Source organism: Phoca vitulina, unplaced genomic scaffold (genome assembly GCF_004348235.1).
Source record: "Phoca vitulina isolate PV1807 unplaced genomic scaffold, GSC_HSeal_1.0 scaffold7, whole genome shotgun sequence".
Lineage (NCBI taxonomy): Eukaryota > Metazoa > Chordata > Mammalia > Carnivora > Phocidae > Phoca > Phoca vitulina.
Window position 1 is genome coordinate 63,244,176 of NW_022589710.1, and position 70,891 is coordinate 63,315,066.

The 70,891-nt window shown below is 51.9% G+C and overlaps 1 protein-coding gene across 1 annotated transcript; it reads left to right on the top strand.

The window, feature by feature from the left end:
• The first annotated feature begins 765 nt into the window (after positions 1 to 765).
• CUNH14orf132 (chromosome unknown C14orf132 homolog) lies at positions 766 to 53,781 on the top strand. Its single transcript, XM_032405874.1, has 2 exons — positions 766 to 1,006; positions 48,256 to 53,781. Exons 1-2 carry the CDS (start codon positions 980 to 982, stop codon positions 48,478 to 48,480), a joined length of 252 nt encoding a protein of 83 aa, XP_032261765.1. The 5' UTR covers positions 766 to 979; the 3' UTR covers positions 48,481 to 53,781.
• Positions 53,782 to 70,891: the final 17,110 nt, after the last annotated feature.

The window sequence follows — 70,891 nt, forward strand, 5'->3', positions numbered from 1 at the left end:
TGGGTTTCAAAAAAATTGAACCCAAAGACGCAGAGGCAGACGTCCGTCTATCATCCGCTCACCTCCTGTCCTGTTTTCCTTCAGAACTGAGTCTTGAGAGAGGTCAGGGTGCCCCCCCAAACCCGAGCGAGGCCAGGCCCGCCAGGCGGGTAATTGCACAAACCCTAGGTCTGCAGAGCGTCTTCCAGGTGAGACGCTCCCTCACCAACACACCCCCCCCCCCCCCCCCCCCCCCCAGCCTAAGAGCACAGTCTTCACCAAGCAGCAAGGTCCACCCAGTGCAGGTCTCTGCACCTCCATCATTGTTCACCTCGCCTCCCAGGGTTCTGCGAAGAGCAATGACAATGGTTGTCTGCTCTCGCTACTCTCATGGAACCTAGAAGTTCTGCTCGGGAAAGTGAGGCAAGGCAAGGAAATAAAGAACAAGCCGAGCTAGCATCCTTGTGCCCAGTTCCAGGGCCGGAAGCACACTGAACTCTGGGCACAGAGCTGGCACGAAAGCTGGGTCACCCTGACCCTGATCCTCAAGCCCCAGGTAAGGCACGCTACCCCTCACGGGGCGCCAACAGCGTTGTACTTGAGGTCCAGGCCGGTTCCTGCTCCCACGAGCTGGGCGGCCTCCGGCCTCAGTTTCCCCACTTGGCCCCCACGCAGGAGAGGATCTGGAGCGCGCAGGGGTTCGGCCGGGCCCCGCCCTTGGGGTGGGGCTGGGGGCGGTCACGTGGAGGTGCTCCCGGGCCCCCGAGCCCCGCCCCGCCCCGCCCCGCCCCCCGCCTCGGCCGGGTCTGGGTCTGGAGCGGAGGCGCAGAACCAGCCGAGGTCGCCAAGCCGGGGCCGCTGAGCTCGGCGGCGCCGCGGGGTCCGGGGTCCCTGCTCGCTGCTCCACCCGCTCCCGGCCAGCTGTGCAGGCGGCTGGACCCGCCGCCGCAGCACCAGGAGCAGCAGCGAGGACTCGAGCGCGGGCGGCAGCGGCGACACCATGGATCTGTCCTTTATGGCCGCGCAGGTAACGGGGCGCCTTCCCCGCGCGCCCTGGGCTGCGAAGTTTGGGGAGGTTCGGGGCCACGGGCTTCCCCTGCGCCGGGAGGCTTCGAACCGGGCGGTGGCGCCCGCCGGGGATCTATGTCCCGGTCCTTTGTCCAGAGCCGGGCATCCCCAACCTGGTTTCTCTCGTCCGAGGCGGCGAGCGCGGCTCCCGGGGGTGGGGCGGGCCGTGCGCCCTGAGCGCCCCGGGTCGATCTGTTCCCAGACTGCGAGGGGCCTGGGCGATGCGAGTCGACCCCTCCCTGCCCATCCGCTCCCTGCAGTCCCCGCTCCAGGACCCAGGACTCCCCCAGGGCCGTGCAGCCCAGATCCCTGCAAACCCGGGTGGGTGGGCACCCTCGCTGTTGTCCATTCCCTATCTTCACGAGGCGCGGGAGACGTCCGGCGCCCCCCCCCCCACCTTAAGTGGAGACCACAGCCCCGGCAGCCTGAGGAAGGAGGTGAGACCGGCTCTGTGACCAGCCAAGCGCCAGAGCGCAGCGATCCTTTTATCCTTTTTTTTTTTTTTTTTTTTGCTTTGTGCTGAGTGTGTAGCCATCAGTGCCCAACGCGACCATAACTCTTCCCTTGACACAAAACAGGTTGCCAATGGCAGGAAAAACACAGATGACCTCTCATCACCTGATCCTTGCTGAAGGAGAATCCCCTTGAGTTCTGAGCGTTGGGTGATCTTTATGTTTCTGTGCCAGCTCTCATGAACTAGAACAAAGGCGGGCAGACACCCCCTTTGCGGACCCAGTGCCGGGGACAGTCTGACTCCAGGAAAGGCCACATTTGGTCTGGGCGAGTAAATCTCAGTGTATCACATTCGGACCTTGCACCTTCTATGAGTTAGTTATGTTGGGGTCCCAGAGGTAGGAAGGCCACCGGGGTCCCTCTGTCCCCTGCATGTGTAGCAGGGGCCCCACTTGCTGCTGTTTAATTTTCCAGGGAACAGATTTCAAGAGAACACTTTCCTTTCCCGCCCCCAAATTTCACCCCGGTGGAAGCCTCTTGAAAAAGTAACAGCAAAATCCAGGCTGTATGGACGGCGAGTCTCTGAACAGTCATGGAAGGATGCAGAATCCCCAGGATGGTTTTAGATTCCAGCTCTAGGCAGCCTCTTGTTTCGTTTTCCAAAATGTGCATTGCTCCAGTCAGCACCACTGGTCTTTTTTTGCCTAATTTTCTGTCTCCTGTTCCTAAACCCACGTTTATAAATATTGTCATGCAGGCATCATTTTAGACAGTGGTGACTTTAGCTACAGGGTAACTAGAGTGGCTTCAGATTTATCTCTAGGGGAGAGAGGAGCTCGCACACGCCTGTCTTTGCCTGCCCTCCTCTGGATCCCACCAAACAGCTTGTGTCCATGGTTACGAGATAAATTGATCACTGCTAACCCTGGGGCAGACTGGAGCATCAGAAGTTGTTATGGTAACCTGACAAAATAAACATAGGGCTTTTCCATCTGTAGGCAGAGCCTGCACAGAGGTTGGGTTCTTTTTTTTCTCTCTCTCTTTTTTGTTTACTCTCAAGTTTTGTGTGCTCAGTGTGTTCCTGCCAACAGATATTTGGGTATAGATTACATGCGCAGGCCGGAGTCAGTGGCAAGGAACAGAAACATGATGAGCCATCACGTGGGGAGAGACGCTGAGGTTTGTGGAGCACATGCCGTGCGCCAGTCGCTTGCACACTTTATTATAGTAAATCCTTACAAGTCTATGACATGGGCACTGTTATTCCCCCTTTTACCGATCAGGTTACGAAACTTCAACAAGATTAAATAATTTGCCTGCTTGGTGCGTGTCACCAAGCTTCTGTCCCCACACATCAGCAGTGGACAGTTTGACAGGGAAATGTTAATGCCTCCATCTACTTGTTTGGCAAAAGTTGGGTACCCGCCTTGTGCCAAGCTCCGTGCCAGGCATGGGGTGGGACTGGGGTGCTGGCGATAAAGTGGAATTGGATGTAGATTTTCTTTCTGGGTACTTACAGAAGACTGGAGAAGTGACGGGCCTGGCCATCCCCAGCAGGGGAATGGATCAGGGGATCAGAGCCGGGTGGACCAAGACACTCTGCACATAGTAGGCCTTCAGCAGGTTTCTGTTAGATGATTGGATGGGGATGAGACAGGATGGATGTGAATCGTGAAAATCAAGAACAGGAAAACAGTGCCTTTGCTGTGTCGGATGCCCCTCCCCCCGAACACCTGTCATCGTCAGGATTTGTGAGTTCTGATAGAGTAGAACTACTGGTGGATTCTAGGTGGAGAGGCAGGAGGAGGGAGGCCCGGAATATATTCATAGAGTCCTTCAGCAAGGGGGAAGGTAGGGGCTCAGGACAGCTGGGAGAGGGGGGCTGGGGCCAGATCACAGAGGGGCTGACTGTGGAGTGGGGAAGTTCACATGCATCAGCGGGCAGTGGGAGCCATTGCAGGCCATTGAGCAGGGAAAGGTTTGTGATTGAAGCAGTGCTTTGGGAAGATCCCAGCCCAGTGGAGCATAGTTAGAGGCATGAGTGAAGCCAGAAGGGCACACCTGCTTGATTAATTGACTGACTGAAACCAGCTCCCTGTGGCTCCAAAAACTCCTCCCCCTCCTCAGTGTTGTGAACTGTGAGTCCTGTTTCTGGCTTTAAAAGACTCAGAGGATATAAGCCATCTCAGAAAGATTTGCCTCTCAAACGCTAAGCATTACGAAGACACCTTTTATGGATGGAAAGAGTGGACCCGCAACTCCCCGGATGCAGATCTGCCCTCGCTGGTGCGGGTACCTGGGGTTGTGTGGTGGGGTTTGGAAGAGGCTGTGGACACTGAAGGTGTGAAGACTCAGCTCGTGGACCCCACCTCACCCCCTGAGCCCCGGAGGTGCTCAGCCGACCTTTCCTCCACCCTGGACACACCCCAGCCCCTCTCTGCACAGTTCCTGGGTCCCCAGACACCCTGGTGGGTTGAACAGTAAACAGGAGCACCTGTTTTTCTATGACCAGCAGTGGCTGGAAGGGCAGGGCCGTCCAGACGCCCAGGGAGCTGGGGACCAGGAGGACAGCACAGATGTTGAGGACTGAGCCCCGAATCCCTGTGTCATTGGTGGGGTGGCCCTTACTCCAAAGATGACCCTGTTCTCTCCCTCCCCCTCATGGGGGCGGGGGGGGATCTGATTCCCCTCCCCTTAAATCTGGGTTGGCATCAGTGAATTTCTTGACCAGGAGAAGGCAGTGTGAGTGGCGTTCTGGAACCTCAGAGACTAGCTTTGAAGAGGACTTCGGCGTGCGTGGATGGCTCCTAGCGTGCTTGCTCCAGGGGAAGTGCAGAGACCCTGAGACCTCCGTGATGAGACGAGGGGTGAACATTTAAGGGACCTACTGCGTGGGCAGAAATGAACAAGAGGGGGGCGCCTGGGTGGCTCAGTCGGTTAAGCGGCTGCCTTCGGTTCAGGTCATGATACCAGGGTCCTGGGATCAAGCCCTGCATCGGGCTCCCTGCTCAGCGGGAAGCTTGTTTCTCCCTCTCCCACTCCCCCTGCTTGTGTTCCCTCTCTCACTCTCTCTCTCTGTGAAATAAATAAAATCTTTAAAAAAAAAAAAAAAGAAATGAACAAGAGGGTGTAGGAGCGCTAGTCACGTGCTTGAGGCTGTAAGGCTGAGTTCAACAAGCACACATATGGCACAAGGGCTCAGTCTTGTGTTTGTCCTGTGCTGTCCCTACAGCGCCTAGTCTAAACCCAAGAGTTCCCGATGTTGCTGCCAGTAGGATCCCCTGGGAGCTTTTAAGACCTGCTGCCTCCACCCCACCCCCAGTGCTCCCCTTAGAGTCTCAGCTGGAAGCGGACATTTTCATTATTTTCTGTCATCCCCCAGTGGATTCCAGTGTGTGGTCGGGGCGGGGGTGGAGGTTCGAAGCTAGAACCGCACTTAGGGCTGTCTCCCTCCCCCTCCTCTGGATGGAACAGATCCTTGGCTCTCTGGTCCCTTTCAGGTCGCAAAAGGTCATGTGGTCCCCAGAAGTCACCCGAGTATGGGTTCAGCAACTTAAAAGAGCGAGACCCAGAATGATATAACCTGGGGACTTGCTCCAGAATTGAGGTTCTCCCTTCCTCCTGCCCACACCTGCCACAGGTGGGAGACCTGTAGTCGGGTAGGTGGCTCTGCTAATCCCCTCATGCAGACAGGGAAGAAAGAGAGAGCCAGGGTGGCTCAGCCAACAAGCAGAGCCAGGCCTGGAGCCCCGACCGCAGGGCCATCCTGCACGTGGGCTCACCACCTCGCAGAGCAGATCCAGTGCGGGAGTGTGTGGGAAACCTAGGGCTCCGCCATGGAGCAGCTCCAGGGAATCCTCAGTCCCTGAATACAGAGTGTTGTGATTATGTCCGTTTTTAAAAAGATTTTGTTGGTTTATTTGAGAGAGAGAGAGAGTGCGCGCGCGCAAGCATGAGCAGGGGGAGGGGCAGAGGGAGAGGGAGAAGCAGACTCCCCGCTGAGCAGGGAGCCCGATGGCGGGGCTCCGTCCCAGGACCCCGAGATCATCACCTGAGCTGAAGGCAGATGCTTAACCAACTGAGCCACCCAGGTGCCCCATGTTTATGTCCATTTTTAAACATGTTCTTAAAGAGGACTGTATTAGTTTCCTGGGGCTACCCTAACAAATTAGCACAAGCAGAGTGGCTTACAACAGAAATGTAATCTCTCCCAGTTCTGGAGGCTAGAAATCCAAACTCCAGGTGTTGGCAGGGCAGGTGTCTCTGAAGTCCCCAGGGGAGAATCTATTCCACCCCTCTCTCTTAGCCTCACGGTGTTGCCTGCAGTCCGTGGTGCCCCTTGCCTGTGGGTGCATCTCTCCGATCTCTGCCTCAGCAAACCTGGCACCCGCCCTGTGTGTCCCTGTGTCTGTTCTCCTCTTCTTATAAAGACACCGGTATATTGGATTAGGGCCCACTCTAATGACCTCATTTTAACTTGATTATACCTGCAGAGAATCTAGTTTGAAAGGAGGTCATGCTCACAAGTATCAGGAGATAGGGCTTCAAAAGCATATTTTGAGGGGAGACACAGTTTAACCTGTAATATCATCTGAAGACCCATAAAGAATCAGGATCTTGATCCTGGTGTTAGTGGCCACTGGTCTTAGAGAGGCAGTGGACAGATCATTTCTCTACACTTTAGTTTCACCATCTGTGAAATGGGCACAAAATCGCCTTTCCTGTGGAACTGTTCATCTAGTCCTGCAGCAGATGTTTCCTGTGGGCCAGACCCAGAGCTCTGGGGAGGAGAAGGCCACAGGCCTGCCATGTGATATGTGATATTGGGTAGGTAAATGCAGGTGTCCCAGGAGCCCAGACAAGGCACCTAACCCAGAGGTCAGGGAAGGCTTCTAGAAGTTTGAATTGAGCTGTCTGAAGGATGCTTAGCTGCTATGTAGACAAAGAAGGAGGGAGGACATTCCAGGCAGACGGAATGGCAGCAGAAGTGTTGAATGGAATAGGGCTTGAAATAGTGTCTCCTGTTGGGCGTGGGGGTTGCAAGTCAGGGCATTTGGATGGACCGGGGACAGGTGGGGAAGGGGTTGGAGACTGGGGCCAAGAAGGTGACCTTGTTCAGTGGAGCAGAGTGGGGTGGGGTGACCCACAGAGCAGAGGGCTGGCCTGGAAGGAATGGCTCCTTGCTCATGCCCTGTAGACACACAGCGGGTTCTTCCCAGTTTTCAAGAAAACAGAAAATTCAGATTTTTACAAGCAGTCTGGATTTTTAACTGTTGACCACTCATTAAAAAATGTTAAGAAGCCAACCAACCATGATGTAAACTGTTCCAGTTACTTATTGCTTATTCGTTCAGTTACTGAGTGGCTTAAAGCAATTGTTCATTTTGCTCACGGTTTTGTGGAACCAGGATCTGGGAAGGACTTGGCTCAGCAGTTTGTTTCTGCTCAGTGGCAGCTGGGCCTGGAGTTGAGACTTCCAGCCTTGCACACACATCTGGGGACTCTACTCAACTTGACCATTCTCACCACTTGGCGTGTGGTCTTGCAGATGTTTCTTCAAGCAGCTGGGGTTTCCTCCCAGGACGGTGGTCTTCTTGTGTGGCACTGCCTTCCCCCTGAATGGGCAGTCCTGGGTAGAAGCTGTGAGGCTTCCTATAAACGAGCCTCGGAAGTCCCAGAATGTCAGTAACTCGGTGTTCATTTGGCCAAGAAAGTCCGAAGGCCAGCCCCAATTTCAGTGGAAAGGATCAGATCCTACCTCTCAGTGTGGGGAGCAGCATGCACGTCCAGGAGGGACGGAAGGAATGGCTATCTTTGGGGACTGGCCGCTGCGGGGGCCAAATCGGACAGGTGTGTTGGGGGGTTTGATCCTGGGGATGCCCGTGCAATTGCTTTAGACTGGTAGGATGTGTGTAGAGCTTGACAAAACCTTGTGAACTGCCAAGCCCAAGAGAGAAGTAAACTACTACTAAGGAGGTAGGCCATGATGTTATTAGGCTGAACTGTCTCAAGTTGCTGATACTTGGCCATTTTTGACCTGACAGTTTCATATAGTTCAGCCTAATCAGTACTACCTGGTAAGACAGCAAGTTCTTGAGTTATGGAGCGGGGGAGTGAGGAGGCATGGGGAGGGGGATCAGTACCAGCTGGGGAGATTTGAGGGGACTTCCTGTGTTTGAGGAGTGGGGACCTCCCTCTCCCCCCGCCAAACATACACGCACACACTTCTCCCCTCAGCTGAGCTTTTAGAACTTTGACCTTGCTGGTGGGACGACATAGTCACTCCTGGAACATTATGTTGATAGTGGGCAGGTCTTTCTGGAAGACAGCCTGTGTGGTCTAATCATAGCTGAGATACATCTGCTGCCAGTCCCTCTCCCCCTGCCCTTTCCTCCCCCTGGGCCTTGGGGGGTTCGCAGTTACTTTGCATTTTAATCATTTTTCGTGGAGAGGGAAAAATCCACAAAAGAATCTGGTAGTGCTGAAGAGGCGATTCTGTTAGCTCTTGAAATGGCCGTCGCTACATTCATGGGCTTGTGGGATTATTCCAAAAGATCTGCAAGACACCAGCAGAAATTTTCTCTCCCCAGAGAAACACAGCACCCCCCAGAAAAAGTAGAATTCTAGGGAGTCTGGCAGTCTGCTACTTAGAGAATGTTTTCCCCAGCCAGCGACGGCTCTTTTTTCTTAATGTAAGAATTATCATTAAAATACAAATTGTCTATTATCTCAAATGTTTTTAACCGAAGGGCCTGTCTTGTTGTACTTCAAATTCTCATTTAAAAGATTTAAACATTTTATCATTCTAATTAGACCTGCTTCGGAAGAGAATATAAAGCTACATTTTTTGCAGGGGTGTAATGAGCAGTTAAGGAAGAGTAAAAATCCATGGTACTTTTTGTAGACCAGATTTCGAGACAGCATTTTGGGAGTCAAGACATTCCATTTGACTGGCAATAATTATATGTCACAGAGCTGAGAGAACCGGGGCATCTGGAGGTGAATTGCAAGTCTCCAATCAAATATTTGAGTGTTTATGGAGCAGTTGCTATGTGCTCAACCCTGCTCACCCTGCTTTTAGGATCTGAACCCCAGTTCCTTCTATTCTGACATGATGGAGACCCACCTCTGTTCACTTCCCATCCCATTCTGTCCCCTCAAGATGTCCCTGTATCTTCCCATCATAACTGCCACTTATCAAATGCTCAGGGGAGTGCCAGGGAGGCCCTGTGTTGTGCAGTACACAGAATCTCATTAAATCCTTTATGACAGGTCCATGGAATAGGCAATTTTAAGATCAGTTTTACAGATGAGGAAACTGAGGCTCAGGGCATACACACCTGGGATTCAAACCCAGATCTCTATGCCACGTCGGCTTGTTTTTTTAAATGCAATCTCATAGTCTCTGCCTTCTGATTAGAGTCTTTAAGCCATTCATATTTAGTGTGGTTTTTTAATGTGGTTGGGTTTAAATCTACTATCTCACAGTCACCTATTGGTCCCACCTGTTCTTTGTTCCATTTTCCCTGGTTTTCTGCCTTACTTTGGATTAAGAAATTTTTGTTATTCCGTATGATCTCTTTTGTTGGTTTACTAGCTCTGTTTTGTTATTTTGGTGGTTGCTTTAGGATTTGTAGCATATATCATTAAGTTATCACAGCCTGGCCACAAGTGATATTATGCCACTTCACATACAGTGTGAGAACCTTATAAAAATATATTTCTATTCTCCCCTCTCAGCTGTTGTGCTATTATTGTTACGCATTTCATTTCTGCTTGTTATAAACCTCACACTACATTATTATTTTTGTTAAAAATCAGTGATCTTTTAAAGTGATTTAAATAGCAAGAAGAAAAGTCTTATATATTTTCCCATATGGTTATTATTTCCAGGGTTCTTTATTCCTTTGTGTAGACCACAAATGTGGTATCATTTTCATTCTGCCTAAAGGATGTTAACATTTTTAGTGTGCAGAAGTGCTGGCAATGATTTCTTCCAACTTTTATATGTCTGGGGTGGGGGAGTTTTTTGTTTTTTTTTTACTCTCATTTTTGAAAGTTAATTTTTACTGGGTATAGAATTCTAGGTCGACAGTTTGGTTTTCAGTGAAGGTATTGTTCTTCCATCTTCCTGCTTGCAGTGTTTCCACTGAGAAATCTGTTGCCATTGGATTTTGGTCCTCTAAACGTAATATGTCTTTTTTCCTTTGGCTTCTTTAACAGTTTTCTCTTTATTGATTTTGGGCACTTTGCTTATAATGTGGCTTAGTGTAGTGGTTTTTTTTTTTTTTTTTTTTTTTTTTTCATGTTTCTTGTGCTTAAAGTTTGGGAGCTTTCACATCTGTGGGTTTGTACTTCTCATCACCTTTGGAGAGTCTGTTGCCATTCTTTCTCCCCCCACCCCAGTTTTATTGAGATATGGTTGACATGTAACATTGTGTAAGTTTAAGTTCTACAACAGGGTGATTTGATACATGTGTCTATCACAAAATGATTACCATATCCTTACCTCACATAGTTACAATTCTTTTTTTCTTGTAGTGAGAACTTTTAAGATCCGTTCTCTTAGCAACTTTCAAATATATAGTACAGTATTTTTAACTATAGTCACTGCTGTGCATTATATCCCCAGAACTTATTTATCTTATAACTGGAATTTTGTGCCTTTTGATTATCTTCACCCAATTCCTCCACCCCCTGCCTCTGGCAACTACCAATGTGGTCTCTATTTGTATGAATTTGGTTTTTTTAGATTCCACATGTAAGTGAGATCATACAATATTTGTTTTTCTTTCTGACTTGTTTCACTTAGTGTAAAGCCCTCAAGGTCCATCCATGGTGGTACAAATGGCAAGATTTCATTCTTTCTTATGGCTAAATAGTATTCTGGGTGTGGTGTGTGTGTGTGTGTATGTGTGTGTATCCCATCTTTATCCATTCATCCATTGATGCACACTAGGTTATTTCAGTGTCCTGGCTGTTATAAATAATGCTGCAGTGAGCATAAGAGTGCAGATATCTCTTCAGATAGTGATTCCATTTTCTTCAGCTATATATCCAGAAGTGGAATTGCTGGATCAAATGGCAGTTCTATATTTTTTAATTTTTAATTTAATTTTTGAACCTCCATACTGTTTTCCACAATGGTTGTGCCAATTTACATTCCCACCAACAGTGCACGAGGGTTACCTCCCCTCCACATCCTTGCCAACACTTGTTCTTTCTTATCTTCTTTCTTCTTGAAGCTAGCTATTCTGACAGGTGTGAGGTGACATCTCATTGTGGTTTTATTTTGCATCTCCCTGATGATTAGTCATGTCGAGCACCTTTTCATGCACCTGTTTGGTCATTTGAATGTCTTCTTTGGAAAAACCCAGATTCAGATCCTCTGCCCCCTTTTTACCTGGATTGTTTGAGTGTTTTGCTATTGAGTTGTGTGAGCTTTTCATTATTTCTTTACATATCTTCTCTGTTCCCTCTTCTCTTCTCCTTTGGAGACTCCATTTACACATACATTCGTCTGCCTGCAGGTGTCTTCCCAGCTCCCTGGTGTTTATTCATTTTTTTTTTTGAGTCTCCTTTTCTGTTCGTGTTTCATTTAGGGTAATTATTATTGATGTGTCTTCAAGTTCACCAGTATTTTTCTTGAACATCCAATCTCTATGAATCCCGTGCAGTGTATTTTTGATCTCAGATATGGTAGTTTTTATGTCTAGAAGCTTAATTTGTGTCTTTCTTTATATTTTCAATTGTCTTAACATATTCAGTGTTTCCTTTAGCTTTTTGAGAATGTGGAATAGTTACAACAACCATTCCTCCGTGCTGCTCTGTTGCTTCTAAATCTGCCTCAGTTCTGGCTGGTTTTGATTGCTTTCTCCTCATTATGGGTCATATTTTCCTGCTGCTTGGCATGCCTGATAATTTTTGATTAGATGCCAAACATTGTGAATTTTACCTTGTGGGATGCTAGGTATCCTTGTATTCCTATAAATATTCTTGAGCTTTATTCTGGGATGCAGTTATGTTACTTGGAAACAGTTTGATCCTTTGGGGTCTTGCTTTTAAGGTTTGTTAGGTTGGACTGAAGCCATCTTTAGTCGAAGGGCCATTCTTTCCCGCTGGTGAGCCAGGCAGTTCTGAGTAATCTACCCAGTGCTTGTGGACTGCAAGATTTTCAAAGTGGCTGGGGGAAACAGGGACTATTTCCGGCCCGTGTGGATGCGAGGCACTATTCTCTGTCATCCTTTTGGGTGATTCCTGCCTCCATTGTTTCCCTGACACACATGAACTCATCAGTCCTCTGCTGAATATCTGAGGGGTCCTTCTGCAGATCCCCAGGATTCTCTCTCTGTAAAGCTCTCTCCCCTCCATGCTCTGCCTCATTGTCTCCAGCCGCACTGGTCTACCCGGACTCTCAATCCTGTCTTTTCAATCAAGGAACCCACTGGTCTCTGCCTGGGTTCCCCTTTCCTGCCCCACAACCTGGAAACTCTCCCCAGGCAGGTAAGTGAGTCACTTGTAGGGGTCACCTGGTTTGTTTCTGTCTCTCAAGGATCAATGTTCTTCAGTGCCTGATGTCCAATGTCTTGAAAACCATTTTCATGTATTTTGTACATTTTTGTTGTTGTTTCATTCAGAAGGGTAGATCCAGTCCCTGTTACTCCATCTTGGCTGGAAGCAGAATTTTCTTAAGTGTTTTTAACGGCTCTGTTCCCACCTTCTTCCTTTCCTGCATTGTGGAAAAGGGGATATAACAGCTGAGTCTGAATCTGGCCCACTGCCCACTCCCCCGACTCCCAGCTGTGGTCCCTTGCTTGGTCTGGCACATCTTGGAATCTTCTGAATGTTTTAAAATGTGGGTGGTGTTCGCACTTTATCTCACAGGTGAGTCTCTGATACCAGAGTTAAAAAGCCAAACTGCACGGACCGAGCAAGTTCCTTTCCACGCTACCCTTGTCACGTGAGTTTCTTCCGGGTGCCCTATGAGGGGACGTCTGAGACACCGAGAGAGCCGGTGCTGTGCTGCCGATGTCAGCCCTGGATGCCCGCAGCCGGAAGTCAGGCTGCTTAGTGAGCAGGGGTGGGTTCCCTGAGGCTTCCCTCCAGGCCCCTGCACCTTGGAGAGGCTCAGTCCCCAGAGGAGTAAAAGTGAGGGCTGGAGCAGCCTGGCAGGCAACAGCCAGGACCCTGTGTGTCCTCTCCAGACCCCTCAGTGACCCTTCATCCATCACCTCAGCACAGAGCTGTGGGAGCCGGTTAGGAATGCAGTTAAACTTGGCTTCCAGCAGCTTTGGGGGGGACCTCGGGGAGGTGACTAATTGCTCTCCCATGCCCCTGTGCCCCCGCCTCTCCGCTGAGCCTGGCAGTGCTGCCTGCCATCTCCTGCCTCCTCTCTGAGGTCCCGCCAGCCTTTCTTCCTCCCTGTGGAGATTCCGCGGTGGCCCCGCTCTGCATCCCAATAACCAAATCCATCAGGCAGGGTGGGCTTGCAGGCAGCATGCCACAGACAGGCGCTCCCGAGCTGTGTTGGGGGCTGTCTAGGCGCCAAAAAGGACCTAATACCAGGCCTCATCAGCTTTGTCACCCTGATCAACATTGTGTGAGCACACATTACATAGAGAGCGTCTCTCCCAGGCACGCAGATGGGTGAGGCAGGAGCCTGCCCCAGGTGGGAGAGGGGGCAGATGGTGTGGATGACTCTTGAGCACCTTGAGGACCAGACTCCGTGCACAACCACCCAGTGAGGACAATACTGCCACATGCCCGTTTCACACAGGGGGAGGGGGGAATGAGGCTCAGAGAGCCTGTGATCTGGCCCAAAGTCACCCAGGCAGGAAGAGGTAAGACCGGGCTGGGTCCGAGCCAGGGCCCAGCTACCAGCTGGGGAGCTGGGTTGCAGCGCTGAAGCGGGGCGCCCTGAGCCCCTGACCAGTGTGGTTCTATGTCACAGCGCTCCACAGCCCAGCCTTCTGTTAGCCCGTCTTCCTCCCTAGAACCTGTGTGCGCTGAGGGGACCCTGGCTGCCAGGACTTGTTCCAGAGCCTAGACAGGCTAGCACCAGAGGCTGGCCAAGGGCCCATAGGAAGCTGAAAGAGCTGGGGGCGGGGCTGCAACAGGGGGAGATGCTCTGGAAGTGGTCCTCCCCCTCCTCCTCCTCACCCCCACAGCCCTCCACCTCCATCAGAGCATCAGAGAATCCTGGCATTCCCTGAGGGCCAGGGTTCCTGTCTCCTTTATGCTGGGATCACGATTGCCCAGCCCAGGGCCAGACCGGGTAAATATTTAATCAATGAATCGAGACGGCCAGGAATCCAAAGAAGCACAAGAAAAGCTGGATAGAAAACCATGTCTTACATCACCTTGCATCACTTCCTGCTGGGATCTGGGTCACAGCCTTCTTTCCCTAAGGCCCCCAGTTACCGACAATACCCAGTCCCACCACCACACCTCACAATCTGTGTCTGAACTCCCCAGCACCCTCCCGTGCCCCCCACAGAGTGTCTGGCACGGGGACTAGGGCTTTCCATGCAGTATTTTGTCCCATCCTTTGAACAGTCCCATGGTGGTCGTCCCGCCCAGAGAGGTAAAGACCCCCATGGCCAGGAGCTGGTGGGACTAGGGTTTGACTAGAGGGCTGATCCTTCGACAACTTCTGGACCTCAGCATCACAGCACTGACTCAGAGATAAGGCCACCCACTGTCCAGGTCTGCCCAGGACTGAGGGGCTTCTCAGGATGCCGGCCCTTATGTGCTGACACCCGGAGACCCCTTGGCAAACCGGGAGGGTGGGTCACCCTGCTCACAAGTCAGCTGGGGTTCCGAAGGGCTCTTTGGATCCCGTGGGGATGGCTGAGATGCTCTTCCAGAGCATAGTGCACCTCACCCTGGATTTCACTAAGGCTCGTGCTCTTTACAAATGAATGAGGATAGTGGAATTAGCACCTTGCCCCCAGCCCATTCATTTCTCAAATATTCCATAAGCACCCAGTATAGGTTAGATACTGGTCTAGGCGCTGGGCGCAAGGAGGGGGACAAGTGCTAAGGTCCCTGCTGTCTGCATGGGGACAGATAATGAAAGTACAGGTGAACACGTATACAGCCGGTTATAGTCAGTGATGGCACCTCCCGTGAGAGGTTGCCAAGGCCCGGGAGAGCATACAGCCTGCTCACCCACCTCTGCGTCCCAGCAGCCACCCAGCGGGGTGCCCAGAAACTGTTGACCCCTGTGGCTTCATCAGGAAGGTGGCAGAGGGCGAGCAGGACCCCTCACACCCCTGGCCCCAGGAGCTGACTCCCTGGGGCTGGCCAGGCTGTGCACTCTTCTGCGGTCCTAGCCCTGCGGCGTATCCCGGGCCTCTGAGTCCTGGCCTGGGCCTGACAGCAGGTGGCAGTCTCATTAGGAGAGCAGAGCCCACCTCTAGGAAATAAATCCCAAGGCTTGGGGAAGCTGGTTAGCCTGGCTGCCCTCGGTCCCTTCTGTCTCCCACTGGCCACCCATCACCTGGAAGCCTTCCGCTGGTCTGGAACACTGTTATGGGAGCACACCCAGCCTGGAGTGTGGCTTGCCCTGTTGGTCCCCAGTGGCCCATCTGGGGAAGAAATGCCAAAAAAAAAAAAAAAAAAAAAGATAGCACTGCTGGAGTCATGAAGCATTGGTAGAGAGCACTCACTCCAGGCAAGTTGAAGCTGAACCCCCGCCCCCATACACCGAAGCCTTACAGCTCACCCCCTTTTACACATGTATCTGCCTCCCCTCTCTGTCCAGGGGACCCTCAGAAGCTAAAGGGACAAGTGGTGCCTTATTCCTCTTTGGAGCCCTGGGGCCTGGCCCACCGTAGGTGCTTAATAAGAGCCCATGGAATGGACACAGTGAGCCCCCAAGTCGGGGAACCCGAGAGTGAGTTCTGACTCCTATGTTTGCCTTACTCCCAGACCCTGGCCAGATTCCCGGCCAGATCCCCAGGCAGCTCTACTGTAATGCCCGAATCCCTCCCAGCATGCCTCGTAAAGTGGTCCTCTGTGTATCTGCAGTGACAGGGACCTCACCACCTTGCAAGACCGTGACTTCCACTAAGTCAAGCCTACCACTATGCAGCCAGGGAGATCACTTCTTCTCTCCAAGCCCCTGCATGCTCAGCAGTGCAATGGGATCGTGGTAGTTGTGATAAGTTATGATCAACCTCAAAATGTTGAGGCTTCACGGTGGTAACGTGGCTCCTACTAAGTGTCAGCAAATGGGAATTATTCACGACAAACTTCCTCTCCCGAGTCAAAGCCCTTAATTCTGCCCCCTGGTCCCAGGCAGCGAGTCTAATCCTGCTTGCACATGGTGGACTCTTCTGTGATCGCACAGGTAGGCCAAGGAGAGCACCTGAGACGGGGAAACAGGAGGCTGGAGTCCCAGGGCTGGCTCTGCCACGCGTGACTTGGAGTAAGATACTTAACTTCTTGGAGCCTCAGTGTCTCTGTTAAATGGGGGCAGTAACACTCAGCTTACGGTGTGGGCAGGAGAATGAAGTGAGGTGGTGGTTGTAAAGTTCATGCTGGGCCAAGTAATTATTACACTCTTTGAGCCGTCCTCCTTTATCCTCCCTTGGTATCATTCCTTTTTTTGGACTAAATGTAGCTCTTTCCCTCAGTTGTTTTCCCAAATGAATATTCTCTCTGAAATCTTCACCAGGTCAGGCAGTGTTCTTATAAATACATTTTCTTAAAATAAGACACGATGCTCCAGAAGAATCCACCACCCCAGGATCTAGCCCTGATACGCCCATTAATGTGGCCATTGAGAGCCAAATCTTGCCTCCCGTAATGCTGTAACTTTGACTTATGCTGATGAGAGACGTCTCTTTTCTGAGCGTGATTTAGCCAGTTCTGCCTTCCAGAATTTGTACAACTGATCTTTTTGAACCTTAGCACAGATATGTCAAGAGCTGTGAAGCATCTGAAATTCTACCCTGTTTGCAAGTTTGCCTGCTATAATTTAAAAGATGCTGACAGAAGACATGAGGCTCCTGGATAAAGGACTTTATGACTCATTGTGCAGCTGGCAACATGAGCTTCACGTTCTCATCAGGGCACCTTACGGCACGAGCCCCAGGGAGGTGATGCCGACCAGCCCCGGGGAGACTCTCTCTGCATACACACCGGGTTTGTAGAACAGCAGAAAAACCCCATGCTTAGGAAACCCCACTCTTTTCAAGGTAGCTGCTTGGCAAACCTGCCCAATCTTTGTCTTAGAGGGAGGTGTCACCCTGGTCAGGAAACAAATGTGCCCTCTGGCACACAGGGAACATCATCTTTCTTCAGGGCGGTTCGCTCTGCAAATGTCCTTAAAAACTAGTCTGAAACGGGGCACCTGGGTGGCTGGTTGGTTAGGCGTCTGACTCTTGATGTTAGCTCAGGTCATGATCTCAGGGTCGAGGGTTCGAGCCCCGTGATGGGCCCCATGCTCGGCGGGCAGTCCACTTGAGATTCTCTCTCTCCTCTCCCTCTGCCCCTCCCTGGCTCATCCTCTTTCTCTCTCTCTCCAAATAAATAAATAAATCTTTAAAACAAAACAAAAGATAGTCTGAAACAAAAGCTGTCGATTCTTTTGCCCAGAAGGTGCATGAGAGATGGATGGAGAAAGGTCTTCCAACATCTCCCGCAAACCGCTGTGCACAGATCTGGGCTTGCATCTCCCTTGGCCACTCCTGAGCTGTGTCACTTCAGGCAAAGCACTAGCCTCTCTGATCCTCTGTGTCTACAGCCTGAAGTAGAAGTGCTGTAAGGCATTCTTGGGAATAGCCTTCTGGAAGTGTGCTAGCTGTGCGGGCAGTGAGTGGGCTGAGGAGGGAAGGCAGCAGAGCCGCGGTCACCATGATATGGAGCTCATCCTTCCAGCGCTTGATTCTCGCCCCTGTGTCTCCACCATCCTTCCCTGACCTGGTCCTCGCGCTCCTGCCCCTTCTCTCCTGTCAAATGGGCAGAATCTCCATCCTGGCCCACAGCCCCACAGCCGTGGTGAGCGCCTGGAAGCCGGGCTTGGGAGGCTCGGAGCAGAAAGCGCAGAGCCTGGCTCGCGCCCCGGCTTAGGGGACTCGGGTGAGTTACTTTCTGAGTCTCAACCTCCTCATCCGTATCCGTATCATAGAACCTGCCTCCTGGGACCTAGGGACGTTGGGAGCATTCGAGCATGAGACATGCTCAGCGGGGCCGTTATGGTGCTGTTCTGGGAGTCCGAGCTTCCCGCAACACAGTGTGGGGCTGAGGATGTGCGTTTCCTACCTGGTGGGAAAGGCCACCACGCTAGCCCCTCCCTGGAGAGAACTGATTAGGAAGAGCACCACGAAGGGGGCTGCAGGGCACGAGCTGGTTTCACAAACCTTGCCAACCGCTCCGCATGCTGGGCATCCCCGTGGCAGGGCCCCTGTGAGCCCCCTGCGTCGAGAATGCAGAACTGACCAGGCTGCCCTCCCACGGGCTGGAGAAGCCGGGGTAACTCGGGCCCCTGTGCGACCATGGGGCAGGGTGACCAATGTTCCCCTCCCTAGGCTCCACTTAGGGCCTCAGTGTAGTGTGGTGGTTAAGGGTTGGAGACCAAGAGTGAGACAGACGGGGTTCGAATCCTGAATTTGAAACTGGCTGGGAGATTCGAACATGCCGTGTTTCTTCCTCGGCCTTGATTTCCTTATCTGTAAAGTGGGGATGATGACGTTTGCTGTCCCGTGGAGCTGTTGTGAGGCTCAGACAAGGCCAGATGTGTGCAGAGCCCGGCCGCCAACTGATGCCTGTTGTAACGTTGCATTCTGTGTCTTGGGTCTGCAAAACGGGGCAGGTGGGAGTGGACCACAGGACCTCTTACTGCATGGGGACATGGAAAGACTCCCGGAGTCAAGGTGGGCAAACCTTGGTCCAAATGCTCCTTAGCCTCTTCCTGGCTGTGTGTGACCTGGACAAGTCCTATCACTTCCCAGAGCCCACGATCAATGGCAACAGCTGATCACACCTCCTTCCCCACCATGTGACAAAAGCACTGGTCACCATGCCTGGCCCGGGGGCTGGGTCGGTGGTCAGGGTGCCTCTCAGCTGGAGCTTGTCCATCAGCAGGGCTGCTGACCCCAGGGAGCACTCCTCTATCTGAGGCTGTAGCCAGGAGGAAGGTACCAGACATGGAGTCCTGCTCGAGCCAGAGCAGGTAGGATTCTCAAAGTGGGCCGCACGCAGGTCCAGTGGCTGGAGCTCCATCTCAAACCAAGGCTTAGTCCTCAGGACATCCACTGGAGCAGCTTGGGCTGATGGACCCCCCCCCCCCCCAGCTCACTGCACCCCTGCGGCAAGCAGGGTGGATGGTCCCATGGGTGGACAGGAAGGAACAATGCCTTCTGCAAATGGAAAATCTGCTCAGCCTCCTCCTGGCAAATGACGTCTACTGGGCCCTCCGAGGTGGAGCCCATTTTCTGTACTTACGGTCAGGAAAATTCAGTGGTGCTAAAGGATATTCAAAGGGGAGGAACCTGCAGGCCTCCATTCCCTGGATCCATCGTGGAGAGGAATGTGAGGACCCCAGGGCTCCTTCTGGTTTGATTCATGTCACAGTGATGGGCGAGTTGACCTCCAGCTGCCATGGGTCCCTGGGGTCACTATACAGTGCCAACCATGGGAACGCCTGCCTCGTGCTGGGTGCCACGCCCTGGCTGACGGCTTCACTTGGACCAGCACAGCTAAGCCTCACCAGTACGTTCTGAAGTAGAAACTACAATTACGCTCATTTTTCAGATAAAGCGGCTGAGACTGGGAGAGGTGATGTAGCAGAGCAGGGATTTCCGCTGGCTGCCAGGTGCCCACGTGCTTTTCCTCACCTTCCTCCCTGGGCTCAGTGGCCCTGCCGTGTGGCGGATGCGTTGCTAGATCTGAGCTCAGCCCAAGCAGGGAATCGGAAGAACAGCAGTGACGGGCATCCCTCACCTTTCCCACGGTGCTTTTCGGTTTGCCACAGCAAGCTCCGATATGGGAACATGGGTCAGCATCTCTGCTTTCAAAAGTGGAAACGCAGGTGCAGAGGGGAGAGGTGGGTATCCCTATGCCAGGCTGGATTCCAGGCCTTCCACAGGGTGTGGCCCGGGGGCCAGAAGCAGCTCAGGAGAAAGGGCAGCCCCAGCGAAGGCTGAGGAAGCAGCTGGTGGGTGGCCTGGGAAGGTTCCAGAGCGGGGGAGCAGGCGCTGCATCTGGAAGAGTGCTCAGCGTGCAGGAGGGGCGCTGCTGGGGGCTGGGGAAGGGCACTGCCCCAACGGACAGAACGGTGGCCGGATGCCAGGTCCTCTGGCTTCGTTGCCTACCAGGGATGAACCCCTCGGGCCTGGAAAGCAGTGGCGCCCAGATCACGGCATGAGCAGACTGATGCTACCCCTCGGGCCCTCGGGCCAAGCCCGGTCTTCCTTCCTTAATCCACTTAATTCATTCAACAGCCATCCTCTGGGCCCCTCGCCTGGGTCTGGCTCCAAGCTGGGTACCAGGAGAAGAGGTGGCCCGTATGGTCCCTGCTACCAAGGGGCCGGTCATCTGGTGGGAGAGCAGGGGAGCCAAGAGAACTGATGATACTCAGAGAGAAGGGTGGGGCAGGCTCTTTGGGAGGGCTTCCTGGAGGAGGTGGTGTCTCAAGCCCTGCTCTTATGGGCTTCCTATCCTGCTGCTCTGCTTCTGAGCTTGAGGCTTACTTGGAGGCTGCAGCAGCTCCGGGGTGACCACAGGCTCTGGAGGGAACAGGCTGGTGGGTCCTTGACTCCTGTAATTCTGGGCTCCAGCCAGCACCAGGTTTTGTTCTGTTTGGGGGCCTGCAAAGCTTGACCTTGGAACAGTGAGGCCCCTCAGGAAGGAAGGAGGGCCAGGGCAGGGGTGAAGTCCAGGTGTCCCTCCTACCTTCTCCCACCCGAAGAGGCTCAGAACCCCATCATGTGCCCCCTCTCCTCATTGCACCTGTAATGCACAAGGCCCCTTGGCAACGGTATGCCCAGAGCCCAGGGGCCTCCCGCCCACCACGTTCACTCTGGACTAGGCCCAGCCTCCTGCCTGAGACCCCTCCTACGTGGGTGTTCAGGTCTCTGGGTGTCGGCCCTGGGACATTTGTTCTCCTGGGAGAGTTGGCTCCCCATTTGGGCAGGGAGAGAGTATGGGGTTCAGACTGCCAATCATAGACTTGCATCCTGCTGTAACAGGAAGGGGCCTGGCATTGAAGCTCCCTTCACGCAGAGCTGGTGTCAGTCCCATGTGGGAGAGGGAAGGGGGCCTGGGGATGCACCTAGGACAGTGGTTGGAGCTGGCCTCTAGAAAAGATGTCCTCTTAGACCACCTGCTCTTCCTCTGCTTTCTTCTCATCAGTCTTAATAACTGATCGGTCCTTACAATACCCTAAAAAGCCTTCACTTTGGGAACACGTGCTGCTCTCCTGTGTCCCCTACCCCAGCTGTGCTTCTGCCTTTGGAGGAAGACACACCTGCCTTCATATTCTTGCTCTGCTGTCCAGGCTCCTGTGTGACTTGAACCCATCACTTAGCAGCTCTAGACCTGTCCCTTGCCTGTGAGATTGAACAAATGACATTTGTCTGGAAGGGTTCAGTGGGGCCTGGGAAGAGCAAGGGCACAGGCCTGGCACAGAGCATTGTCTAGATCTAAGGAAGGGGGGCCCAGGAAGGGGGATGAGACATCAACTCGTGGCGTTAGGGCGGCCTGTCCCCCACGCTCGGGTCTGTGGACTGCCCTGTCCTTCCTCCGACCAGCCTGGCTCCGGCTGGCAAAGGCCCCTGACTCAGACCAGTCCCTTCTCCCAGAACCTCGTCTCAGATCCAGTGGTTCTTTTCCCATTTTTTAGCTCCATTATGGGTCAAGGTTGGTGCTACCTGGCAGGCTGAGATTCATTGTGTTGCATTTGAAAGCTCATCTGTCAGTCACAGTGATTGACTTGCAAAAGAATTGTGTGCAAGGTGGTATCTCAATGTGGTTTTGATTTGGATTTCCCTGATGGCTAATGATGATGAACATTTTTTCATGTGTCTGTTAGCCATTTGTATGTCTTCTTCAGAGAAGTGTCTTTTCATATCTTCTGCCCACTTTTTGACTTGATTATTTGTTTTTTGGGTGTTGAGTTTGAGAAGTTCTTTATAGATCTTGGATACCAGCCCTTTATCTGTAGTGTCATTTGCAAATATCTTCTCCCATTCTGTGGGTTGCCTTTTTGTTTTGTTGACTGTTTCCTTTGCTGTGCAGAAGTTTTTTATCTTGATCAAGTCCCAAAAGTTTATTTTTGCTTTTGTTTCCCTTGCCTTTGGAGACGTGTCTTGAAAGAAGTTGCTGTGGCCGATGTCAAAGAGGTTACTGCCTATGCTCTCCTCTAGGATTTTGATGGGTTCATCATCATTAGCCATCAGGGAAATCCAAATCAAAACCACATTGAGATACCACCTTACACCAGTTAGAATGGCAAAAATTGACAAGACAAGAAACAACAAATGTTGGAGAGGTTGTGGAGAAAGGGGAACCCTCTTACACTGTTGGTGGGAATGCAAGTTGGTACAGCCACTTTGGAAAACAGTGTGGAGGTTCCTCAAAAATTTAAAAATAGAGCTACCCTATGACCCAGCAATTGCACTACTGGGTATTTACCCCAAAGACACAGATGTAGAGAAAACAAGGGCCATATGCACCCCAATGTTCATAGCAGCAATGTCCGCAATAGCCAAACTGTGGAAAGAGCCGAGATGCCCTTCAACAGATGAATGGATAAAGAAGATGTGGTCCATATGTACAATGGAATATTACTCAGCCATCAGAAAGGATGAATACCCAACTTTTACATCAACATGGATGGGACTGGAGGAGATTATGCTAAGTGAAATAAGTCAAGCAGAGAAAGTCAATTATCATATGGTTTCACTTATTTGTGGAACATAAGGAATAGCATGGAGGACATTAGGAGAAGGAAGGGGAAAATGGGGGGGGGGGAATTGGAGGGAGAGATGAACCATGAGAGACTATGGACTCTGAGAAACAAACATGGTTTTAGAGGGGATGGGGGAGGAGGGATGGGTTAGCCCGGTGATGGGTATTAAGGAGGGCACGTACTGCATGGAGCACTGGGTGTTATATGAAAACAATGGATCGTGGATCACCACATCAAAAACTAATGATGTATTGTATGGTGACTAACATAACATAATAAAATTAAAAAAAAAAAAAAAAAGAATTGTGTGCAAGGAAGCAAAAGCCTTTAGCTCTATTCCTCACTTTAAGGCGATGAGCATGTTGAATTGATTCAGGCCACTTCAGGGGATTGGCAGGCAAGGGGCTACTTACAGCCAGGTTGGTGGAGAAAATCCTCCTGATCGTGACCTTGGCTGACCCAATAGTTTTCTACAGCAAATATTCTAACAAATGATAACAATATTCACAGACTGGATGTTGTTAAGTCAAAAGCCTTTAGAGCTGTTGAAACAGAGCGTTCATTATAATATCAAAGCCGGCGGCTCTTCTCAGTAAACAGAATTAAGCTTGCCCTTTGGAGGACAAGATGCAGAATTGATCTGGCTTTAACTTAAATGTTACGGTAACTGTGATATAAATATTTCATAATCTTTCCTCTTAATCTGTCTAAGCGAAGATAAACAAAAGGCCCTGTATCAAATAGCTTCATGGTTTCTCAAATTTCAAACAAACCTGTCTGTGGATTCTGGTTCATTGTTTGCTTCTGGTGATGTGTAATTTACAGACGATAAAGAGCACAGCTCTTATTGCGTGCAGCCTGATGAATCTACATATTGTGCTGAAAATTGTTGACCTATCAGGCCTGGCTGCCATCGTGTGAAATCCCTGCTTAGGAAGTTGGCGCTTGGCTGGAGGGGGCCACCTCTCCTAATTGCAAACGGTGGCTCACCGAGCCGACGCTGTTCATGCAGAGTATGGTCCATGCAGAACTCTTGCTTTCCTTCCTGGGGGTCTGGAATTTGGGTGTGTGCTGGGCAGAGGGTGCCTGTGTGACCAGCCCCCAGTAAAAACTCTGGTGCTGTGTATCCTTGGTTGGCTACATTTCAGACATTTTGTCACAACCTGTTGTTGAGGAATTGGGTGCATCCCGTGTGACCGTACTGGGAGGAGACCCTTGGAAGCCGGTGCCTGGTTTCCTGCGGGCTTCATCCTTTGCACCTTTTCTCTTTGCTCATTATGCTCTGTGTCCTGTGCTATAATACGTGGGAGCCCTGAGTCTTCCCAGACCATCATCGGACCTGGGGTGGGCTCAGGGGCCCAACGTACACATGTAGAAGTAGATCATTCCCCCCCTTAAGATGCCGTCTAACAGTCAGTACCTGCCAAGGACTTGCTCACCCATCTCGCTCTCCCTGTCCCCCCATCCCTGCCAGGCTTTGGGGAGCATCTTTCACTGGTCACTCTTCTAGAGAGAGCTCTGTTTGCATACCGAAGAACTGCTTTCTTTTTTTACACAGAGCTTACTCACAAATGCATCTTTTTGTCTCCTGAAAATAGCTGCCTCTGACCCAGCAATGTTTTATTTTCTAGAACGTTCCTTAATGACATCATTTCTACTGACCCTGTTCCCTGACCCCAGCACTTACCTCCCCATTCTTACTTTTAAAAACCTTGTGAATAGTGGCTATAATAATGATGCACATTATTAAAACACTCTTGGGGGTGGGGGTTTCATAGTCAACTTTCTTGCCAGAGACTTCTTAATAAGCTCTAATCCAGATTCATCAGAACAGTTTTGAATGGGAGCTAACGTGGTGGGTCTTCCCACACAGCCAGACCCCGAACATGTTGTAGAGATACACAGGTGACTCGGGGGAGTGCTTCAGAGAGTCTGTTCTCTCAAGCAGAGAGCTTGGGGGGATAAAGTACAGCAACCACCAGACTGCTGTCCTCCCCAGAGGGATCAGGGTCCTCTCAGGGAGTGACAGGCTTTCCATAGTTGTAGCTGAAGGAGATACAGAAAGGGCTCGGTTTGCGCCCACCGTGTTGACCAGGAACAATAGCAAAAAGTCCAAATCAGCAAATAGAGGCAAATAGGGTTAAAACAATTTAATCCCTTGAAACAACAGGATTCTGAAATACTGATAGATCTTGCATCGATGCAATTAAGTATTTTTAACTCTTTTCTCCTGTGTAATTCATTTTCATGCAAACTCTCGAGAGACCAATGTATTTCCGACGATGTATGAATGAGGCTCCTAAAATAAACACGGAGCCGTGCAGACTCCAGAGTCCAGTTTTATGGAATGAAATAACCTGATCAATTCATGTTTACGTTTGTTCATGGATAAATAGGATCCACCTTTCTTATCACGTATTTTTGGTGCCAGAGTTGAGGTCACTCCAGAGTTTCACTCCTGGAAGCCAGAGGAGGTTGGGGGGGTTCACACCAAACCATTCTGCCCTTGGCTACCTCTCCCTGCACATAGAAGTCTTAGGTAAATATTGGGCACAGAATGGAACCTGTTCAGCACATTGGGTTGAACTATATGTATACACATCTTTTATTTATAAATGACATTTGAAAGCAAGAGAACAAACTGGACACACTTTTCACTGACAGGATGGATGTTAACAGGGGGCCAGGAAGACTGGCCTTCACGGAATTCCATGCTGTTGCCCAGCCTCTCGGGGGGGCCTCTGGGGTATAGCTGACCTCTGGGCTGCTGGTGACCAGGCCACAGCATCTTCCATGTGGCGGGGGGGGCGGGGCGCCCACAGCTTGCCCAAGAGACTCCAACTCCACCACCTCCGTTCTGCCACAGCCCGCTAGGTACCTGAGCAAATCATAACTCTCTGAGTCCATCTGCATGTCTGAAAACAGGCTCAATACCTGCTGGGCTGGTCCGTTTTCAACACTGGATGTGCTAATGTGTGTAAACAGCTTTGCACATAAAACAGTAGTGATAATGGTGCAACCCGACATTTGTCCAACAAAAACAAAACTGTGCGTGCACTGTGTATGTGCTAATCTGCACAACAGCATGGTGCAGGAAGTGCTCCTATCATCATTTCCATTCTACAGATTATAAAACTGAGGCCCAGGGGCTATGTCGCTTGCCCAAGTCATACAGTGAGCGAGTGGCAGAGGGGCCCTTGAAGGTCTGCGTTCGGGCATCCTTGCGATCCACCGCCGTGCCAAGCACACCTGTCGTATACAGTGTAAAGTGCAGAGTACTCCTTAACCTGGGGGCCCCGAGCGGGGCGCGGTGTTTCTTAACACAGAAACACCTGTCTGCAAATTCCTGCGGCCCAGCCAGCCCACCTCTCCTAGACCATTGCAGGCATCCCTGACCTGGTTGGGTGCCTTGAGTCCCCTCCCGACCCTTCCCTTCATTGCTTACTTGCTACACACTTTTGAGTTGCAAGGAACATTTTGAACTCCTAACCCCAGAGTTTGCAAATGTTCTTTGCAGAGCATGCACCATCTTAAAGTAGTAAAAATAAAGACGCTGCCGCCACCACCACCGACTACTATTACTACTAGGAAACATTAAGGAATATGGTAGCTTCTTAAATTATTATCCACCTGGTGCCAGGCCCTGCGCTGAACACCATGTGCCACGCACTGAGCTTAAGGACTTTACACCTGTCAGCCCACGAAGCCCTCACGGCTCCCAGTGAGGGGGTTCTCTGTGCAGATTTTCGAAAAGAGGAAGGCTCAGAGAGGGTGAGGGATCGGACCCCGGTCACACAGCTCCCTGGTAGCCACACCAGACGTGGGACACTGAAGGCCCAGCTCCCGGTCCCTGCACTTCTCCCCGTGGGAGTAGTGGGGGTGTGCTGTGACTTTTGCCTCCGGGCACGTGTGTGGTCGCCCCCTGTTACCGTCCGTAAGTTCACGCGGGCAGCCACTTGCTCTTGTTCAAGTGTTTGCCAAGCAGCGAAGGCGGCCACCAGGAGAGCCCAGTGTGATTGCTGGGGCTGGGCATGGTGAACACCTGGCGACAGCAGAAAGTAGGGGCAGGGTGTGTATGTGTTGAATTTACTGTATTTTCTTTCCAGTAGAACTCGTTAGTGGCCGTATAACCAGTATGTAAGAGATGATGCCTTTGGCTGAGCAAGATTTATTTATTTTTGTAAAGATTTTATTTATTTATTTGAGAGAGAGAGAGAGTGCAGGAGTCGGGGGGTGGGGGAGGAGCAGAGGGAGAAGCCAACTCCCCGCTGAGTAGGGAGCTCAATGCTGGGCTCGATCCTAGGACCCTGAGATCATGACCTGAGCCGAAGACAGACACTTAACCGACTGAGCCACCCAGGCGTCCTGGCTGAGCGAGATTTAAAGAAATAAACACCTCAGCATCATCCTCAATGGGATGATTATTCTAATGCTTGGTTTTCTATCTTGGTAACCACATCCCTCCCTAATGAGTTAATCAAACTTCCCGAAGAGAAATCCTCTATCCATCTGCCCTAAGCCTTCAGCATGTTTTGAAGTCAGAAGCCCTTGCAGGCAACTTATCTGCTCGCAGCTTTTCTCAGAAAGTCACTGCGCTTATCAAGCACCTGCTGTATGTGTATGTGCCCGCTGTCTCTGAACCTGCCCTCCCTCCTCCCATCTGGCAGCTGGACTGTTGTCTCCTGGGTCAGATGAAGAAGGTGGGCTCGGGGTGAAGTAGTGTGTCCATGACCACAGAGGGAGTGGCCTGAGCCCCCAGCCCTCTGCCCACTTCAACCGTGTGACGAGCATCATAGCTGCTGATTGCTCCCAGTCCGTCAGGAAGGGAGGAAGGAAGGGAAGGAGGGAGGGAGGAAGGAAACAACGAAGGAGGGGAGGAAGGAAAGAAGGAAGAAAAGCCAAAGGACCAGTGGATCTTTCTATTACCCTCTCCTTTATCCCCTCTTCTTTCTTCCCTGCCTTTTGCAAAAGCAGACATTGAGGTTACGGCCCCCCACGTGCATCTCTACGTTAATCATTTACAACACTGGGACTGTTATTATCACTTGGAAAGGAGGTATTTTTTACCTCTTCTTAGAGAAAATGCCTCCTCCCCAGTGCCCTGCTAGCTGCTGGTAACCATCAGGTACCTTCAAGACCACTTTTCTGAGTGCCATCCTTGCCAGACCACCCAGGGGACAGGCCCACATCCCTTTTCCAAACTTTTCAGCTGAAACTGGACTGGAGTTTTTCAGCAGAGGATTGGAGTATTTTCTTTGCTCATCCTTTCTGGGGCGCCCTGAGCCTCGTTAGCCCTAAATACTCTTGGGAAGAATATAGCCTTGTTTCTGAGATGATTTGTCTCCAACAGGCAGATTTCCTGTGGATCATAATACAGACTCAATTTAGCCCAACAAGCCTGGGAGCATATGGTGAGTACCTGCCATGTGCACTCAGGATCTAAGGTGACAACTCAGGTCTTCACAGTCCTGAATCATAAAACAAATATCAGCACATGGTAAAACTCTGATTTTTATCACATAGGAGGAAAAATCTTTTCATCTGACCCTTGCAAAATCTCTAGGAGGTGGAGGAGGTCGGGATCATCATGGCATGTCTGAGGTTTGGAAGCTGAGGCCAGAGAGGTTTTTCAGCAGCTGCTGATTTGCAGCTGTGAGTAAGCTCTCTGCTCTCCTTGCCCTTGGCCAAGCCCCTGATGGCAGATGCTTGTGCTCAGGAACAGGTCAAGAAGGGGATTGTCAGCTGCCAGAGGAATCATGTTCTTCTTTAAAAGCCCTCTTGACCTGAGGAACAGGACTGTGAGGTCCTCTTGAGGAATCATGAGAGTCCTGGCCCAGTCTTTATTTGCTTTCCTGGCGCTTGGCTTTTTCCACACTGGGACTGTTTCAGTGCCAGCTCCGTGGACCAGCCTTTCTCTCTGGCAGGGACTGCCCAGGGAGCCAGCCTTCTTTTTTTCTCTGGCCCTGTTTTCTTTACAACACACCGGGCTGGATTTCCCTCCCATGGACAGGCAGGGGGCTGTGACATGGTTTCCCGAACACGGATAGGGGAGAGTCTTCCTCTGGCTTCTGACCCGGCTGGGCTTGCAGAAACACCTGTGAGTGCAGCGGTGCCCGGGAGGCTCAGTCGGTTGAGCATCTGACTCTTGATTTCGGCTCAGGTCATGATCTCAGGGTCCTGGGATCGAGTCCCGCGTCAGGTTCCTCGCTCAGCAGGGAGTCTGCTTGGGATTCTCTCTCCCTCTCCCTGTCCCTCTGCCCCTCCCCCTGCTCTCTCTCTCAAGTAAATAAATAAATCTTAAACGAACAAACAAACAAAAGAAACACCAGTGAGCGCACCTCCTGTGTTCTGAGCTGGCTTGCATCAACAATGACCAGCTTTCTGAGACAGTAACCAGTGCAGCCAACAAAAGATGGGGAGAAATTGCTGCTCACCAGCTCCCGACTCACAATATCAGCAAGTAGTGGACAAACAACCCCTTTTCTCTGCCTGACAGGCTCTCTGTACATCTATCAGGACCCCTCTCAAGGGGCACCCCTTCATGGAAGCCTTCTGGAAGCTCTTAGGACACTAGTCATTCCTCCCCTTGTGTCTTGTCTCTTCTTCCTGCTGACACAGGTGTCCCTGGGGAGAAAGGGCAGGGCAGATTCACCAGGAACGTCATCGGTGGGAGGAGATTGGTGTTTTAAAAATGCTCCCCTGGAGGTCCCGATGGGCACCTCCAGTGGAGAGCGTCCGGCCTTTGGTTCTTGTTATTTGTCTCATGCCACAGTGACTACCAAAAATGATTTTGTGGTACAGAGGAAAGGAGATTAAAAAATGATCCAAACATTTTCCTTATTGCGATAGTCACCCTCCACTTACGGCAAGAATACTTTCAAATGAGGTCTTTCCTTTTTTTTTTTCTTTTTAAGATCCAAAAGGGTCCACTTAGGGAGGTAAGCATGCTGGGTAGGTCATGGCCCCAGCCTCCCTTCCCTCCAGGGCGCACGCACTTGAGGACAAGGAGCAATGCTGTGTTCTAATTAATTTCATTTGTTAGTTCTGTTCTCTACCCTCTCTCCCTCCCGCTCTCTCTCTCCTCCTTCTCTCTTTTCCTTTCTTTCTCTCTCTTCCTCTAAGGTAAAGAGCACATGGTTTTTCTCTTTGTGCCTCTGGCTTCCAGCCAGTCTCCCTGGCATGTAGTAGACACTTTGTCCGGCCAATGAAACAATGAACAGTTGAACAAACAAATTTCCCAGCCTTCACCCCAAGGCCTTGAAACTCCACTCCACTCAGGGAAAGGGAATTTAGTATGATCAGGAGGATGTGGGCCCACACAAGGGACTGGTCCCCCTGATTCTACTGAATCATTCCAAAGATATCCATGAATGAGTTGGGGCGGAAGAGGTACTAATTTATAACAGCTTTTGCCAGCTCAACTGTTTATACCCAGTGACCCAGCGACGGATAGGAATTTCTCATAGCTGAATCAACAGGGGCACGACGACCACTCCACCCCAGGGAGCCCAGGCCTTAGAGAGGCCATCAGGTACAACCAGGGAGGGTGGCATCCCCACCTGGTCTTGGCCTCTTCTTCTCGAGGTTCTCAGCCAGTGTCCTAAAAACAAGCATTGGCCCCCAGATGCTCACTGAGGACCATGGACGCCCTTGGAGGACAAGGTCCTGGGAGTCCTGGACCACCACTGCCTGGCATTTCTGTCCCCCAGGGCAAGTGTTCCCTCCATTATTGATAATCAAAGATGATGTATGTTCTGACCAAGCCAGCGTTTTCTCTGTACTGAGTTTCTATGGCAACGGTTTCAAAAGTGGTGAATTTGCTTTTTCCTCTTAATTCCGTAGTGCTCTGAGGCTTACCAAAAATATCCTTGTTTTCCTGGGTCCTAGGTTTTTCCTGGGTCTACTTATGTTCAGTCATAGAACCACCTCATCTGCCATGCAGATATTCTATCAAATAGTACAACGCACAGCAACTAATTGAGCAGATTTTTTTAAATAAAATGCTCTATGCGAGTTGACATGCTAGACACTGGGAATTCAAAGGGAAATTAGTTCTTGTTCTTAAGAAGCTCACACTCCCTAAGAAAGATAGATCAATACTCAGCTAATTGTAATACAATGTAATATAACATGACTTAACAATGTACTATAATGTAATCTTAGTACATAGCTAACTATATTATAATGTAATCTAACATAGCATCACCTACTGCAACAAAATAACGTTAGTATACAGCTAACTATAATGGAATGTAACATAACATAAGGGCACATAATGCATGTGCACAGCTAACCTTAATATAATATAATGTAACATAATATAAAATGATAATATAATAAATCTGATGTAATAAATATAAGGCAATGTATTAAATGTTTTATCAGTTGTAGGAACAAATTAGTATGGGACCCCGGTGGAGAAAGCCATAATTCAGCCTAGAGTGACAACAAGGGTTAGGAGTTGGCAGGTGTGGATTTTGATTCCTGATCAATTCCTTGTAACTGTGCAAGTCCGGGGAAATGACTGCACCCCTCTGAGCCCCCAGTCACCCACCTCCTGCTGGGCTGGGGTGAGATTGAGGTGATACCATGAAGTGACAGCATCCAGGGCAGCCCTGTTTTGGGAGTTACTGCTCATTCCCACCATCCGGCTCAGGAGAGGCTCAGGAGAGGCTCAGGAGAGGCTTAGGAGAGGCTCAGGAGAGGAGCCTCAGGCAGTGGGGGGACAATCCAGCAAGCAGCAGAGTCCGCCGCCTGAGCAGCGAGGTGGCCGCGTGAAGACACCCAGCACATCCGGTACAGAAGGGGCGGGCAGTGTGGTCCCTGAGGGCATGGGACCTGACCCATTGCCACCCCTGGCTGCTAAAGGACTGATGTCACAGTGGCTCCGTGCTCCTGGGGGAGGCACCGAAATAAACACAGACCTCACTCTAGAAGCTCTCTGCGTGCACTTAGCACTGGTCCTGATGTCACGGTGCCCCATCACATTGGCGAATGTCACGGGTGTGACCTCTGCCTTCCTGGCCAGTTTAGACGTCCAGCAAGAGAAGTGTCTCTCCTTGTCCGGCACAGCGCTGGCTCACGGGGGTGTCCACTCAGTGTGGCCACAGAGAGGATTATGGGGTGATGCCTCTCCATCCTCCTTTTACCACCGTGTGCCTTCCTTTCTTCCCCTGTCCGCAGGCGTGGGGTGGCCCCCACCTCATGGGGCTGTTGGTAATAAAATGCGATCATGCCCTTCAAGGGCCCAACACGTCCTTGGTGTGGAGCTGGCTCTCCATAAATATTAGCTTTTATTTTTATTTCCTACGCTGTTTCTCATTAAGAACTCTTCAGCACGTGAACCGTAGCCAACACGGTGGCAAGTATGGACATGGGGCGGCTGCGTCGCCCTTAACTACAGCCAACGTGAAGAAAGACACGGCCAGATGGGCGGCTGGTCGTGTGTTGTCAATTTGATGAAAGGACAGAACTGCCTTTTTTCTTGTGCTCTTTCAACAAAATAGCCAAGTTGGAGGCCAGTTCTCTGTGGGACAGCGTCCCAAAGTAGCTCGGGGCTGGGTGACTTCATGACAAGGCTCTCGGGGTTTGGGGTGTGGGCGGGATGCTCAGTGGAGTGATCGTAGGCGGGATGCCTGATGCCCGGGACCAGGGGTCGGGGCACTCACTGCAGAGGCCGGCATGGAGTCGGGTCTGTAGCTTCAACATCTATAGGAGGCAGAACCCCTTGCTGATACCCTCTTGGGAGGGGAGGGGGGAGAAATGGATTTCCCACCTCCGAATGAGACCAAAGCAGGGTCTGTTTGCACTCTTCCTTTCTGCCTCCAGGAGAACAAGCATGTGGATGGTGTCAGGAGCGCCAGCTGGTCAGCACGGCCATGCAGAGGGTAGGCAGGCCCTGAGTGCGTTCCTCAGCAAGGCTTCTGTAGGTTTCTGTCCGCTGACACCTTGCCAACTTTACACCTTCTATGTTCCAGCCGCTGAGCACGGGGACATAGTAGAGACTGTTCATTTCCATAAGAATCATCCTGTAATATTGCTGCAAACTCCCTAATACTCAGACTATTGATTTCCATAATAATCATCCTGGAATGTTACCAGGAACCCTGTAATAGGCAGTTTGAATTCAGCCTCTGGAACTTCGGGAATGTCTAATCTATTGAAGCCTTGGTTTTACCATCTGTAAGATGGGGAAATTCCACCTCCCTGAGAGGCACTCTCTCTAACCAGGGCAAGTATGGGATGGGCAAGAAGCAAGGTGACATGAGAGGGACACGTGGTGACCCCCATGGGGCCAGGGCAACTGGCATGGGCAGTTGGGTGGCTTTTGAAGGTTTCAGCCCCCTTCACTGTCCTCGAAGGCCCGGGGCTCAGAGGCTGATGACTGACTGTGACTTCATGAATCAGGCATGAGGTGAAGGTCAAGGGCACTGAGGATGTTGAGCTGGGCTCCTTGAAATGCTGCCTCCCCTATGTTGTAGAGGGTATAAATGTTAATCGTTTTAGAGAGAAAGGCTCCCTTTATTTGGGGGTCCTTCTTCCCAGCATGTGCCATGCTGACCTTTGTGTTTACAACCTGGAAGTTGACATGGGACCCTTGATACAAACCCGCATCAAGAAGAAGTCTTCACACCTGTGCTCATTAGCATTTCTTCCAGCACATTCCCAGGTCCCAGGGAGGAAACTCACAGAGAAAGATGGAATCCTGATTCCACGTAAGACTCCACGCCCCAGAGCCTTCTGTCCTGAGCCAGGAGGATTGACTGAAATGCCTCCAGGAGCCCAGGAGGTGTGGGCCCTTTGACCAAAGAACGGTTTTCCATGTGGAGGGCACTCTGGGTGTCCTTCGAGGATTCTCCATTTACCTTGGTGATTAAACTCTAGGTGCCCAGAACCCTATAGTCTTCACCTGGTCATTTACTTTTTTTTTTTTTTTTTTTTAAGATTTTATTTATTTATTTGAGAGAGAGAATGAGACAGAGAGCATGAGAGAGGGGAGGGTCAGAGGGAGAAGCAGACTCCCCACTGAGCAGGGAGCCCGATGCGGGACTCGATCCCGGGACTCCAGGATCATGACCTGAGCTGAAGGCAGCCGCTTAACCGACTGAGCCACCCAGGCGCCCTGGTCATTTACTTTTAAAATAACTGATTTCCCTGTTCGTGTCCCATGAAGCATGGACAGCTGCTGTTTTGCTGGGTCACTGGAGAGGGACGCAGCCCACCTTCTCCCTCGGGAGCCGGTTACCGATCATGTCCTCACTCTGCTCTCTCTACCACTGGAGCCTCTCCCGTCTCCCCCCTGGAGAAGCCTGGGGCAGGTAAAATGTAAACCGTATTTGCAGAAATGCAAGTCATCCGGGAGGAGGAGACATCTATGGCATGTCACCAATAGACCCAGGTTCCAAGTTTGAGCTGGTGTGTGGATCACAGTTTTATTCCCCTGCGCACGTGAATTCTCTCGTTCGTACATTCCCTCTCTCTCCTCTCCCTCTCACACACACATACTTACAAGCTCACATGCTCACACACACCTTCCAATTCCTGTCCTTTGACAGCTGAGGGACTGACCCTGGGCAAAGTCCTTACCTCTTTCCGGAGGCAGATTCTGCGTCCGTTTTGTTGAAGGCATGAAGGAAAGCGCCCCAACTGTGCCATTGGCCATCCTAAGGTCCAAACTGAAGGTGTGCTGGGGACGAAGTTGCACGCCTTACATCCTGCTGTGGCCTCTGCCCTCAGGATGCCCCTGGGTCACCTTAATCTCTCCCCCATCCCTGCAGGCAGCTCAAGAAGTGTGGGGTAATGAGGGCCACATCGAGACACTCTGGTCTGCAGTTTGCAGACAGGCGAGCTCACTCTGAGCATTGCCTAATGTGCTGGAAAGGGGAAGCAACATCCCATAAGGTGTGGATAGTCTCGTAGAGGTTCCATCTCAACAGTCAAATTCAAGATTCCTGTGCCTGGCTGTTCCGTCCATCTTCTTAAAGGACAACGTTTGAAGCAGGACAGACACACAGGACCGTGTACAGCTTAATGTGTGTGTTCCAAGTGAGCGCATGTAACCAGCGCCCAGATCAGAATATAGCTAGCCTTCTACTCTGAAACCTCCTTGTGTCCCTCTTCCCAGCCTTCACCCCTCCGGCAGCAACCATAGGCTGAATCTGACACCAGATATTAGTTTTTCCTGGTTTTGACCTTTATAGAAATCAGGATTTCTCAATCGACACGCTATTGAGATTGGGACTGGATCATTCTGTGTTGTCAGGGGCTGTCCCGGGTGCCGCAGGATGCTCAGCAGCATCCCTGGTCTCCACCCACTAGGTGCCAGTAGCACGTCCTCCCCCCTCGGTTGTGACAATCAAAAATGCCTCCAGACATTGCCAAAAGTCCCCTGGGGGTGCAGAATTACTCCCAGTTGAGACCCGCTGAAATAAATGGAATCACATAGTATGTTCTTATTTGCGTCTGGGTTTTTTGGGTCATCACTGTGTTTGTGAGATCCATCCATGCTCTGGTGTATACCTGTGGCTCATGATTCCCGTCGTGTAGGATTCCGTTGTGTGAATACGCCCCAGTTGACATATCCATTCTACTATTGATGGGCAACTGCGCTGTTTCCAGCTTGGGGCTATTCCGCGTAATGCCGTATGGATGTGTGTGTACAAGTGTTTTTGTGAACACGCATTTGCACATCTGTTGGGTGTGCAGTCTGTTTTGTGAGGTCCTTTGCTTCCTTTCCTTCCAGTGATCATGTGGCCTCCATGCCTGCATCGTAAAGGGACTTCCTCACAAACCCCTTCAGCCTTTCCCTGGACCTGGCGGCATAGACCCCAGTGTCCTGAGCTCCATCATCTGCTGCAATCACTCCACCTAAGCCATTAACACTCCCCACACTGCCCAGTGGGGATCCCAGCCTTCGGCCAACTGGCTACAGCCCACGTCCTGCCTCCTGGTGGGGCCGGGGTGGGGGGGAAGCCTGTTGACCCAGCCCTGTAGCCAGCCCTGGGAGGTGGCACCACTCAACCTTGGGGAGCTGTGCTCCACGCCTATGGGAATGACAGCCCCAAACGTCCAGCGGGAGACCAGCCCCAGGGGACAGGGGATGGACCGTGGCTCCCGCTCTGAAGATCTTTCACATGACTGTCACTTCCCTTGATCAGAAATGTTTTCCTTGGGCGCCTGGGTGGCTCAGTTGTTAAGCATCTGCCTTCGGCTCAGGTCATGATCCCAGGGTCCTGGGATCGAGCCCCACATCGGGCTCCCTGCTCCGCGGGAAGCCTGCTTCTCCCTCTCCCACTCCCCCTGCTTGTGTTCCCTCTCTCACTCTGTCTCTCTCTGTCACATAAATAAATAAAAAAAATCTTTAAAAAAAAAAACAATGCCTATGGAACAAAGGGCGTATAATGAAAAGCAGTAATCACCTGTGCTCCCTTCCTCTTCCATCCCCACCTTTAAAAAAAAAAAAAAAAGAAAAGAAATGTTTTCCTTGGGCGCCTGGGTGGCTCAGTTGGTTAAGCGACTGCCTTCGGCTCAGGTCATGATCCTGGAGTCCCAGGATCGAATCCCTCATTGGGCTCCTTGCTCAGCAGGGAGTCTGCTTCTCCCTCTGACCCTCCTCCCTCTCATGCTCTCTGTCTCTTATTCTCTCTCTCAAGTAAATAAATAAAATCTTTAAAAAAATAAATAAAAATAAAAATAAAATAAATAAAATAAATAAATGTTTTTCTTACCGATGTTATGTGCTAACTGAAGCGGCAGGATTTGGGTGCCAGCCCTTGAATTCAAATTTCCTTCTTTCCTTCCCTCCTTCCTTCCTTCTTTCCTTCCTGTTAAAGTGACTCTGCATGAAAAGCCTGGGCACTGCAGGGGGCACAGAGAGAGTAGGAAACTCTCCAAGGCACTTATGAACCCCAGGCAGCATGCAGCGCGTGCACTCGTGTGCGCACATGCGTGCGTGCATGCGTGTGTGTGTGTGTCCGTGTACGCACACCATGTCTTATGGATGCAGTACGCAGTGCTCTGGCATTGGGGAGATGATAGGAGAGCTACAGATAAAATGCTTTGAGAACCAAAGGAAATTGAAACTTCAAGGAAAGTTTCCAGAAATAGTAGCTGGGCCTGGAAAGTTGGGTGGAATTTGGGTACGTGGAGGTCTCGGCCGGCCTCCGGGTCAGGGAAAAGTAAGAACAGCCACTAGGAGGCCAAATGGGCAGGGTGCATAGTATTTCTTCAGGTCAGGGTCCTAAGCCCTCAGCCGGCCTTTGGAGATGTCACAGTGACCTCTGCAGTGGACCACGTGCCTCAGTTTCCCTACCTGCCTTGGCCATACACACAGGAAAATCTGGGGTCCGTGGAAAGAGCCCAGGCTTTAGGACCTGACTCGGGATGGGGGCCCACCCTCACCAGCCTGGCTCTGCAGGGGGCCTCAGCTCTGGCCCGTGCAGTGGGAATGCCGGTGTCCCCCCCTGCCTCCCCCCTGCCTCCCAGGGCGTGGAGAGCACTGCATGGATCCCAGGGGCTGCAGAAGCAGCAGTAGCCTATGAGGTGTGCTTTGATTTCCTTTCTAATATGCACACTCTCTGGGGCATACATACAGCTCTGTAAGTTCCCACAAATGCACAGACGCCTGTGACCACAACCACCGTCACGATTTAGAGCCTTCCCTCACCCCAGACATTTCCTCCAGCTGCCCTTGCCGTCACCCCGCTCCCGAGGTCAGCCTGTCATCCTGCCTCCTCCGGAACATCACGGGAATGGAATCACACAGCGCGAAGCCTTTTCTGTCTGGCTTATTCATGCGCTTGAGATTTCCCCACATTGGTGTCCATCAAGAGCTGATCTATTTTTAGTGCTGAGTAGTCTTTTACTGTGTGATTGTACCACCGTTTTTTGGTTTTGTGTTTTTCTGGGCTGTTGAAAGACATTTGCGTTGCTTCCAGTTTGGGGCAGTTATGAATAAAGCTATTCTAAACATTTGCACAGATTTTTCTATGAATGTAAGTTTTCATTTCTTTGGGGGCAAATACATAGGACCAGGATTTCCAGGTTGTTTGGCAAATGTATGCTTATAAGAAACTGCCAAATTTTCCAGAACGGCTGTACCGTTTTACTTTCCCACCTGCTTTGTATTCAAGCTGTTCCACACTCTCGCCAGAACTAAGTAATGATCTTACAAAATAAATTAATTAATTAACCATTTTAGTAGGTGTACAGTGGTATCTCATGATGGTTTTATTTTACATTTCCCTAATGTTGAACATCTTTTCATGTGTCATGCTGCCTTCTGCATATCTCCTGTTCAGTGACCGTTCAGAGCTTTGCTCATTTCTCAAAGTGGGTTGTTTTCCTGTTGTTGATTTTTCAGAGTTCTTTATATAATTAAGTTACAAGTCCCTTGTCAGATATTGTACCTGTGATTTTGTAAATATTTTCTTCCAGTTGATGGCTTGTCTTTTCGTTCTCTTATCAGTGCCTTTAGCAGAGGAATAGTTTCTAATTTTGATGAAATCCGGGTCCCCGATGCTTTCTTGTATGGATTGCACTTTTGATGTTGGATCTGAGAACTCTTTGCCTACCTAACTCAAGGTCGCAGAAATTCTTCTCCTCTGTATTTTTCTGAAAGTATTCTACATTTATGTTTACATTTAGATCTGTGATCCATTTTGAGTTAATTTTTGTGTAAGGCATGAGGGTGGGGGTTTTTGGGTAATTTTTATATAAGAGATCAGGTTCTAGGGACATTTTTATTTTTATTTTTTGCATATTGGTATCCAAGTGTTCTAGCATCATTTGTTGAAAAGACTACCCTTTCTTCACTGAATTTCTTCTGAGATTTCTTTTGAAACTCAATTGACCATATTTATGTGAATCTGTCTCGGGACCTTCTGTTCTGTTTCATTGATCTATGTATCTCTTTGTTTGCAAATGATACACTGTCTTGAGAACTGTAGCTTTATAATAAGTCTGGAAATGAAGTACTACTGTGAGTTCATCAACTCTGTCCTTTCTTGGCTATATTTGGTCCTTTGTTTTTCATACATATGTTAGAATCGGCTTGTCTCTATCTACAAACACACCGGCTAGAATTTTGATTGGGATTACATTGAATCTCTACATCAATTGGGGGAGAATTCACATCTTCACAATATTGAATCTATCAGTTCATGACCGTACTCTTCTCTCAGTTCATTTAGCTATTCTTTATGAATTTCATCAGTATTTTGCTATTTTCAGCATTCAGATCATGTACATGTTTTGTTGGATTTATACTTAGTGCTTTCATTTTTTGGTGCTCTTGTAAATGGAACTTTAAAACAAATTCCAATTGTTCATTGTTTGACTATAGACATACAATTGGTTTTTTTTAATACTTTAAGTATGATGTTAGCTTTAAGTTGTTTTTTGCTGGTGTTTTTTTTGTTTTTGTAGGTGGTCTTTATCAGACTTAGAGAGTTTCCTTCTATTTCTATTTTGCTAAGAATTCTTACCATGAGTGGATGTTTAATTTTGTCAAATGATTTTTCTGCATCTATGGATACAATTATGTTTTGTTTCTTTTCACTTCTGTGAGTGTAATGAATTACATTAACTGATTTTTGAATGTTGACCCAGACCAAAAAAAAAATTACCTTTTTACGTATTGCTGGAGTCAGTTCACTAATATCTCTAATCTACTTTTTGTCTATGTTCAATTAGGATATTGATCCTCCGTTTTCTTTTCTTGTCATATCTCTGATTTCAATAGCAGAGTGGTGCTGGCCTCACTAACCTGATTTGGGAAGCATTCCATAAAAAGAGCTAAAAATGCCCTTCCGTCTTCTATTTTCTGGAAGAGATTGTATAGAGCTGGTATCATTCTTCCTTACATGTTTGGTAGAATGAGTCAGTGAGACCATTTGGAGATTTCTTTTATTCAGAAGATTTTTGCCTCGCCTTCTGCAAGCGGTGGTCCCAGCATCGGTCCCACCGTAACACCGTAGCGACGCTGTTCGGCTCTGTCCTGCACGGGCACCTCTCAGGGACGCATCTGGGCTTTTCAAAGGCTTCATGACACTTCTTTGGGTCACTCACATGCATGCACAGCACAGAGCGAGCCCAGAATGTGCACAGGTTCTATGCAGAATTAGGGGATCCTTTCTGCACTCTCTCCCCCAGGATATTCCTTGGCTCCCGAGGGCCTTCTTTCCTAACCCTCCAACTGAGAGTCTGTGTTTCTGTCAGCTTTATTGCCCTGTGTGTCACACAGCTCTGCATGGCCAGGATGCCCGCTGGGCAAAGCAGGAGACGAGAGAGAGAGAGAGAGAGAGAGAGAGAGAGAAGTGATAAAAGGAACTTCCCCACACAACTCAGACCTCGGGGACCCTTTCTTCAGTTCCTCTGGCCAGAGGGAGAAGGGTTTTCTCTTGCAATTTAGGTTCCCTGCCCCTGCCCCTGCCCACCACTGCCACAGAAGTGCATCCAGCACCTGGGGCTGGCCCAGGGGCAGCCGGAGAGAGAAAGAGAAAGAAATTGGGGATTCCCCCAAACTCTCTGGCTCCCGGGAGCCCCTCTTCCCTGCCCTCTGTCTACAAAGAGGGGGGTTCTCTAGGGCTTTTGCTGTCGATGCTTGGAGACAGGATGGAGAACCCCAGTAAGCTCAACGTGCCTGTGTCTTCAGGGCGGAAAATGGAGAAAATCACAAAAACCCCACAATGGCCATAAGAGGCGAGCAGGCCTGGCTCTGTGCCCACGCAGCAATGTCAGTGGGGACCATACTTAGAATTAGGGGCCCTGGGCGTTGAGTCCTTACAATCAGGATGCGGTACTTCACCCCCACAGCATCCCACAGGGTGGTTCCCACTATTCTCCTCATTGGACAGATCGAAACGGAGGCCCAGAGAGGGTCAGTCACTGGCTCATGGCACACAGCCAGGGCTCAGCCTTGTGCTTGATTCTCCAGTTCAACGAATTAACAGCAACCTGCCCTCCTTCATGCTGTGAGAGCTGTTGCTTTGTTCTTATCTCCGTTAAAGTGCATGACATGTCATTTTATGGCTGTGCGGTTGTCTGTATTCCTTTTAAATGTTAAGCCATTCAAGGTTTCCCCTGGGCATCCCTAGGGTCGATCTAGCACTTCCAGGTGCAGAGTAGGCCCTCAGCGTTTGTTGAATGACTAACAAATGGATGGATGGCACTCCCAGTCTATCCAGCCCTTATATTTGGACCATAGAGACCCTGCGAGAAGATAGTAAGGAGAGAAATTGTCTTTATAATGTTTGTAGGCTGGCTGGAGGCCTCCTGGAATTTTCCAGTGAACTAGGTCACCCAGAAAGCCTGGGCTGCAGATGGCGTGCTCTGGAAACACAAAACTGAGAGTGGGCCCCTTGCACAAACTCTGGAATTGTAGCTCTTTCTCAGAGTGACCACACACAGAGTTGCCAAATTTAGCAAATAAAAATGCAGGCGGCCCAGTTTGAACGAGATTTGAATGTCAGATCATTTTTCAGTACGATTTTTTGCTGTAAGTATGTCCAATGAAATATTTGGAATATACTTACAGCAAAAAATTATTTTGTTGTTGTTTCTCTGAAATTCAGATTGCACTGGGTGAGGACTTTACCTAAGGGCCTGTCTCCCAGCCCTCACCACTCGACTCTCACTTTAAGACCGTCAACACCTGACCCCGGCTTTCTCAGCATCTGGCGAGGGCTGAGCACTGAGCTTGGCCTTGGCCATCACTCATCAGAGCCGTTCCTGGGTAAGCGAGGCTCAGAGAGGGAAGAAGGGCCAGGTGTCTCAGCCCTGAGCAGCACCAGAGTGCCACCACCCAAGGGAGACGGGGACAATATGGATGTTTCTACCCTCGTATAAGTTTAACTTTGAAACGCACAGTCCAGGAGCATCAGATCCATGTGGCTGGGATGCCCCAGGGACCCTGCGGATGGATGGCCTTCTATGGGAGGAGGGTCTGGTGGAATCCAGCAGGAAGCCAGCAAGCCCACTTCCCAGAGCCTCCAGCAACAAACACCCATTGTCTCTCTCGTCCCCTCCCCTGAAGCATTGGCATTATTCTGGAAACGTCTGCCAGAGCCACCTCTGGTTACCAGGCTTTGAAGATTTCCCTTTGAAAACATTTTCTCTTCCTTCCTCTGGAGACGCCCTGCTTCGGGGAGATCTATCTAACCTCTCTCTTCTTGGCAGGAACAGATGGGGACCCAGGCGGGGGAGCTGGCAGGCCCACAGTGCTGATCATAACCCACCTCGTCTGTGACCCACTGCAATGCTCAAAACATTGCTCTTAATGTTAGAGGTTGAAAAATACTGAAAAGTAACAGACGCCCATGTGCCCAGTGACCAGAAGAGACTCTTTTTAATATTTCATCCTGTTTGCTCATCTTTTCTTAGAGTGAAATATTATAGACAAAACCAGTCTCCTTTGCCCCTAACCCTTGTCTTCCGAGGCAGCCGCTATGGTGAGCCTGGCTCATACATTTATAACCCTTGACTTCATATGTGCGGATCCATGCATAATATAGAGTATTTTGTAGGCATGCTTTTAATGTCAGGGATGCTATCTGACTTTATTTGGTGACTTCCCTCCCTGCCCCCCAACCACAGAAAGCGTTTTGCACCTGCTGCCCACCCCCCATCTGCGAGGCAGCGTTTGGTATTTCCCCTGTGTTTCTGGGGGAAACCTGAGCTTGGACAGGTTAGGTTAAGAAATGGGCCCTGACCGCCCAGCCGGGAAGTGCTGGCTCTAGGCTGAATCTTAGCGTGCCTTCAGAATTCTTGGCTGATGGTCCTGGAATTCGTTTGTTCACCCTCTATCTTCTGAGCACCTGCTCTGTTCTAGGCCTTGGGGATGCTGCGGGAAACCGGGAAGGCTCCTGCTCTCCTGAAAGTTACCGTCAGGAAGCACAGCCTTGATGGACAGCATGGACCTTGAAAGTTGACCTGTCCTGGTATCCCCTCTTCAACAAGCCAACAGGCTTTTTTCTGACCTGGCCATGACCACCTCCTCTGCTGGGGAAATGAGCTCTCCCCTCCTCCAGCCCCCGCCCCACCCTGTGACTCAGCAGCAAGATGCCCAGGATCTGGTTATGCCTCCCTGGACCTCTCTCTTCTGCAGGGTGTGAAGTTAGAGGTCTTCACCCCCAGATCTGCTCTGAGCTGAAACCTCATCCAAGGGTTCCACTCCCAGGGGGCTAGGACCACACCTGCCCACTGGTGTGAGAAAGCCTAGTTGTCACTCAGTGGGGAGGGGCCTCTCCAAGGGACCTTCCAGATGCTTCTCTCACCACCCGCTTCTGGGGTGACTCAGCCACCATCCCTCATTCTGACCACGAGTCCTCCTGTTCAGCTCTTTCCAACTTCCAAATAACGCAATCGAGGCTGACCTTTTTGTTTGTTGTTTTCTATTCATGAGATTTTTGCTGTTTAAACTTGTTTTCACATCTATGGACACTTTGAACATAGAATCTGTTTTACAAAGGAAAAAAAAACCATCAAAACCACCAAACACCTGAGCCAGATAGATCCAATGACAGTGCCAGCCAGACTTGGAGCATCTCTCAGCCTAAACATAAGTTGGGGAGCAGGGGGGCTGTCTCTTGCACCTGCAAGAGAGTACCTGATTAATTGATCGCATAAAAGCACACATCTGGAAACACCAGGGTCCCCATTCCCTCCCTTCAGCTTAAGTAGTTGGGTAAGAGATGCATGCAAGGCTCCTGGTTTTGAATTTCTACAAGAACAATAAAAGGAAAGAATATGAGGAATTACTGAGTGACTGTCTTGGACCACATTTTATCATCTGTGATTTTATTTCCTCCTTGCAAGAATCCTGCTGGTTCCACTGAAGATAATGAATTATCTTCATTACTTACAGGCAAGTGGGTTAAAGGACGCACCCCAGCTCTACTATACTCACCCCCTGACTCTACTGTGCTCACCCACCTTGGTGAAGCAGGATTCACCTCTGAGTCTGTCTAGCACCAGAACCCACCCTCGTCCCCACACTCAGAGGCAAGAGCATCCATCAGACACCAGCCGTGGTCTCTGGCTTAGGTGCAGGGCAGAGGGGGGGCTCACTCTGTGGAGAATGCACTGTCCCCCACGGGGGTCTCTGCGATTGGGTTGATGAAGAAGAGCTGGTGGGGAGCCCTTCTGCTGACTTCAGTTCATTAATTCTACAGGGTCGTGTTTGTCACCTTTTTTGTGTTAACAATGGGGCTGAGAGAGCTTGAGATGAGTAGGTCACAATGCTTGCCTTCCAGAGAGTTCCCTGTATAGCGGGAGACCAACCTCCAATTAGGTGAGGCTCTGGATATGTCACCTGATGAGACAAAGAGACTTTGCAGGTATGATTAAGGTTAAGGATCTTGAGATCAGGGGCAACTGGGTGGTGCACCAAGTTAAGCGTCCGACTCTTGGTTTTGGCTCAGGTCATGATCTCAGGGTCGGGAGATCGAGCCCTCGTCGGGCTCCATGCCCGGGGGGAGTCTGCTTGAGATTCTCTCTCTCCCTCTGCCTCTGCCCCTCCCCACCATGGGCTCTCTCTCCCTCTCTCAAAAAAATAAATCTTCAAAAAAAAAAAAAAAAAAAGGATTTTGAGATCAGAGATGATCCTGGATTATCCAAGTGCGCCCAGTATAATCACCAGGGTCCTCATAAGGGGGAACTGGGAGGGTCAGAGAGAGGTTGGAAGATGCCACACTGCAGGCTTGGGAGACAGAGGACGGGGCCACAGGCCAATGTGGGCACCTCTGGAAGCTGGACGAGGCAGGAGTACAGTGAACACCTTGGTGGTAGCGCGGGGAGACCCGTGTCAGACTTCCAACCTCCGGGCCTAGAAGGGAATAAATGTGTGTTCTTTTAGGCTACTACGTTCGTGGCAACTCGCTAAGGCCACCATAGGAAACTAACACAGGGACACTAACTGCGAGCAGGGGAGCAGAGCGTGAGAAGGGGCACAGGGTGGAGGGGTGCTGGGTGGAGACCTGGTGGACGGCAGCGGCCCCCAGGCAGGGTGGTGGTGGGGCCAGGTGCACCTGGGGCTGCTCTCTCTTCCCTGCCCAGAAGCTCCATCCAGTGTCCCCTTTTCCCCCACTGATTTGATGCAAATACCCATTGACCTGGCCCACCCAGGAGAGAGGGGAGGGGGCACAGGTCTCGCCCCAGACCTTAGCAGGTCCCACGGCACAGGGCAGTGGAGGGAGGGCCTCTGCCCAGAAACCCAGCAGGGCCCTGAGAGGTGGCCACTGACAGAGGACTGGAGCGCGGGTTAACTCTGGGGCCCAGGGGCCCAGGGGCGGCGGCTGCGGACCGAGTCCAGGCGCGTGGGGCGGGAGAAGGTGCAGCTTCCTGCCCTGGCCTGAGCCCCCCTCTCTAAGATGCTACCAGCAGAGTTTCTGTGGCCTCACCACAGTCCTGCTTCCGCTGTGGGCGGTCAGAGGAAGACCCTAGAGAAGGGTGGGCCCTGTGGGGTGGCCGGAGCGCTGGCTGGGGGGGGCGTGGGGGAGAGGACCTGTGGCCCTCCATGAACCCCGCAGGTGGCAGGTGGACGTGGGGGCTGCAAGGAGAGGCCAGAGAGGCTGTCAGCCAACGTAGGAGTGACAGCCATTTGAGTCGAGAGAGGCTGTTATTCATCAGTCAGCGGCCAGGTTTTTATTAGGCACCACTGTATGCCGGACCTGTGCAAGGCTCTCGGAACCCCATGAGGAGAATAAGCAGATCGGGTCCCGCCTCCCGGAGCTTGGCAGGCCACTGGGGAAGCAGACAGGAGGAACTGTGTCTCAGGACAGGTGCCCGTGAGGCGAGGACGCGGTCTTGGTGACACCCGGGAGAGAGGGCTCCGGTGGAGAGGACCATTGGCTGAGACCCAAAGCAGGACTGGGTTTCATGGGAAGGCCCTGGACCCAGAGGCTCCGCCGCCTGCCCAGCCACGCCAGCCCCTCGACCCCCCTTGGGCTCCCTGTGCCTGTGACGGCTGGGACCCAACCCTCTGCGTCACCAGCTGGGGACCAAGAGGGAGTCACAGCTCGTTCTTTAAACTCTTAGTTGTATTTCTCATAGAATGCATGTCAATTGTTATTCTCATTTGTGTTTGTCCTGATAGCTATTCATATACACTAAATACGTCCGTTGAACTCACCATATTAATTTTATATAGGGCTAAACCGTAATAGACGTTTAAAAAGGGACACATTTATACATGCAGCGCTGGCTGTATCCTTACTCCCTGAGCACGGCCCTGTGAGCAGCGACCCCCGAGGCTCAGCCCCTGGACTCTCCCGAGATCACCAGTGACCCTGCTCTCACTACACCCCCAGGTTGAGAGCTGGCAGGTCCCCACCTAAATAAAGGACAGAGCTGTGTCGTGGATGAAGTGCCAAGCTCCTCTGAGCGAGCCCAGAGAGGCTGCTCTTCTCAGCCAAGCAGGTGCTCCACAGAGGCTGCGGGGATTCAGGCCGGCCAAGCACAGAGCTGCCTGAAGGTAGCCTCCCTCGGTCGATCCTGATGGTTCGTGTTCCCATCAGATGTGCTCCCTTTCTTCTTCCCTGCCTGCTCTCCTCTGGCCTCTCCTTCCTCGTCCCGGCTCTCATTCCCCCATCCCCATGAAAGCAGGGGCCTCACCTGTCTTGCTCACCACTGTGTCCAGAGTCTGGGACTCCGACACCTAATCCGTACACCCTTCGTACGTATTTGTCAGATGAATGGCAGAGTGAAGTGGCCCCCGATTTGCTCCCCTGAGGTCCAAGTCTTTCTGGGGACAGTGATCTTTACGTCTCCAAGCCCCAACACGGAGTCTGAGCCCAGAGTCGGGGTGACTGTGCGCGGAGCGAGAAGCTCTCAACCCTGACTCCACCACAAATTCGCGCTGTAGTCTTGACTTCTGCTTACCCATCTGTGAAATGGGGATATAGTGGTCTCCGACAGGATAGCTGAGTGGTGAATTGTAAAATCTCTTGCACATCCCCTGAGTATGACAGGGCCTCTGTGCTGGTAGGAATAAGTGCTTAATAAATGTGCGCTGAAGGAAAGCTTAACTGTTCAGTGTTCATTCACTCGGGTGCCATTCAAAACACACACCGTGGGCCTAATAGATGCCAGAGCCAGCCCTGTAACCTAGGGCACATCAGCCCCTGGGGTGGTCTGGCTGCATGAAGGGTCACCCCCTCCTTTGAGTAGCCCACCTCCCCACCCCCAGCCTGGAGCCTTTACTCTGATCTCTGGAGTGCAAACGTGCTGACATCCTTATGCGTGAGGCTTTGGGAGTTAGAATCACTCTTCTGGGGAGTGTGTCTTTGTGCACCAGGAGCTCTGAAGAATTCATACGCATTGACTCAGAAGTTCCCTGTCTGGGAATCTGCCACAATAAATAAAAATGCACGTAGAAGCACGTATGTACACCCAAATGCAGGTATAGGGTGTTGATTGGTGCATTATTTTAAAAAAAAATTTTTTATTATTAACATATAATGTATTATTTGTTCCAGGAGTACAGGTCTTACACAATTCACAGCGCTCACCACAACACATACCCTCCCCAGTGTCCATCACCCAGTCACCTCATCCCCCCACCCTCTCCCCTCCAGCAACTCCCAGTTTGTTTCCTGAGATTGAGTCTCTTATGGTTTGTCTCTGTCTCTGATTTCGTCGTTTTGTTTTTTTCCCCCCTTCCCCTATGATCCTCTGCCTTGTTTCTTAAATTCCTCGTATCAGTGAGATCATATAATAATTGTCTTTCTCTGATTGACTTATTTCACTTAGCATAATACCCTCTAGTTCCATCCACATCGTTGCAAATGGCAAGATTTCATTTTTTGATGGTTGCATAATATTCCATTGTATATATGTACCACTTCTTCTTTATCCATTCATCTGTCGGTGGACATCTTGGCTCTTTTCAGTTTGGCTATTGTGGACATTGCTGCTATAAACATCGGGGTGCACGTACCCCTTCGGATCACTACATTTGTATCTTTGGGCTAAATACCCAGTAGTGCAATTGTTGGGTCGTAGGGTAGCTCTATTTTCAACTTTTTGAGGAACCTCCATACTGTTTTCCAGAGTGGCTGCACCAGCTTGCATTCCCACCAACAGTGTAGGACGGTTCCCCTTTCTCCACATCCTCACCAACATCTGTCATTTCTGGACTTGTTAATTTTAGCCATTCTGACTGCATTATTTATAAAAGGAAAAAACCAAAATTTCTGAATCTCCAATTGTAAGGGGATGGTTAAATTGCGGTTTTATTTGTGGTAGAATAATATACAATGGGTAAAATGGTGTTTTGATGGAATTTTTATACAAAATTTTATATAAAACCACATGTTTAAACGTGTTCTCTCTGTCCCTCACACACACGTACACACACTCACATTGGAAAAAGGTGCAAAAGGAAAATATCTCAGTGTTAATAGTGATTATCCTAAAGCAGCGAGGCTGATTCTCATTTTTTCTTTTTCCTCTTTTCTATTTCCTTAAAGTTCTGTGCTGAGCATTGTGACTTTACAAAAAGAAGAGGAAGGAAGGCATTTTACAGCCCATGCTGGGGTGGAGGGCCCGGCCGTGAGAGGGGGTCTGTAAGTCCCAGCGACTACCCGCAGCTGTGGATGAGCTATGTGCCTTAACGCTTCCATCTGCGAAATGGGCATGAGGGTGTCTGCCTCCAAGTGTTGCCGTCTCTACTAATTTTTGTAGCTTAAAATAGGCACTGTCCATGATAACAAACAGAAGGAGAGCCCTGTGAGATGCTGTGTCTGAGCACAGGGTTGCTTGACCCGGCAGATGTCCCTCTGAAAGGCGGTTCCTCCCGAGGCCCGTGCGCCCAGGTTAATTCTCTCTCTCCCTCTCCACAGCTGCCCATGATGGGAGGCGCCTTCATGGACTCGCCCAACGAGGACTTCAGCACAGAGTACTCCCTCTTTAACTCCTCCACCAACGTCCATGCGGCCTCCAACGGCCAGGGCCAGCTGGAGGAGCCTCCACGGTCCTCCAACGACGCGGTCTTGCTCTGGATTGCCATCATAGCAACACTGGGGAACATTGTGGTGGTTGGGGTGGTGTACGCCTTCACCTTCTGAGGTTCGGGGCGCCCGCGAGCTCCAGGCCGGCTCACCCCGTGCTGGGCTCACAGCAGGGTGAGGCTTTGTTTGGGGCATCGGCGCTGTTGGCCTTTGGCTGTGCCCACCTTCTGGAACCAGAAGTTCTGACCACGCGCACGTCCTCTCCAGGGGCAGCAACCATGCATCAGGAATTCCCCCAAGCAGCCCTGATTTCCAACGTTCTGTGCTGTGGTCAAGCTGATCCAGAAAACGGGAGTGTGAGCTTCCAGTCCCTGGAGGCGTGATGGGGCAAAGCCTTCGCGAGGAGCAAATTGGGGAATTTTTTGAAACTGTATTTTAAGAACGTAAGACCAGTGGAAATAGCCGGTTAGGTGTGAAATATGGACATGGGGTGACGATCGCTTGCTGGCCGTAAATAATCACGTATGTGTCTTGTTTTTATGCCAACTTACCGCACCTGGTGTGTGGGGTGCCAGGGGAGAGCAGCCCTCAGAACTGGAACGTTCCCAGCCCAGCCTTGGTCTCCCACTCAGCCCTTTGGAATAGGGTGGTCGTGACCTGGGCCATAGAACGTTCCTCATTTGACTTGGACAGGGCACCTTTGTCATCAGACACTTGGCCCCTTTTGAGACCCAGATGCATCGGGCAGTCCAAGGACAGGGGGATGACTGGTGATGGGGTGGGATTTCCATGGGTAGGGGGTTCTCTGCCGGACGGACTTGCTCTTCTTTTTCAAAAGAGAAGAAGCGCCTTTAAACTGTAGATCTGCCATGTGGTCAAGTCTTCGGACCAGCCGCCAGAAGATGCTCTCTCCTCTCTGAGAAATCTCGGGATTTTAGAGATGGCAGGCTCACGCCCACCTGATCTTCCGACAGCCGGGAGGGAGAGGCGCGGTTTGCCGTTGAACACAGGGCAGGTGTCTGCAGCGGTCAGAGCAGGAGGGACGTTTCCTGACTCAGCCGGGGGCTCTCTCAGCCCCAGTGAAGCACTCTCTCAAGCAAATCCCTGCTTCTCAGCTGCCCTCGGGGAGAATGCCCAGAGAAAGGGTCTGGAAGCTGGGTGCCAGGGGGGCCAGGTGCTCAGACACCTGCATTTTACACTGGGTCTGGCTCCCGGGTTCTCTTGCAGGCATGAATGTGCTCTGTCCGAGTCAGCCTCCTTAACCTTCCTCCGAGTCAGTGGCTGTGGGGAAGGGGGTCCTGGCAAGTAAGGGAGCCTCCCGCGCAGACCAGCACAGGATGGGACGTGCTGGGGGAGAAGGACTCGCTCTTCTGTCCTTAGGAAAGGCGCCTGCATGGTACACCCCCCTTCCCCAGATAGCTGCCCTGTGCCGAGCAGAGTGGGAGAGCCTCACACGCAGGCTCCCTCGCTTGCAGGCCAGGAGTGGCTTTCTCCGTGCTTTCTCCCCGTGCTGTGCGAAAGAAAATAAATGGTCTAAACTTTCCCTCTGTGGTGGGGAAACTGAAAAGACTGGGTGGGAAGCCCTGGTGCTGTTTGGGGACAATTGCAAAAAGGCTGATTATGTCCCTGTGGTCTCAGGAGACATGGCTGTTTCTGAATGGCAGGCACAGGGACATCTTAATTGTCCAGAGGCAGCCACCCATCTGTGAGGTTGGCGCCGGGCTACTGTGCTAACAGGATCTCCAGCCCGACCTCCAGACTGTGTCCTCAGATGGCCACCAGCTCCTCTGAGCCACATCTGTCACTGCAGCCATGCATGCATGCCCGGCAGCTTCGGCTCAAGTGGAGGTCGTGAGTGCAGAGATGGTGTGACCTTTGCAGAGAGGGAGAAGGGATGGGGGACCTTCGGTTCAGGCTCCTTCTGGAATCACTGACAGGGCTGTGCTCTCAGCAGGACCAGACTGGGCGGGGGGGTGGGGGAGCTGGGCTGGGTGGTCAGCCGTTGCACGCCCATCATCCCCGCTGCTTCCTGAGCAAACTCTTCCCTGTCTCAACCCCCATGTGTGCCCCATGAGCAAGGGCTTTCTGAGACAGGTGTCTTCATGAGAACCCAAGGAGGAGGTCGAGAGCCAGGGTGGGGAGGAGCCTAGGCGATGCCTGGTGTCTTTGTGGGGGTCACTGCAGCCCAGATATTCTGAGTCCTTACCTTCTGACCCCGCATCCCCGAAGGAGCCCTGTAGAGAAGTAGGTGGCAGCTCCCTGTTCTCCAAATGGCCTGTGGGGATGGCAGTGGGAGGTCTAGAGGGTTCTGTGTGCCGTGACCGGGGAGGGGAGGAACGTGTGGTCCCAGCTCCGAGTATCCAGGGCAGCCCCAGCGGGCTGGGGATTCTCTGGGTAATTCTGAGCGCAGGGGTCTCCCCCACGAAGGCTCTCTCTTCCCCTCGCGTAAATGCCAGTTAAATTCAACTTTCAAGGAGTTCTCCCTCTTTGGTCAGGGCCACAGACACAGGGCCTGGAGACCTGGGCCATCTTGTCCAGACTTTACCTTTGGCGATTATAGTGACTTGCTCAGGGTCACTCCATCCCAGTCTCCTACAGTGTTTTGATCTGGTTTTTCCCCCCATCACTTAGGTAACAACGAGGATAGATGTGCACGTGAATGTCCAATGAAGGGTAAAGGACAGATTTCCAGCCAGAGGGTGTGCTGTGATGTCCCTTCTGCCTTACTCAGCGGGGCTCTGTCTTGGATGTTAGGTAACGGGCAGGAGGCACCATCTGAGCATTGTGTCCAGGCACCGTGCTGGGCCCACATGTGCGTGTTTAATCTATACGATCACCTTACAGCATCCTTGCTCCAATACATATGGAACCAGAAGCTCAGGGGAGCAGAGTAACTTGCCCGAGGCCACACAGCATGAAAGTGACAAGCTGGGATTGGAGTCTGGACCCTCCGGCTCTAAAGCCAGCCTCTTTCTGCCACACCATGCTGCATTCACTGGCTGGGGTGGCACCTCCAGGGCACATTTAAGCCAGGCTCTGGGTCTACAGAGGCCATTCCTCGAGGTCCCATGTCCTGGTGTGGCCCCGACCAGCTCTGGCTTCCTCCACAGGCAGAAGTCTGACTATCCTCAGAATAGGGCAGGCTCGTCCCCCTGCCCATTGCCCTCTCTCTGTCCAAGCTTCAGGGATGGTGGTCCCTGTCACCTGCCCCTCTCTTCAAAGCTGAACGCAAGTGTGTTTGTGTGGCCAGAGACGTTACCAGAGGGCAGCTTTCTTGGGATACATGCCGAAGGACCCTGGCCAAGACCCGGAGCCCAACAAAGGGGCCCACCCAAGGAGTGAGGCTCATGCAGCCAGATTGCCGGGGAGAGTCGGGATGGTCCGTGTGGTAGGTGAGGCTCCAGCCCAGGCTCAGGCCTCCTGTTGCGCCCCAGGACTCTCCTGAGCAGGCAGGACGGATGCTCCTCTCTCACACCCCAGCCTGGGGCTCCCATCTGGCTTCTCCTGGGTGAGGTTGGCCCCAGAGCCCACCTTGACTTAATGAGCCAACGCTGAGGAAGAAGGGGCTTGCCTCTTCAGTAGCTGCTCTTCAGAGAAGGGGTCCTGTGTTTGCTGGAATGTTCTCCCTCCTTGGCCCTCCACGTGCCTCCCCATCTTCCCTCTGCAAGCCATAGGTGCCGCCTACCCGTGTTTGTCTGCATGTGGGACACGTGCTTTAGGAGGGCTGGAGATGCTGTCACCGGAGCTTGGGAGGAGAGGCCGGAGGACGCGTTAGGCAGGTGTGTCCCGAGGGGGTTCCACCTCCTGTGTGGGCCCGGGCAAGGTGATCACTCGGCTGTCCTTCCCTTTTCCCTGAGATCCAGGTCAAGAGGCAGATGAGATTCCCCTCCAGAGAGAGACAGTTTACCTCCTTTCAGGAGATCCCCGGGATCAGAGGGAGAAAGTTAGGGAGGGCAGACTAGTACCACTTGGCTGGAGAGGCAATAAGCCATTTTCCAGCCTGTTCTAAATGGAAGGCCTGGCTGCCGGCCAGACCACTAGCATATGTCGGAACCCCTCCCTGGAGACTGGAGAGACTTGGCCGTCATCTGTCCTGCTGCCTGATTCCCTCCAAACAAGTGCTCCTGTCTTTCTTCAGGAGCATGACCTTCTTTCATCATTAGCAGTGATATCATTAATAATTATTATCCTTACTGTTGTCATCTATCGTGCATCTTCCTTGTGCTGTGCTCTGTTTGTATCCCATTTACTTCTCCACTCACCCCTCGGAGGCAGAAGTGAGGTGTGGAGAAGTGCATGTTAATTATTGTCCCATTTTTCTGTTGAGAAAACTGAGGCTGGGCCAATGGGCCTGAGAACCCACATCTAGAGAGCTGGGATTCGGATCCACCCCTGCTGGCCCTCCAGGCTGGATGGCTACCCTGTGTCTCCCTGTGCGCACACTCTCCACGGTGAGCCCTCTGGAACGGACCGTCCCAGGAACGGGGACTCTGAGGCTGGGGCTGTTTGGGTCCCGGATCGCGGAGTTCAAGTGTAGGTCCTGGAAGGGGGCCGGAGCAGTGCACACGTGTTTAGCAGTCTGAGAAACTCACAGAGGTAAAGAGGCATTAGAGAGCTTCCAATCAGGACCTGTAATATTGGGGAGGGCAAATGGGGCCACAAGGGAAAGGAAGGGAGACCTGGCAAGTCTCCAGCTGCCTGGTCCAGAACATCATCTCCCAGCCTGCTGTGCCGTCACCGGGGAGCGCAGGGATGGCCCTGGATTACCAGCACCAGCCCTGGGATGGGCATCGCGCTACCTTCCAGCTGTCACTCGGCCCCCTGCACCATGTCCTGGCACCTGCCCGTTGAGCATCCCCAGAGCGAGTCCTAGGTGGGCTGGGCTGCCCTGAAGGGACGACCAAGAAGCTGTGCTCAGGGGGCCAAAGGCAGCAGTCAGAGCCTGAGTGCCCTGTAGTGGCCTGCCCCACGGGCCCCTGGCCTCTGTCATCAGTGACAAGGACACAAGACAGGCTGGCTGAGCTGACAGCTGAGAGCCCAGAGGGACGGGAGTTCATCATCTCCAAGCGGAAAAAAGGAGCCTCTCCGAGAAACTCAGGTCATCCGCATCAAGCAGCAGCGAGATGTTCCCAGAAAATCACTTCTGAGATGAGATCTTGGCCATTTTCTTTCCCCTTTTTTGGGGGGTGTGACAGGGGACAAAACAGTGCAAAACACAGGGACTGCGGAGAGGAAGGATTCCCCCAGAGTGAGAAAAGGGTAGCTGTCAGGAGTTAATGGAATGGAATGGTCGAAAGTACAGAAAATTGACATCAATTTTAGAATGTAAGTCTGTGTTGTTGTTCTGAGTCACTGGGAAAGTCATAATTTTTTTTTATCAAGAGAGATAATAAGGGGTGCCTGGGTGGCTCAGTCGTTAAGCGGCTGCCTTCAGGTCGGGTCATGATCCCAGGGTCCTGGGATCGAGCCCCACATTGGGCTCCCTGCTCAGCGGGAAGCCTGCTTCTCCCTCTCCCACTCCTCCTGCTTATGTTCCCTATCTCGCTGTCTCTCTCTCTGTCAAATAAATAAATAAAATCTTTAAAAGAGAGAGAGAGAGATAATAAAAGCAGAGGAATCCCTCGGAGAGGCAGGACAGGCTGCACAGTACCCAGGATGTACCCCGTGCCCATCTTTTGGCCGCGGTGCAGCCTTGCACCTGCCAGAATCTATCCAGATGCTTTTTTTTTTTTAAAGATTTTATTTATTTATTTGAGAGAGAGAATGAGATAGAGAGAGAGAGCATGAGAGAGGGGAGGGTCAGAGGGAGAAGCAGATTCCCCGCTGAGCAGGGAGCCCGACGCAGGACTCGATCCCGGGACTCGATCCCGGGACTCCAGAATCATGACCTGAGCCGAAGGCAGTCGCTTAACCAACTGAGCCACCCAGGCACCCCCTATCCAGATGCTTTAATGAGGCTCCATCCTCTGCCTCTGGGTCCTTTTGCCAGCTGACTTCCCGCCTTCCCAGAAGGAGGGCTGAGACCCCTCCTGCCTTGGGAATAAATCCTGACAGATACACAAGGCATATTTGCAGGGAACTTGTGTGCACAACAGTTGGGGAAATCCAGAGCCCTTATTCATCACCGAGCCCCTCCATGTGGCTAAGCAGCCACCAGCGACCCCTGTGTCCATCCCACCAATGTCTTAAGGAACGAAAGAATCACTGCACTTACGGTTCAAAGCATTATCCCAACAATCCAGATGATTCTGACCAGGGCTCTGTAAGCTGGTAGGAAGGGAGTTTCCAAACTTTTACACTTAAGGGGACGGAGTCTCTGAGGGTTTTGTGGGAGTTTGCCAGCTCAGGCTGGTCGGCAGGAGACTGGGGTCTTGAGCCCAGGGCATCTATGTAGCAACGTTTCTGAACCATTAGGCAGGGGTTCTCAACCTTGGAAAATTCTGTCCTTCAGGGGACCTTCAGCAACGTGGAGAGACAATTTGGTTTTCACAGCTTGTTGGGGGTCAATGTTCTACTGGCATCTAGTGGATAGAAGCCAGCGAAGCTGCTGAACACCCCCCAACAACAAAGAATTAATGATCTGACCCCCAAACACCAATAGCGCTGAGGTGGGGAAACCCGGTACCAGGCAATGCTCTCTCTGAATCCAAAACTGTGGGTGTTTTCCAAAGCTCCCCTTTTCCCCATTTGTGAGTCATGGAATAAATCAGAGTTCTTCTGAGCAGCGGTGGTGATCATGGTTGCTGCCCCGAGTTCCGATAATCCCAGCGGAGGGCAGTGGTCTGCAGCTTAGCAAGTCCTTTGGGTATCCACGGACTCTCCATGCCCACCACCTTGGGCTTTCAAGGGGAGACTCACCCGGAGGGAGGAAGCCCTACAAAGTGGATGGGAAGGCGGGGCTGAATTTGTCCAGGTAACTGTGGTCTCTGGGACCTAGAGGGAACCTGACCTCTGCCATGCATCTGAGCAGCACTGCTGGGGTGGGGGGGGGGGGGCGCGGGGGGGGGGGGGGGGGCAGAGGGGAGCTTAGAAGGGATGAGGATGGGAGGGGCTGCCTCAGAGTCTTTGGGCAAACCTTTATCTTAACCTTGTTTTTGACTCTTTTCCATGTGCCCCACTCCGTTCCCCGCCCCCCACCCCCACCGGCTTGAAGGCATATTCACACTTTCTGCTATTCAACGTTTTACGGAAACCTTACTCTGGTAACAAGCCACCCTCCAGAGACCAGTTCTTCATGCAGAGAGAATCAGAAACATTTCTGTGTCTGACAAATGTTTTCATAATCAACTTGTAAGTAGTTTACTTGATTAAAAAAAAAAGGCATTTTAACTATTCTTGTAATCCTTTGCTACTCAAGCCCCCTGGTTTCGCGATGAGATCACTAACTTTTACTACAGTGAATAGGCGATTTCTTAATGTAGGGCTTCTATGTACTTTTTGAAAAATATCTACCCTTGATGGATGTAAAAATGTGGCTATGGAATCATGTTCTTTTGTTAGCACCGTTGCTTTTGTCCTTTTCTATGATCATCATTAAAAACAAAACAAAACTTTAACTCCGAAGTGTTTGAATCCAACCTGTGCTTTACATAAGGCTACTGTCTATTCATCGAGGCAGGGCTCAGCTCCAGGTTCCCTCCGTTCTGGTGCTCCTTCTGCCCCACCGAGGCAGGATGACTCCCCTCCTCCCCGCGCCCCTCCCCAGAGCTCACACCTGCTGGGAGCAGGCGGTGGACGGGATGGGGGGGGATGGGAAGGGGAAGCAGATCGCAGGAGTTGCGTTCACTCACCCATCAGGAGCCCCCCCCGTAAGTCCTCTGAGAGCAAGGTGTATCTTACTCAACTTTTTAATCTCCCCATGCCTAGCACTGTGCCTGGCTCACGGTAAACACCCAACACCCATTCAAGGAATGAATGAGTGATATCCAGAAGACCAGCCCAATACATTTCCACACAACATGGGACAGTGAGCCTGTACTTATAGTTTCATTCATTCACTGCTAACAGCAAACAGAAGGCACTTACTAGGTTCTGTGCAGGTCTGAGCTCTTTACATATATATTAACTCACTTCATCTCCACGACAACTATATGAAGTAGGTACTATTGTTATCCTGTTTCTGTTTTTACAAGAGGAAACTGAGGCAGGGGGTTTCCTGGCCCAAGGCCATGTAGCTGGTGAGTGGCAGGACCAGGACCGGAATCCAGGCTGGGCTCAGAGTCCACATTCTAATGGCTGTAAAGGCCCCCTCGACATTTGTTGAGCACCAACTGTGTGGGAGGCCATGTGCCAGGAGTAGGGATGCTGGGGCAAGTGAGCAGCCTCTGTCCTGAAACACAGGCTTGAGGGGGCGAGAGGCACAAAGAATGTCACTGTCAGTGTTATATGCCAGGACGATAAGGGACCAAGTGCTGGGTTCTGCACCAGAGTCCCTACTGAAGGATCCAGATCAGGCCCCAAAGGAGGTCCACCCTGGTCCCACTGAGGCAGGAACAGTGCAAGGAACTGATTAGATCAGTGGCTTAGGCAATAGCTGACAGCTAATGGGAGCTTACACCCCAAGCCCTGGGTCCCAAATTAAAGTCTGGTCATCCTAAAAGGTAGGAGGGGTCTACCTCTGGGGCAGGTGTAGGAGGGGATGTGCCGGTCAAAACGTCCATGGGTCAGGTGTCAAAGGCTTTATGACCAAGAAATCTTGGGCTGCAGACCCAACCCCCCCGCCCCCCCCACACACAGCTCCCACCCACAACTGTAGTCTCAGACCAGTTCCAGTGCTTCTAGCCCCTTCTGTCAGACAGGAAGACCCTGCACCTTCAGGGCTCGCAGAGCAGGGGACTTCCTGTGCTGGGCGCATCATCGGTACCTGCCTCTCTAATCCATGGGACCCAGTATAAATGAGAACTCGGAGCTCTTGTTCAAGATCATGAAGAATTTCAAGATGGTGACCCCAGGGCATCAGACCAAGGGTCGGGCTCTTCTGATGGTTCAGGTCACACGCCCATGAAGCAGCCCTGGCCACTGCTGCTTTGAGCCCCACAGCCAGGAGAAGAGAGGGGCAGGTTAACACACTCCACGCCACACGGTGCGGTCCTCTCTCTTAGGGTGCTTTTCGGGAGAATTCATGTTGGCTGCTGTGGAAAAAAGCAGAAAGGACCAGAAAACATTCCCATTCCTGCATGCCGGCTCCTTTTGCAATGTGACTTTGAGCACAAGTAAGTAGACTTTGGCAGCAAGTAAAGCCGAATAGATCACTGAGGCCTGCCTGGAGGAGGCAAGACTCAATCTTGTATGGAATCTGGAGAAGCAGGTGCACAGCAGAGGGGTACATGGGTGCTGGGGAGGGCAGTTTGGGAGGTCAGGCTGGAGCTTGGAGGTCAAAGCAATAATGGAGATAAGGCTGGATAAGCAGATAAAGCCAGCACGAAGGGGCCCCCGAATGTCAGGGTTGGGGGGGTCATAGTAGAGAGTGGGCTGCCATCAGCTATACCCAAGCGGGGCTGGTCCTCGGAGTGGAGGGGACACAGTGTCTGGAAGAGGACGGCAGCAAGGCAGCTGGGAAGTGACTCTTGATTCTGCCTCTCAAACCGGCTCCTCCAGCCGTCTTCCCGGTACCAGTCCCCCCCCACCCCAATCCCCACCCCTGCCTTCTCACCTCTGGCCAAACCCTTGGGTCTTTGTCCCCATCAAACAGCTCGCAAAGATGGCACAGGCATTCCCACAGCCCAGCAGACTCTGGTCTCAAGAACTGAGGAGGTGCATCACTTCGGAACAACAAAGAAAGCCCGCAGCAAGGTTTCTAATGAAAAGAAGGTGGCAGCCACAGCCCAGCGCTGCTGTATTTATGTTTTCGGAGACCACTGCCAGGCCAGCCCTCACAGAAAACGTGCCCTGCTCCCCCCCCCCCCCGCCACCACCCTCCCTGCTTTAGCGTTTATACTAAATTTTTAGTTCTACATTTGGTTTGTAAATGCTTCTGTTTGCATTCTGTTTGCTTGCTGCCCATAGGTCTTGAGATTCTCATGGCTTGAAATGGGTTTGCGGGCTCCAAATGTCAACACGAAACAGTGGGCCCCATAAGGAAAGGAACGTTCCTACGAGCAGGGCTCTCCCGTCCAGCAGCCAGCCGGTTGCTGAGTTGGTGGGGCTGGCGTGCTCCCTTCTCCTGGAGAAGCCTGCCTGTCCCCTTTGGCTCACCCTCGTGCCCCCCACCCAGTGCCCAGCCCAGACTTGGCACCCTGTCATACTTCCGCACCAGTGGGGGAATAAGTAAACCGGAGCAGATGGGATGAAAAACACATGGCCCTTGGGTGCCTGGTGGAACGACCATCCCGGCATCACCCCTGGAGCTGTCTGAGCCGAGAGGGGAGGAAGGGGAAGAGGAGGAAGGGAGGGATGGTTCCCAGGATGGTGGTGGGCCCCCCCAGGGATTCTGGAGCCCAGCCAGTTCCTGTTCGCCTGGCTCCGAAGCCTGCCCTCCCTGGTGATTTTCCGTTTGGCTGGGACAGGTCTCTGATCTTTCAGGTCCCTGCTGGGTGCTGGCCTGACCAGGGCAGCGGAAATGGCTGGATGATGAATATTTATACAAGCTAGCAAGCTAGGCTGGGGGGTGGGGGGAAGGGGGGGAGCCTTTTCTGCAAAGGACACAAATCACATTAACCGCCATGGTAACGCACTTGGAAGGTGCTGCCCTGGGGGTTTGCAAAGCTCTTTCCAACCCAGCTTTGATCCTCCAGCCCTGTCGGCGGGTGGAGGGGGGCGGCTCCAATGTGGGCCTCTCCCAACCAACCCACGTCTGTCTGCCTCTGCCACACCTCGGTCTGGGCTGGGCTCTGACGTGCCTAGGGGAACAAGGCAGGCCTCCCTCTCCCTTGCAATTTCCTGGGGGATAGCAGCACCTTTTATTCTAATAATGCGACTCCAGGTGGGCTCCGCCTGCCTCCTGGGTGGGGGCTGGTCCCCAGAAAGCCCATGACCTTGGAACTTTCAGCCCCGCCCCATCCTCTGGGGGGAGCTGAGGGGCTGGAGATAAGTAATCCATCCTGCCTGCTCCAAGAGGCACCACAGAATCCCTAAACTAAAGGGTTGGGAGAAGGTCCAAGGGGGGGATCTCCTCCATAGGCCAAGGGGTGGCGCACCCCAAACCCCCCAGGGATGGAGGCTCCTGCCCCAGGACCCTGCCAGACCCCTGTTCCGGCTGTTCAGCCGAATCCCCTGTGACATGACATCCTTTATCCCAAACCGGTAAACACCGGCGAGTGTTGCCCTGCGTTCTGTGAGCCGTTCTAGCAAATCCTCAAGCCTGAGGAAGGTGTTGAGAGAACAGCGGGTCAGACACAAGCGTGGGGACACCGGGGACCATCCGACGTGGGGGCAGTCTGGTGGGTCTGAGCCCGGAAGCCTCCAAGCAGTTAGCCTCCGAACAGAAGTCCAAGCCCCCCGCCGGCATCTGAGAGTCGGAGAAACGGTCAGCGTGGAGAACGCTCCACGCGTCCACACACGCCGTGGCAGAGGTACTGCACACGGGAACGGTTTTCCTTCAGTAACATCAAGTGGTGATGAATGTTTGGAGCAAAAGAAAGCGAGCCAGGCTGGAGGGAAGGGGTCACACGGTTTGGGGGAGTGCTGTCAGGAACCTGGCGAAGGCGAACAAGGCCCAGCAGAAGTCCAAGTGTGAGAATAGTGCCCTGGGTAACCACTGTCAGCAGGGAAGCGCTGAGCGCACCCCACTTGTGCAGGGGTGACAGGAGGGAGCGGGGAGGGGGCGGGCACAGGGGAGGGGCCCTCAAGTAGAGTCAGGAGTGAACAAGTGCAAAGCCGGGGTCCGTGGACACGCGATGAGGCTCCACAATGACATTTCAGGGTAAATGGCTCCAAGATCCTTGAGAAAGGCCCTCCGGAGTTGTAGGCAGTAGAGACAGACGGAGGGTTCCCGGTGTAAGTCCCCCCACCTTTTTAGTAAATGCTCTTAAGAAAAGGAGGTGAGGGGCCTATGTCAGGTGTTGGCTAGAAAGACAGTCAATTCTTTTGACAACCCTGAGCTTTTCCAGGTAGGAATCCAAAAGGGGTTGGGGGACTCCGGGGACGGTCGGGCCTTTGGCTGCTAGACGTCATGCAAAGTCTCTCGGTGTGGGGGTCTGGACAGAGCCAGCAAGTGCCAAGAGAGCTGTTTGCAGTTCTCACAACTCCTACTCCCAGGGGAGAGGTGTGGGGGTGGCCCAGCTTAAGATGACAGTTCAAACCAGCGACCCGAGGCTCCAGCCACCCTGAGGAGCTGGGGGAGAAGAATTTTGGACTCAATTCTCTACAAAGTGCAGTCTTGTCCCAGAACGGCTCTGGAAATAACATCCTTCCTCCATCCCTGCGCCCATTCATTCCACAAGCGTTCACTGAGCCTCCAAGCTGAGCCGGACACACAGGACTACTTACGGTCCGGCTCCTGCCCCCAAGGCCCTCACTCAGAGACATGCCCCAGCTCTTCCCCAAGACCAAGGCTCTGAGCAAGCATCTGCAAGCACCTTATTACCAGCAGGGGTCCACATGTGCGTAAGACACAGCAGGGGAGTGCTGTCCTGGGTGCATGCCCCGGTGGGGCCCCTTACCTTGTTGGCCCCTTCTCCTAAGTGGAGAGGGCAGCCCTGCATGACTCTGGCAGGTGGCCCTGGGATGGAGCACCTCCAGCCACCAGGCTCCACTGCTGGATTCTGAGGCAGATGTGTGCCAATGGACTGCCCCGCATCCACTGTCCCTCCTTTTAGTATAGCGCCCCATCTTCTTTTGGGGAGCCACCCTCTCCGTCTATGTATTCGGCTCATCCCAGGCTCCGTGACCACAGTGATATATGCCGGGTGGGCACGTGGCTCTGGCCCAGGCTGCTGCGACATTTTATCCCCCTAGCCCCAGTGACTGGGTCAGCGATGGTCATGTGACCAAGCACAGGCAGGCAGAATGATCCCTTGACTTGTAAGTCATGCAGCCATGCTGCATGGAGAATGATGAGGACGTGAGTCTGCATTGGCCAGCTGCCATCTTGCCCCCACAGGGAGAACCATCTAAGAATGACGCAGAGGACACAGAACCCAGAGATGGAAAGAAACATTGGTTCCTGATGGGTCTGACTGGACTCCTGGATCAAGCCACACCTGAAGGCCGACCGGTGGGATTCTCAGCTACATGAGCTAATAAATTCCCTGTATGTCTGAACCGGTTTGATTTGGGGTTCTGCCCCTTGTGATACTCTTCACTGACACTCTCTTGATGCACTCTGTCCTTTAACCCCCATGACAGTTGGCCCACCCTTAAGGTGACAAGCTCCAGGGACCCCATCCTATTCAACATCAACCATCCTGGGCTCTTTTGCCTTGCTGCCACCTCAATCTGTTTCTGCTCCCACCCAGCTCCCCTTGCCCCTGGTGGCTTGCACTCTGAGTCTGATCACAGGCTCAGCTTTTCTGGCTTGACACATCGCTCCTGGCCTTGGTCTTGTCTGTTGGCCTCTGATGGCCCCAGGTACTGCCCACCATGAGTCCCAGCACCTAGGACCTGACCCTAGTCTCAGCCTCTGTGACTAGCATCCCTTTGGGTCAGGCCCCCAAGAATGACAACCTATCAGACTGTGCCCTCCCTATGTTTTCTTCATCAGTAGAGTGTTGCGGGAGGAGGGGGGAGGCAGCCCCAACACAGTCCCATGTAATTACTGTTGCTCTGGGGAGCCTAACAAAACCAGTACATGCCCGGTGCTCCATAGTTTACAGTTCTTTGACCTACATTTTCTGATCTGATCTTGTCACACCCCTGCGCTGCTCTGCCCGGAATCCCTCCCAGCATTTGCACACTTCGGCTTGTCCCAGCTGAGTATGCTTTGGCCCCCACCTCTGACACCAGCCACCTGCCCTCCAGCTAAGTGGTTTCACCCACTTGGAGGGAGCAGCTGGAGATGCCTGAGCTTGCTTCCCGCTGCCCAACCCTGGGGCAGCCCTTATCCCGAGACTGACAGGTGCCCCTCCTTTGCCTCTAATGGGATAGAACTTCCATTTCTGGGCTCCCTGCGGGATTGGGCTGAGGCTGCCCTCTGCAGGGCTTTGCTTGAAACGGCTACCCTGCCTTTGCTCTCTGCACTTCCCGTCTTCCTCCAAGGTCTCCCAATATGCCCAGAAGCACTGCCTTAATAAATCACTTGCACGTGAACCTTGCCTCAGGTCTGTTTCTGGGGAACACATCTAAAGCCATCACCCTAACTGCCCTGAGAGCTAGATACGTTCATCTCCATTGTACAGATGGGAAAGCTGCCGCTCAGAGAGGTTAGGTGACTTGTCCAATGTCACACAGCCAGTCCAAACCCAGTTCTTCTGGACCCCACAACCCAAGCAGCCTCTTCCTGCACGGGTTGATGAGCCACCCGAAGCTGCCACCAGCAGTCAGGCCTCATAAGCTAGGTTTCAGTGTGTTCTCTCCTGTCACATCACGGTGCGGGCCGCTGTGGGCCTGCAGGCACCACGGACCTCCAGCCCCACGTTCAGGGCCAGAGCCTTAGCGAGCTCTCTGCAGCCCGGAGTCATTGTGGGTCTCTACCATCAGCAGCCATGGCCCTGCAGCCTTTTTCTTGCTTTGTGAGTCAACAGTGTGGATCCCGAAACGGACGCCATCCCCTGTCCATCTCGAGACCCCTGAGGAGCACCAATACGCAGATGCTTCCCAGGCAGAAAGATGCTTGTTACAGGCGTTAGTGTTGAAACCCGAATCTTTAGCTTGTGGATCTGAACCATCTTGTCGATGTGAACAAATGCTCATATCTATTGTGTGGCATCCTGCACTGCAAGTCAAAGCCAAGCAATCGACATGTATTAGGTGCATGTGCTATTTCTAAAAACCACAAACTAAGAATGATAAATCACCAAAAAAAAAAAAGAATGATAAATCATCAACATAACAACGCAAGGGTGAGGGGCACCAAGCCCGCACACAGCTGGAAATCTGCATATATCTTCTGACGCCCCCCAGATTTAACTACTGATAGCTTACTGTTGACAGAACCCAACCAGTAACACAACCATCACTTAACGCATATGTTGTGTGTCATATGTATTATGTACTGTATTCTTACAATAAAGTAAGCTAGAGAGAAGAAAATGTTATTAAGAAAATCATAAGGAAGAGAAAGGACATTTGCAGTACTGGACTATATTTACTGGAAAATATCTGCCTCAAAGATTCAAGCCGAGGGATTCAAACCCGTGTTGTTTAAGGGCTGAGGATAGTTTAGCATTTGCTAATCTTACACTCTTCTGTTATGCATACACAGGAAAGTCAAAAGGATCAAAAATTCAATTTGCATAGAGTTTAAAACCATATATTTTATGATAAAGGGCATTTAACTTAAGATGGCCAAAGCACTGATATTATATATTTGCTGTAAAGAGAATCATTAGAGTTTTAATTTTCTGTATTTAAAAACTGCGCAATAAAAACTTATTTCCATTAACTTGGGGGGGAGCAAAAACGTGCTTGTTACAAAGCCACTTACGAAGATTTTCTTGTGTCCACTCAAGACTTTCTCTCCTTCCCCTCCTGCTTAGGTTTACTCTGTTTCCAGCCAGGGAGGAGCATTATTTGGTGAATATGAAGATGAAAATACAGTGTCATTGCTGATGGTCAGCTCTGGGCACGCGGACCTGTGATGACCCTTGTCGTGGAATGTGATTCTCCTTCCCCGGAGCGTTCGGGAGGAGCCACGACTCCCTCTCCACACCCTCACCCCCACCTGCGGTCCCCGTCCTACGGGAAAGGAGTACGTGTATGTCTACACCTCTGTTGGCACTTCTCAACTCCCTGGAAACCACATTCAAAATCCCGCTTTGTCCAGAAAACTCTGGTGCATTAATTCACTCCCCAAAATTGCCCCCAGAGGGCACCATGACTTGCTGATTGTTATCAGGAGATTATGTTCCCAAACAGGGAATAGCCCTAAACTGCAGAGGAAATTGAGCAGAACTCCCTGGTGTGCTCCCAGATCCTGCCCCCCAGAATGAAAGCTGGGGTCCCAACTGGTGGGCCATGGCCCAAACCCAGCCCTCAGCCCTCTTCCCGTGGGCCTGGGCCTGGCTCTGTTTTGTGTTAATAAAGCTTCTTATTGAAGTACAACGTACAGACAGAAGAACCCACATACCATATGTGTATGGTTCCGTGAATTTTCACAAAATCATCACACCCGTGAACCAAGGACTCAAGTCAATAAGCCACATGTCCTCAGCTCGTCCAGAAACCCCTTCAGTCTGTACTGTCTCGTAAAATTCATTTCTATTCGTTGCCAAGAACAACAATAGAAAAATCTGGATGTCTGGACAAAATGGAAAGACCCACACGGAGGCTTCCTGCCCGCAGGGGTGATGGGAGGTGAGGTTGGCTGCAAGCTCTAGAGGAGGTGTGGACTTATTAGACCATGTCAGGCCCAGGTCAGACGGGTCCTTGGCCCCACATTTTAAAGGGCACCTCCCCATCCTCCTCCGCATGCCCCTTCCTGTAGGGCAGGGAGCCCAAGAGGCCAGGGGCAAGTGTCCATAAGGACCCTTCACTCTTCCTTTGAGACCAGACTGCACTACTCAGGACACCAGAATTCTGTGCCCTCCTCAAGGCCTAGCGGTTTATAGGTTTTGAAAACTGACTTCTAGGCCCCGGGAAGGGCCAAGGGGCAGCTGTTTCCAAGAAGGAGCTCGGATATGCAGGTTGTTGGGGGGCAGAACATGGGGGCAGGCCCCAAACCAGAACCAACCCTCCCAGGGGACCATATTCCAGCATAGAACCCCACAGAGTCCGTATTAGGCAGGGTTCTCCAGAGAAACGGAACAAATAGGATATACACAGTTAGAGAAAGAGGATTTATTTCTAGGAATTGGCTTACGCCATTATGCAGGCTGGCTGGTCTAAACTCTGTGGGGTAGGCTGTCGGTCTGGAAATTCAGGTAAGAGCATCAGTGTTGTAATCTTAACCCCAAATTCCACAGGGCAACAGGCTGGACACTCAGGCAGGGTTTCTAGGCTGTGGTCTGGAGGATTCCTGCCTTTTCTGGGAAGAGTCTACCTCAGTCCTTTTCCACGTAGCCTTCAACTGATTAGAGGAGGCCCATCCACAATCTAGAGGGCAATCTGCTTTATTCAAAGTCTACTCATTTGAACATTAGGCACACCTACAGAATACCTTCACAGCAACATCAAGATGCTGTTTGTCCAAACAACTGAGCCACCATAACCTAGCCAAAATGGCACATAAAATTAACCATAATAGAGGGGCGCCTGGGTGGCTCAGTCGTTAAGCGTCTGCCTTCGGCTCAGGTCATGATCCCAGGGTCCTGGGATTGAGCCCCGCATCGGGCTCCCTGCTCAGCGGGAAGCCTGCTTCTCCCTCTCCCACTCCCCCTGCTTGTGTTCCCTCTCTTGCTGTCTCTCTCTCTGTCAAATAAATAAATAAAATCTTAAAAAAAAAAAAAATTAACCATAATAGAGTCCAAGAAGTCTATATCCACGTCTATATCCAAATCCTTCTAGGTTGTTGTGAAGGCGTAGTTGTCAAGAGAGAAGAATAAGACAGATTTTATGCAACAGTTCATTAGCTGGTGTATAGGTTTTACACACTTGGACATAGTATACGGCTTTGTTGTTACAAATGCTCAGGCCTGGTGTGTCATAAGGGCAGGCTGCCCATAACTCCAGATGTCTTATAGCAGCTGACTTCAGTCTCACCTTACCCACTGGGCCCCTCTAGGCATTGGGCTTGCAACCCTAGATTTAAAAAACATCGGTTTGGAAAGGGGTAGGGGAGGATGGAATTAGCAGCCTGCTTATCGCTATCAGACGGGCCCTAGCTCTGTGACGATGTATGATCCTCCATCAAAGCCCTGGCCCCTCCCCTTTGTGTCAAGCATGGAGGCTGGGGCACTGATGTTGTTCACAGCTCCATTTCTGGGGAAGAGGATGTAGGAGTATCCATGGCTTTAATTAGATGACATCAACAGCAGGCCTCACGTGGGTTGTCCACACTCACAGACTCTAGTGGGTGCTACCATTCTGGGGGCTCACTGCTCAACAGATCAGCCCAGCTTCCCTTTAAAACTGCTCTCTCTTGATTAGAAGGGTTGGGGCAGGGCCTGTTCTGCCTTAAAGTTCATCAGGGAGCCCCTGTCTCCTTGGCTGGTGTCCCAGGGGAGGCAAGCGAAGGGAAGATGCCCTAGAAGAGGGGCCCACAGAGGCCACTGCTGGGTTTTATAAATAAAGTTTTATTGAGACCGAGCATGCCCATCTGTGTACGTCATGTCTACAGCTGTTCAAGCACCACAGAGCAGCCGAGCGATGGCAACAGACACCACATGGCTGGCAAAGGGGGGAACGTTTACTATCTGGCCCTTTTCAGGAAAAGTTTGCCAACCCTGCCTTAAAAGGTAAGGCTGAGTTAGCCCTTCCTAAAGAGCCGGTAGGTCCACCTGGCTACCAAACCTGGCTACTCCCTCCTCCTGGCCCTCCTCTTTGTCGTCTTTGGGAACAGCAACCCCCACAGAGCTCAGGAGGACGCAGTGCTGGATGCAGCCCCACATCTATCCATCTTTCCCCCAAAGAGCCCACCCATCAGCCCTCGGGTTAAGAGGGAGCAGACATGGAGGGAGGCTTGGGGGCCACATGTGGCTGTGTGGGTTGTCACCACACAGAGGGGTCTGGCCTCGGGGCATCCGGGGGTGACATACAGCTTATGCCGCTCACCAAGCTCTGTGCTTGGGGTGGGCTACACCTCCCCAGAGGAAAGGACACCTCTGAATTCTCATAAAGGTGCCTACAACCCACACGAGCTGGTGTGGGGGCCCTGGCAGCAGCCTGGCTTTTGATTCCAGTCCTGGCCCTGACCTTGGGCAAGAGACACAAATCCTCTGAGCCTCGGTTTCCTCACCTGTAAAATGGCAACAAGAACAGTGCTGGGACGGGCTGAGTAGAGGCCCTTCAGAGATGTGTGATCCTAGGCCCTCGGGCCCATGACTATGTCACCTCTGTGGCAAAAGGGACGTTGCCACAATGATCAGGTTAAAGATCCTGAGCTGGGGAGAAGATCCTGAATTATCCAGGTGAGCCCAAGGTCAGCACAGGGGTCCTCACAGGGAGAGAGGGTCGGGGCGAGTAGTAAGAGGGAGAAGTTGGACGCAAGCGGTTGGGGTGATGCAGGAAGGGGCCCCCAGCCAAGGAACCTGGGCACCTCAAGGGGCTGGAGAAGGCAGGAAAAAGCGTTCTCCACCTGGATCTTCCAGAAGGAGCCAGCCCTGCCGACACCTTGACTTCAGCCCAGGGAGACTGCTTTTGGACTTCTCGTTCCAGAACTGGGCTGTTCGGAGCCCCTCCATGTGTGGCCGGCTGCTCCAGCCGCCACAGGAAGCTGGTTTTAAGAACAAACAGAGACGGTGCCTCTGAACATCCCTCCCTGTGGGATTTCCCGGGCTCTGTAAGGGGCCAGGTCACGGGGCTTCCTTACCTCCACCCTGCCCTCCCTACCACCCCCTGGTCCCGGAGACAGCTGCCGTCCCAGGAGGCCCCCGGGAAGATAAGGGGTGACCTCTGACCACATGAGGAAGGGCAGGAGGCCAAGGCGGCCAGATGGCGGAGATTACAGTAAGAGCACCCCTGGCCCCTTCCAGAGCCGCCAGACCATGGGAGGCCAGGGTGGCCGTGACGTCATCATTTACAGGCTTTGGCTTACGAAAGAGGTTTCAAGGAGAGCAGGCGGAAGAAAAGCAAGAGTTCTTTTCCGATTGGTCATCGGTGACCAGCAGGCCAGACCGTCCCCTCCAAAATCAAACCTCACAGGAACAAAGTCACCCCATACACACTTTCCCTTGGCGGGCTGGCCCCCACCCCTTCCAGCCCCGGGGCAGCCCCCACTCCACCCGCCCCCCCCACCCCGCTCCTGTGCTTTGCCTGACCCCCTGCCTCGGGGTGACGAACTCCTCCCCGTCAGCCAGGGACTTTCCAGGTTTTAGTGCTGAAGGCCCCATGGCCAAGGAAGCCCCTAGAACCCCATAAACCAGGATAGTTAGTCACCTGACTCAGCTCCCCCCATTCCCCTGCACAGTGGCTCCCGCAGCACTGGGGGCCCCCAGCCCCGCATAGGATGCCCTTGTTTCCTCTGGGTTACCAGCAGAATGGATTGTTTCAGGCAAGGTCACCTTCCTTTAGGGGAAGACGGGGTCTATCAGGCAGATGACCTCTCTGGTGCTGACCTGGTAATACCAGGTGGGCGGGTTAGGATTACATTCCCAGGGGAGGCTGAAACCGCAGTTAGGTTAGGTACTAGGTCTTGGTTTGGTGATGCGGGCTTAGCACAAGTGACTCCATTTGGGGCCTATTGTCTGTTTTTAACAGCCCTTACTGTGTGCCCAGCACTGTGGGGGGTGTTGACACTTGCAGTGGACCACACTGGGAGAGTCCGTGACCTCAGAGGCATTTCTCAGCCTGCAGAGGAGGGACTGCATTTATCCGCGGGTCCCTGCATGCATAGGTGCAAGACCAGGTGCGTTACGTGCCTCAGCTCACTTAATCAACCCATTTCACAGTTGAGGGATGGCGGGATGGAAAGGCCAAGTGAGTTACCTAAATGAGAGGTGTTGGGGCCTGAAGTCAAATGCAGGTCTGTCCCTTTCTTTCTCACCGTGAGCCCCAGGAAGGGGCTTGAATGAAGGAAGGTGCCGGGGCGGGCTGAATGGGGCTGAGACTGGTTCTAAATGGGAACACGTGGTCAGCTGACTCTGGGAGACACTCCAGGATCCATTCGCCTCATCCAAAGTGTGATAAAGATTCCTGGAATCAGAAACAGAGTGGGGAATCTGGTGTTGGCCCCCAGCTGTGTAACCTGGGGCAAGGCGCTTAACTTTTCTTAGCCTCGTTTTCCCCCCTGTCAAATGGGCCCCCACACTTTCCTCTGGGTGTTGTGGTGAAGACGAAGGAGTAGATGCATGTGTCTCCACACACCTGGTCTGTTCCCTTGTACAGGGGAGTACCCTTTAGGATCCCCTTAGGAGGGGCAGGCCGGTGAGCCCTGTGCCTGGGTTCAGGGTGGGTGGCCCTGGGATGCCCCTTCCCCTCCAGCCCCTCCCTCCAGGGTACACACTGTGGTCATACCTGTGACTAACATGTGTTGGCTCTACCAGAGGCCCAGAGTCTCCCCCAAAAGCTCCATGGGTGTTAACCCATTCAGTGCTGACAGCAACTCTGTGAGGAAGCTCCATTGTTATCTCTGGTTTACGGGGGGGGGGGGGGGAACTGAGTGCTGGTGAGGTTGAGGGATATGCCAAATGTTACAGGTAAAAGGTGGGACACAGGGCATGAGCCCAGGTGGTCTGGTGTTAGCACCACTGACCTTCACCACCATGCTCCATGCTGGGGCTCAAGCCCTAGGGCAGAAGAGGGGAAGGCGTGGGAATGGGGGGCACCTGTGCACAGCCAGGTGGCGCTCTGTTCCCTCTCACTTCTCACTGTCCTTGAGGTGTTCATGGTAGACGCTCTCCATCAGCCAAGGTGCCTTCAGACCCTTTCTCTTCCTGTCGAGATGTTCTCTCTCTCTCTCTTTTTTTTAAGATTTTATTTATTTATTTGACAGAGAGTGACACAGCAAGAGAGGGAACACAAGCAGGGGGAGTGGGAGAGGGAGAAGCAGGCTTCCCGCCAAGCGGGGAGCCCGATGAGGGGCTCGATCCCAGGACCCTGGGATCATGACCTGAGCCGAAGGCAGCTGCTTAACCAACTGAGCCACCCAGGTGCCCCTAAATATTTTTTGAAGGATGGAGGGGAAGATGGGAGGGAGGAGAGAGGGAGGGAAAAGAGAAGGGAAGGAGGGAGAACCCAAGGCATCTGGGTCCTTCACCATCACAGCCCTCAATGTGACTCTAGGCAAATGACAGCCTGCATGGTATTTAACAGGTGTGGATGGAGAATGGCCCAATTTGATGTACGAGTCTAACTGCTGTAGAACACAGCAGAAGCTCAAGGGAGTATAGGCAGCCCGTTTTTCAGGGCACCTAGACACGAACCCATCCTCAAAAATGATCTCTACTGAGACTTCACACCAGGCCCCAACTGTGTGTGGACATAAACCGGAGCAGCTGAGAAGCCCCCAGCCCAGACCTAGACAAAGCTCTGGGGTGTGCTCATAAAGGCCCGGGCACATGAGCTTTGACCCTCTAGACACCCCTGCCCCAAGTCATGAAGCTTATCCTTCTGCTTCCCCAATCTGCAAGCACATTAATGCTGGGGTCCTTGGCAATGACCATGGGCTTCAAAGTCTCTCTTTCCATTCTCCTATGGAATGCTGGGCTGTGCACGGGAGACCCTCTCAGGAGCTCTCGGCGGGGCTGCCAGGGCTCACCTTGTGATTGTGGCTGTGCGCACATGGGAGACAGCCGGGCCTGAGCAGGTGCCGTTCAGACCAAGATGACAATGTCAAGTCCACTCTCCGTTCAGAGTTTCCTTTGCAAAGACTTCCTGAGTGTATGCTAGGTGTCACTCA

What these genes read in the sequence shown, in the direction of transcription:
- CUNH14orf132 (XM_032405874.1), top strand. Translation starts at nt 980, where the DNA reads ATGGATCTGTCCTTTATGGCCGCGCAG. An exon ending in TGTCCTTTATGGCCGCGCAG is followed by an intron (nt 1,007 to 48,255) that starts GTAACGGGGCGC and finishes CCCTCTCCACAG; the next exon opens with CTGCCCATGATGGGAGGCGC.